The following is a 61,724-nucleotide window of genomic DNA, read 5'->3' as shown; positions in this document are numbered from 1 at the left end:
AAAAACAAAATAATTGTTTGAAACAAAATTTAAGTATGTTAGTATTACTCATTTGGAGGCTATGGTTATTGAACCAGTGACTTAATTTTAAGTTTAAGTGTTAGTGTTTTTTTACATTTTTAATTAAGTTTGGGGGGCTATGCAAGTTATTCATTACAGCAAGTAAAATTTAGGTTGAAATAAAATGTAAAATGTTGGTATTTAAATAGTTAATTGTTCTAATAGGTAATGGCTTAATGAGAATAAGTTTGTCATTTAGATGGGCTATTAATTTGCAACAAATGTATTAAAATTAGGGGCAATGTGCCAGATTTGGGGCAAACTTTTAAAACCTATGAGAAAGCGCCAGTGTGAAGCAAAAGGGAAATGAGAGCCAACCAGAGCAAATATAGTTTTGAACCTTAAATAATTTTGGTATCACTTCTCCCCTTGCATGCTAGCTCTCCCTTTCAACGCCACCTACTTGGTCAGCAGCCCTTCTACACAAACACTCCCTTCTAGCTTCATCCTCCCCTCCCTGGGCAGCCCCCTGTAGCCCTTCTCTCCTGGCATGCTAGCTCTCCATTTTGGCTCCCACTTAATTGGGCAGCACCCCAATCGAGCTCCACTCCTTGTAAGTTAGCATTCCCTGCAGCCCTTCTCTCTTTCCGCTCCTCTCTGTTTGGTCCCATCTAATTGGGCAGCATACTAATGGAGCGCTACCATTTCTGTGCAAGTATTCTCTTCTACATCTACCTAATTCATTGGGCACCCTTTCAGCTCCCCACCTTCTCAGGCAGCACCCCCAATTAGCAGCACTTACCATATATATATATATATATATACAGGGCCGGCCCAAGGCAAAATGGCGCCCCCCCGCCTGGGGCGGATTTTAAAATTCCGCCCCCCTTTAAAATGCCGCCCCGCCCCCATTATCTACTGTTCCTCTCCCTCCCTATTATCTACCCTTACCCCCCCCCTCGTACTTACCTTTCAGCAGTCCTGCGGCGAATCTCCCTGTTCGGTCTCGGTGCCGGCTTGTAATGCTGAGCGCCAGAAATGAGGTAATCTTCCGGCACTCGGCATTACAAGCCGGCACCGAGACCGAACAGGGAGACTCGCCGCAGAGGAGAGAGGGGCGCCGAGCGGGTACTGACAGCTTGGGAAGCGAAAACCACTCGGCGCCCCTTTCTCTCTCTTTCGCTTTAAAAAAAAAAAAAAAAAAAGGGGCTTGGGGCGGCGAAGTGCCGCCCCTTCAAAAGTGCCGCCTAGAGTGGTTGCCCCACTCGGCTCCATTGTCGGGCCGTCCCTGTATATATATATATATATATATATATATATAATTAGTGTATAACTCTTGCACAGGAAAGTGAGGGAAGCCCATCTACAATTACAGTGAATTAATTTACTAGGTATGGTTATACACAAGCGAGTGTGCTTTTAGCTGAGTAGGGAATTATTGGATGGCAAGTAAGGGTCTAGTCGTGTTACTGTGTATTTGCTAACAAATGCTTCATTTTCCTTACCACCACCCCTCCAAACCCACCCTTTATATTATACTAAGAGATAGACAGGTGCCACACTCACCCCCTGCATCCCTTCTCCCCTAGCATGCCCTAGAAACCTGGGTAACTCAGTCAGTAGAGCGGCAGACTTTAAATCTGAGTGTCCGAGGCTCATGTCAATGCTTAATCGGGGGTCCCTAGATTGTACACTGCTGTAAAGATAACAGGACACTTGCAGCAACAAAGCCCAGGTAGCTCAGTCGGTGAAGCGTCAGAATTTTAATCTGAAGGATCAGCGTTTATGTCCCTGCTCGGGAAAGTGTACTTTTAGTCGGGGGCCCCTAGATTGTGAGGTACTGTAAAAGTAATGGGACTCTTGCAGCAATGAAGCCTACGTAGCACAGTCAGTAGAGCATCATACATTTAATCTGAGGGTACAGGGTTCAAATCTATTACTGGACAGATGCTTAGCCTCCATCATTCATTCCCTGTCCCTGCACCTCCAGCTCTTTAAGACCACATCCTCTCAGTGACACTGTTTGCAAATGGCATGTTCTACCTGATTTCATGTAGGAGCTGATATAGTGTCAGGACCCGGGCGAGCAGGTCGGGTAGGAGCCCATGTTCAAGGGATACTGGGGCTTCTATCTGTACCGATTTATGCATATTGATGGGTAGGTAGGTACAGACAGAATAGTAGGACTGCAAAACAGAATAGAGGGGAGCAGAGGCAGAGACAAGGGAGCAAAGGCAGAGACAGGGGAGCAGACGGCAGGTAAGCCCACTGGCAGGGCGGACGGCAGGTAAGCCCACTGGAAGGGCTGAAGGCAGGAACAATACAGGGTCAGGTACAGGTCCAGAGCAAAGCGGTCTTCCAACGTTAATGCCAAGGGCTCAACTCAGGAAATAAGGTTCAGCTGCACCTGGTAATTGGGTTCTGAGCACTCCAGAGGGAGGAGGGTGGCCACTAGTGGTAGCAGATGGATATACCACATGTATGATTAAGCCATGGTTCAGGCAGCAAAAAGTGGATCCTGACATATAGATAAATTAACTTTTACATCATTTGTAAATAATACGTGTTCAGGAAAAATCACAGACACTTAAGTTTTATTTGTTTATTATGTAAACAACTGTGTTGCATTGGTTGGTTCATGGCAGTATTGTTTTGAAAATATGTTCTTACCACTTAAATGTTATGACATCAACAAAATGCAGTAAACAAATACGCAAGGCCTTTTCATAATGTAAACTAGGTAAGATGACATATTTTTTAAGATTGTAGTATTATTTACTGCAAGTATAAGTACATACATAGTAAACCATTTAATGTATGGAATTTAAAAAAAAATAAAATAAAACTACATGTATGCCAGCTAATATAAAAATAGAGCAAAAGCATGAGACCATGACTTTACATGGAAAAAGTATTTCAAAATGTATAAAATCTCTCACTTAAAGAAAACTATGGCCATGTTTTAGAATTTATTCAGTATGGGCAACAGTTGTATAAACAAATTATTTAAGGTATAATGTTTATGATCACAAACTTACACATTTTTACTGAGTGCTGTACCAGACACATTAAGAGTTACAGTACAAATTACTTAAAAATGGTTATAAATTTCACAATTTAAATCCTTTATATTTTGACATATGTACAACAAAAGTATGAACATCAAGCAGCTAATGATGCTCTAATCAGGCAGAAACTATTGACCTACTAGCATTGCTTATGTGATCCTATCATTGTAAAATGTAGCCCATATGATATAACATGTTGGTCTCTGGGCAGTCAAAGAGGAAAACGTATTTTCCATCATGTATAAGACTGCGTTATGACTTAACCATTGCTATGAATTACTACAAAAGTTGGAGAAACCAGAAGTACGTAAGTCCTATCCAGACCTGCATGTGTTATCCGGTAGAAAGCTGAAAGCAAATAACAGAAATATTTCAGAAGGGATTAAGTCGTATTCCTGTTCCTAAAGGTGAGAAAGGATTCACTTTTGCCCACATTAAAGCATCATTCAAGGAAATTGCAGATTTGCCATCCTCCAGAAAGAACACAGGGCCCTGCAAAAATAAAGTGGAGATGTGAAGATACAGCATGTAAAAACATATTTGGAGTTCCTTATGTTTCGGTCCTTAACTTAAACATCTGAACAAGTTCTATACCCTATTTTTTCTATAATGTTGTTGAACCCTGCACGCCTGCAAACTTTAGGTGCCGGGGGACAGGACGTATTTGCAGGGGACCTGGATCCTTCTCTCTGACAACCCCTGCCAGCACTTTCTCTGGGCTTCTATGACTTTGCTCCGGCATGACATGACCTTTCGGGTGCTCCATCATAGAAGCCCCAGTGGAAGTGCTGGCAGCAGCGGAGGTTGTTTGCGCGCATAGCACAGACGTTCACTGGCTGCCAGAGAGGGGTATCCCTCGCAGAGCTGCAGGGGTCCTGGATCCTCCTCTCTGGCAGCCGGTGAACATCTGCGCAATGCGTGCAGACAACCTCCGCTGCTGCCCTGCACTGGGACTTCTATGAAGGGGCGCCGGCATGTTTTTGTAAATACATTTGTTATCACATAAAAATGAGAAGCACCTTCTATTTCTTTATCGTGAGGCATATTTCTATCTAAAAATGCGACACCGGGAGTGGCGAGTTGGCCAGCGTTCCGGTGAAAGGGAATATAACAATTGGATTTTTTTAGTCTCCCGGTTTGGCTACACTTTTTTTTTTCATTTTCTATCCCTGTCATAACTAACAGGAATCACTTTTAACTTAGCCGTACCCCCACTTGGAAAATTTTGTATTTTAATAATTTTCGCCTATAAATAAGTTACGTTCTCAATATTTATTTTTCGTTCTGTAATGATATTCCTGTAAAACAAAATCATGAATTAAAAATACAGAAAAGAACAGAACATACCTGTATTCGTAAACCTGTCAGACAAGATATATGCACATCAGAGTGGCTTGGAAGATTGGATCCTGTGACATAGTCTGGTCCGATCAATCCTTTCAGAGGCTCTTCTTTTATTTTCGATAGCAGGCTTGCGTAAACCTTTCTTTGTGATTCTGTTGGAGGTGTGTATGGAAGATCTTCACATGTCCTATTGCAAAAAAATATTGCTGAGGCCAGCATACCAACAGATGTCTATAAAGGATAGTTCCTAAAAACTCAAGTTAACAACTAAAGTGTAGAATTCCAAGAGCCAGAGGTGTATCTACTGAAAATATCGCCTATGGCAAGCACTGAAATTGCGCCCCTGTCCAAATATCTAAAACCCATTTATTAGCCCCTGCTGCCCCTATATATATATATATATATATATATATATATATAAATATATATATATAAATATTAGACCCTGCTGTCGATAGCGGGTATAGATCAACACACAAACCCAGATCAATTGAAATTCACTTGTGATCTCAGCACTGAAGGTATATATCAAATAAACAGAATCAGACATACAAATCCTGTATTTGCAGGTATACAATAACAATATATAAAACGTAGCATCGCAGGTATAGATCAAATAAATACATGGAAACAGCATTGCAGGTATTAATAAACTGAATAAGACATATTAACCCTGTATTTGCAGGTATACATAAATAATGTATGGAAACATAGCATAGCAGATATGGATCTACAGAATAACACAAAAAACCCATCTTAAAAACACGGCATTAAAAGGTACATTTAAACCCCCTAAATTACAGGCATAGATCACAGGTTGCACACCCCAAAGTCAGCCCTGGCGTCCACACTGCCCACATAGAACCTGGCCAGCACCCAGATAACACACATAAGATTTGCCACCTTTGTCCCCAAATAGCCCAGCACGAGTCAACTTTGTCCCCAAACACCCTGCCTGTGCCATCTTGGTCCCCAAGGCTCAAACCTCCTGCTAGTGCCATCTTTGCCCTTCCACAATTATACATCTATGATACACACAAACACTTTTACTCATCCACACATTAACTCATGCTCTCCCTCATTCAGACAATTCATCCACACATGAACTCATATTCTCCCTCATTCAGACAATTCATCCACACATTAACTCATATTCTCCCTCATTCAGACAATTCATCCACATATTAACTCATGCTGTCCCTCATTCCAACAACTCATCCACATATTAACTCATGCTGTCCCTCATTCAGACAACTCATACTCTCCCTCATTCAGACAATACATTCACATATTAATTCACACTCTTTACTTATATCTACCCCCTCTCCCTTCCTTGTCACTTTCTAACCCCTTTCCCTACTACCCTCTTCCTCAATATCTACCCTCTCCCCCTCCCTTATCACTTTCCACCCTCTCCCCCTCCCTTATCACTTTCCACACCCTCCCCCTGCCTTATCACTTTCCACCCCCTCTCCCCCTGCCTTATCACTTTCTACCCTTTCCCCCTCCCTTATCACTTTCTACCCTCTCCCCCTCCCTTATCACTTTCTACCCTCTCCCCCTTTGTAGTTCTCTCACCTTGAAGTCCAGCGACGGGAGCAGGAGTCTTCTGTCTTCCTGCACTGCTGCGGTGGGTCAGCAATGAAGCAGCGGGCACCAGCGAGCGGCTTTTAAATAGTCTTTTTTTTTTTATGCGGGGGAGAACGAGGGGTGCCGAGCAGTTGCTAGGCGTCCCTCTCTCTCCTCCGCATAAAAACAAACAAAAAAAGACGGCGTTTAAAAGTCGCTCGCTGGTGCCTGCTGCTTCACTGCTGAGTGCCGAAATACGACATCATATTACGGCGCTCAGCATGAAATGCCGGCACCGGGACGGAGGTAGAGGCCTCGTGGAGGAGAATGAGGGGCGCCGAGCGGTTGCTAGGCGCCCCTCTCTCTCCTCCGCATAAAAAATAAAAAAAAAGACGGCGTTTAAAAGCCGCTCACTGGCGCCCCCTTTCAAATGGCGGCTATGGCACGAGCCATTTAAATTTAAATTAAGCATAAATTAAATTAAGCATAAATTAAGCATAGAATGTCAATTATATAGTTGTCACTGGGAGAGGGCTGGCAACATTCAGGCTCGGGTGAAGTTCAGCCAAGCAGCCCAAATACTAAATCAACTGGTACAATTTTATTTCCAGTAAATAAGTAAATACAATATATATGATGTGTATAAAGAAGCACAGTAAAATCATTTTTTTGTGTTGTTTTTGTTGTTGTTATTCACATGAACACACACTGCAGAGAGCCCTGGACCAGCGTTCTGCACGACCCGCAGAAACATTATCCACACTGGTGATTCGTACACACATTACCTCTAACTAATTATTTGCTACACATTGAAAAATAAGCATCTTTGCGTTACTCCAGCAAACTGCTTGGTGGCAAACGCTGATTGCTAAAATAGAACAGACTTTGTGCATAAAAGCACTATAATTAATAGGGATATCATACATTTGTATTGTTCACCCCTCTGATGAAGCCGAAAGGCAAAACGCGTTAGGGCAACCGTTATATTGAAGAAATTCTGTGGAATGTCAATGCCTATAGACACTGCTGTTGGCAGAGATTGCATTTTTTTTAATAGTTTTAATTTATAGCTGCTTGATCACCCTATTATCGAGCGATCACCAGTCTTTGTACAGCTACCTTTCTTAACACTTATTTTAAACTTATGGTTGGAAGAGGGAGAGTAGGTACAAGTTATGTTAGTGCAGATATATAGATTTAGTGTAAAAATTCATAAAATAAAAAAGTGCAAATACATGATTCACGTTAATCCCTGTCACATCCAAAAAATAACATTCCATGGCATATGGGGTGTTCCTAAAATCAAACACCATATTTTGGACAAATACCAAATACCAGCAGGGGCCAAATATATATCTATATATTGTTTAAATAGATTGTCCTGAAAAAACCCAATATATAATTTGTGTAGTAAACTAAATGAGAGAGGAGGATGCTTGAAAAGATGATTGCAGAGGTGCTAAAATCCCTTTAGTCTGTAAGTGTAAAAAAACTACCTTTAAGCCTTAAGAGGTTAAATGATGGCACTATAAAATATAAATGAATGAATAATAAATTAATAATCCAGCACTTACTTGTTCGAGGACAGAGTACACACTCTCCAAGCCTCTAATTCCTCGGAAAGCTGTTTTATCTCTAGGGGGACAGATACTTCACGGCGTTTCAGCAGCTGGCTACAAATCATCATAGTTTAAAATCGATACAGATATACTCGAAAGTATTAAAAAACAAAAAATGGAAGAAAGATTTGGGGATAAAGGTGTATGCAGAGGTAGAGGTGTCCATGCTCTGTAAGCACAAGTCTTTATACCCTTTTACAACTAGAATGAAGCGATTTACCTTCTATGGCAATCTCTACAAGGATATAGATCTCATGTAACTACTACATCATCCAAGAATTCCAGAGAGACCCTCTAATAGTTCTGTGATATGGTTAAAGCCCATGCCCCTCTCACTCGTGTTTCAGTTATAGCTAATGTGAATATATTCAGAAGAAAGAAGACATTTCTTACTGATTTACCTTGTATACTCATAGAGTGCAGGAACAATGCTCGCATAGTTTCTCCTTATAGCTAGCAATGCACCTGCGTATCCACATAGTATAAGCAGCTCATTACGAACTCTGTAAGAGAAAATAGTAGGACGCTTTTTTTGGTTATTGTCTGATGATCGTAAGATATACATATTAGTATTCCATCCATAGTGTTCCATCTCAGAAAGAGGTTTAGAGTTTGGTACGGCATGCGACAGTGTAGATGCTGTCTAGGCACACAGTCTTGTAGTGTAAATGGATAGGCTCGGGAGATCAAAAATCATCCTTGTAAACGTCTTTTGAGAAGCAGTAAATAGGATGATTTGTAGCCGATGGCCTGTTACTCCCCACAGATTTGCCAATTTAGTCCTAAAACAGAATATGCCACTGATCCCATATGCATTTTAATTGATTACACACAAATACTTAATTTCTTATTTATTAATGTAAATATTAATATTTATTAATGTATTATTCCTCACATCAAATGAGATAACATGTCCACTTTCAGAAATGATCAATAGCTTTATATGACATCAGTGGCACTTGGTTTATTTCATTATTTTAGCTTTGGTGAGGCAATGTTTAAAGTGTCAACATAGAACCACTAGACTGCTAATTTTATATTCAATAAAAGAGCAAATTGTTTTCTGTGGCTGGTTATCCATAGATATTGAATTCTCTAGAAACTAGAGAAAGCATACTCACTCACTACATTTGTGAAGAACCAATCTTTCTGTGCGGATGTAGCTGAGGAGGTCAAGAATCGGACATATAGAGTCTAAAGTCCAATCTGAACTGCTAATTTGTTCTATGGAATATAAGAAGAAAAAAAAAAAAAAAAAAAGAGAAAAAACGAGAGATATATCTTGACCAACTATCACTCCCCTCCTTCCTAAGCAATTGACAGTATAGGTCCAACTGAGCCATCGTAATCCTGGCTGATACCCCATGCCCACAAGATCATCCATGCCCGGCAAAAATAAGTTTTAATCATTCTTTATGTCCCTTAAATTTTTTAGGGACCCTAACAGGCAGGATGTGTAGCACATATAACAAATTTGGTAGTATATTCTTTTTTTATTACATTCACCCTGCATTTTCAGGTAAAATATGGATGTGACCAAGACTGTAGATCCTATTTCATCCTCTTGAGTCACTGAAGGCGGTTAAGGTTGTACAGAATAACAGGATTCCCAGATATTGATTTTTTTGTGTAATGTCAGTTAAAAAGAAACTGCACTTTGGGCCATATGCTTCCCATTCCACCACGCTTATTCTCTGATATTGTTTTAGTTTTAAACTTTGATAGAGCTAGGTTAGGTTCAGAAATGCTGACGTCTGAATACATCAAGTTTAGCCCTCAATTAATTTTAACAGGCAATACCTTTTAGAAAATGGATCCCAATTGGAAGAGCCTTTTCAGGTTCTGTACTTAATAAGTGATACTTGACCGCTTGAAATATATCTCCATCAGAGTGCGAACTCTCTGCTAGCTGCACACAGTCTTCTATTGGCGGCAAGTTACACTGAAAAAAAGATTTAAAATGACCTGTTTCAAACGTATCACATGAAGCAATATAGTGGAAAGTTGGAAACTCATTCTAGAGAAACCTACATTAGGCTTGACTCATATTGTAGATTGGCCATTTATTTACATGTCATTCACTAGGTTAGGTTCCAGTGCACTGTGCTCACACATTGGAAATTACTTGCACCCTCTTTAATTCCTTTAACTGTGTAACTTAATTGACTTTCTTGCTTAAATTGTGCTTATAGTCACTGCATCGTAGGGTCAATGAGATCTATGCAATGTGCCAATCCAAATGCAAGAAATTGTATGAACAGAACTTCCCCTTAATGTAAAGTAAAGGCACACGTACATGTTTTCATGCAAACATTAGGAGTACCTAGTAATTACCAATGAGCAGCACCATGTAACCACAGTCATTCACTTCTCCCACTCTGTATCCACTCAGCCCTACATACTATACAGTATGACTGTCTATGTAATAAGTAAAGGTGTTATAAATAGGGATGAATGGATAAGTATTATGTTTCAGACACATACTTTGGTATGTAGATCGTTGATCTCAGCAGCACATCCCGGATAAAATGCACACAGCTTGACAAGAAAGAGTTCATTGTTTGGTATCATCCTGAGGAGATCGGCAGCCAGATCCCTGTGTTATGTGGAGTAAGACATTCATTTAGCAGCACTACTTGACACTAAAATGAAAGTTGTACGAACAGAGATATGTGTTTCTCAGAAAACATATAGAGACCGAATAGATTGCAGGCCAGGCCTTCTCATCCATCATCAGTGTCTGACCTCACAAACGCTCTACTGGATGAATGGGCAAAATGCTCCAAATCTTATGGAAAGCCTCCCCAGAAGAGTGGAAGCTGTTATAGCTGCAACGGTGGGACCAACTACATTTTAATACATATATATATATATATATATATATATATATATATATATATATATATATTTATATATATATACATATACACACACATATACATATATAATGCTACAACACTCTGTACGTCTGGCATTAGCCGTATACAGAGTTATGTAAGAATCAGCACAAAGTGAGCCCCATATTTATTTAAATACATTTTAATGGAAGATGTCCACATTCAGATGGTCTGACAATGTTCTGAGTCAAACAGGACACAGTTATTATGAGAGCAGTGCTGTTGTGACATACAATGTAATGATATAGTTACAGTAAATTGGCTGTCGGTAGTCCTAATAACGCTACCTTCCATATATACTAAATAAAGAAATGTTGTATCGTTAATTTAGAACTGACACACACACACACAAGTATCTTTTACCTGTATCCTAGGGATGGGAAGCTAAGGGAAAGACATCACAATTCCAAAAATTAAACTTTTTACAAAAACAAAACAAATGAAAACTATCCATATAATTATATTGCAGAAAAAAATGTTTTTGTAAAGCTTAAACTCCAAATGTTACAGCTATCTGATGCTGGCATTGTTACTATTTTTTGGAGAAACAAACGATTCATTTATATTCATTATCCTTCTTTATTGTAAAAAATCCAGACACATTTTGGTACCATGATTTCAGTGCAGAGTGGCAGATCTGGGGTATAAGGCATATTAGAGGGCAATATGGCATATAGGGGGGTATAAGGCATAACTGGGGGGCATATCTGGGGGGGCAGAGTGGCATATCTGGGGGTATAAGGCATATCTGCAGGGCACAGTGGCATATCTGGGGGGGCAGGTGGCATATCAGGGGGTATAAGGCACATAGGGGATATAAGGCATATCTGGGGGTATAAGGCATACAGGGGTTATAAGGCATATCTAGGGGGCGGAGGGAGTGGCAAGCCTGGGCTAAAATGTGCATAACTGGGGGGGGGGCAGGTTGGGACATAACCTGCATTTTGATCCAAGTTTTTTTTATTCTGGTGTTTGTTTTTAACATCCTGTTTGTTCATTAAATTATTTTAAATACACGAAAAATGTACATTTATTTTTGTATCCGATTAATCGAAAAAAGAATCGGCCAACTAATCGATTATGAAAATTATTGTTAGTTGCAGCCCTAAACGTTTGCAATCAAAACAGAAGATGCTGTGTGCTTGATAGTGTGTATCTTTGTAAGTCAGTAATGTATGTTTGGATGTTCGTAGCATCACCGAGTGCTAAAGCCAATATGCTGCTGATATGCATTGTGAAGAATCATTGAAAACGTGACTGCACTATATGATGAAACTCGTTTTAAGTTAGTGTATATGTGAAATACTCACCATGTGGTAACAGTCATGCATTTCCTCGCCAGTAGTTCTAACGCATATTGTGTTGCTTGTGCCGCACTCTCCCCAATCACTGTGCCCACACACACAGCCAATTCCAGCTCATTGCCACGGATTAGGTTAGCCATGGCAAGCTTGCTCAAAAGGACATAACAAAATGAACGTTACAATTGATTATTAAACATGCCGTGTCATCAATCCATTGCACAGAAGATGTTCATGAGCAACAGCATAAATTACAGTGCATGGGGTTTTAGCTACAATTCCATAAAAAAGATTGTAAAATAATAAAAATAAATACAAGTACAGGGACACATTTTATTTACAATAGAAAGCACTGGTTAAAATGTCTAATGTTGAAGAATTACCTCAATATTATCGACAGCCAAATGACAGCACGCCGAGAGCACGGCCCGTCCATCCTGAAAATACCATTCTGCCAACTGTGTACTGACTGAGTGGAGAAGTCTGAGCGTAAAAAGGACAACAGAGCCTTTAATGTGTTACAGTGCTTTAAAGACACACGTGGACAGAATTTCTGGGTATATGTTATTCAAGCAAAGAAAGATCTGTAACGACGGATTTAATTTCGGGGTGGATCGTAATTAACTATTCTTTAGTAATCATGCTGTCCTCTCACACTATAGATAGTAAATGAAAAAGAAATGTAATAGTGTACAGTGCTAAATAAACACCAATGTGATAAAAAAATGAAATAAATAATAAAAGGCAAACCTTACAGATCCCGACCAACAGAAGGGTAAAAATAACGAAAGCAACTTATCCTTCATAAGGGGCCAGACACTCAATATTTAAAGACATTGAAAAAACTCCTAATAATGGATCAGACAAAGAAGAAAACCAAATATAAAAACTGGACGGCGCTAAATATAAAATACTTAAAACAAATATGCAGGTACTCAATATTTTGATTTGTTTTAGCAAAATATTAAGTACCTGCATATTTGTTTTATTTTTTTATTTAGCGCGTTCCATTTTTATATTTAGTAAATTCATCCACTTTACTTACTCATTATGATCTTCTACGTTATTTCCATCTGTCGTGGATGCCACCGGTACTGAAACATGACCAGACTGGATATTTCCTTCACAAGCTGACTAAAGGCCAATACAAATAAAACATATTAATCTGCAAATAAAGATTTTTATGACGTGTAATGAAACCAAAGTATACGACAACACATTCCATGACTGTACTGCCATTATATTAAATGGAAAATCCCGATTCCAACTCTATTTCTTTAACATTTCAGTGGTCTAGTAAGGTTGATAGTATTAGAGGTGCTCAACAGTTTCATGCTAATGGCTTGTGTTCTTCGTAGGTGAGTAGAATAAGTTGGTGTCAGTAGAATAAGAAAGTTCTCTTATGATAAATAAGAATAAAATGGCGTTACATTTTCAACAGCATGGAGATCATTGCTGGTAATACATTCCAGAAATAATCAAAGAAAAAAAGGTAGGCATGTTTTAGCTTGCCTCCAATGTTATGTTTCCGAAGATGTGTTACCAAGTGTATTTGAACTAAAATAATAACTTTTTCATATTCAATTTATACGAGTGCATGCGTCTTTTTATCTGTATTCATTACTTTTGGGGTTTTTTCAGCATTGCATCTCTGAACAAATCCACGTGTTATTAAAATGTGTGAACCTGCTTTCTGCCTCTATTTCTCCTGTAAAAAAGCAAGATATTTAATTATTCTTTCACCTTAAGGGCTTAGCCTAAACTAATATGAGCATAGATATGGTTTATGTGAAAAGTCCTAAGCATTGATGTAATTGGCTAAACTAGAAAAATTTACCTGTTCAAAGTCAAGACAGAACCAACTGAGTCAGGGCTGTCCAACCTGCGGCCCTCCAGCTGCTGCAGGACTACATCTCCCATACTCCTCTGCCAGGTCCTTAGCTGAAAGAGCATTATGGGAGATGTAGTCCTGCAGCAGCTGGAGGGCTGCAGGTTGGACACCCCTGGTCTAACTAAACTCAAAGGTCTGCACGAATGTGCCATGTGAGCAGGTTCTCTCCAATTTGTGGATTTCCAATCTCTTTTCGCAGAGTTATAAATACATTTCATTTTTAGTATGCTATTAATATAGAAATTCCATATTGTATATAAAACAGGTGGTCAGACACATTTACCAATTAAATCAGTAGTTTGCAGGTAATTTGCAGCTTCAGTTTTCATGCATGAAGAACAGACCACTGCATAACACTTAGCTCAAATGAACTATGCATTATATAGGGCCTCATACATTTGAGCTCTCTTAAAATAAAACACCATACACAAATTCTGCATAAGGTATATTCACTAAGCACTGAGTACTAGGAAAGTTATATTAATCTAACGTGTCTACTCTCTTCATAATTATGCATTGAATTAAAGACAACCCTGTAAGATCCTCATAGATGAGCTGAGTTGAGCCTAGTTACATCTGTGAGATAAATTAAGGATATCTTGGAATTATGGCGGTTAGCTCAACCCTTTTAACAGCAGAAACTTGACCAAGGGAGGCCTTTTATAATCCACAGTTCAGCCAGAAAGATTAAATGTATACCTTACCTGCAGTAACCTAAAATCTGCAATTTAGTAATATGTATTTATGATATATGTCTCATAACTTCAGGTGCTCTCATTTCTACTTTATTTTCAAAGATCATTATATCATCTACTGTTAAACATACAATATACCTTAAAAATATATAATAAATATATTTCATATTCAAACCTGTGCCACAAGTAAAGCCTCCTTAAGTTGTCCTCTGGAAGTGAAAAAATTGACAAGCTTCTTGACATCTCCGGTAGCGATGCAGTAGGGAATTACATCATCATTTTCTTCTTCAATGAGCTGACTTGCCCGCCTGCAAAAAATGGTTGAATATATCACTAATGGAAATAGAGAGGTTATTTGCTATCATTTTCCAAGTATACACAATTTTAGGGCCGCTTATTAAAAAATTATTGCTTACCTTTGCATTAATTTTTTCCAATATTTCATAGAAACACCTGGAGCAACCGATAATGCTTTGTCCCACTATTAACAAAGAAAGAATGAACGTATGTATGAATGAATGGATGGTGTTTATACAATCTCTAAATAGCTCTATTATTTGTCACAATTAAATGAAATAGCCCTAGCATACTAACATGTGAATGCATTGTAAGCCAGCAGTGTTTTTCTGCTCTAGCATAAAAGCATTAAAGACAATTTACTGTGTTACTACAAATATTCTACTGGTTACAAATGAACAGTCAGGATGACAGAAACACTTCCAAGTCATCCAAGCAAGGCTTATGCATGAATGAGAATGAAATGCAGTTCTGGTGCAGTGTGAAATGGCAATCAAGCTTGAGAACAGGTGAGAAAAGGTTCCATTATAGTCATCTTTGAATCTTTATATATTTTCTGAAACTTAATCTGGCTTTCTTTAGTAAAGCATACCTCTCCAAGCTCCACCATTAGTTCACAGTATCTCTGTATCTGTCCCAGTCTCAGGTGGATCTCTGCGGCTTCTTTTAGCCTCTCTTCTTTGCTGGGTGCACCAATTCCACCACCAAATTTCGACATCTTTACTGTCGTTAGTTCTTGTGCTTTAGACTGACAGAAATGCACATTTTTTAAATCTGTTCCATTATGTGTAAATGGCAGCTGCTAACACACCCCATACAAAAAAATCTTGAATGTGAGGCACTCGTAGGACAAATGATTGATCTGGACTTTTAGCAAGATCATGATAAAAGTCCAGATTGCGAACCGAAAAGACTATCATTTGTTATTTATTATAAATATTTTTTGTGGGAGTCAAGTTAGATGGTTTCTGAGATCTGTGTTAACAGTGTAAGACATATGGACCTATATGGATATATATATGTATACACAAATATTCTACTTACTGTTTTAAATCTAACCAAATGTTTCATGTGCATAATTCCTTTGCAGTAGTTTTGTGGAAGCAAACTGTCATCTTGACCTTTCAAAACAGCAATCAAGTCCCATAAATTTTTACTACCTCCAGGAGGCTAAAACAAAAATTAAAAGAAAACAACTTAGAATATCCAAAGAAGACCAAGAATATACAAACACAAGGTCAAAATTAGTGGTATACAGTCAATGCCACCATGAAACACCAGTCGCGAAGCATAAATAAAATACTTTAAAGGTAACTTAGAAGAGGTTCCCACCCTTTTGTGACACCAAAATAGCCAGATTAATCCTGAAAACAGCAAGTTTTAAAAAAACATTCAACAGTACTCATATATACTCACCTCTACCACCTTATATTGACACCATCACATCTTTTCCTCCAATCATAATAGATGACTAACTGGCACTTACATATAAGACATCGAGGCATTACAGCAACATCGTTTAAGCTAAGAAACTGATCGTTGAACACTTTTTAAACTTTTTTAATGACATGACATGTCAGGCACGTCATAGGTCGTTAAGTGACCGTTTTTCTGTGACGTGCGTGATCCGTCAATGGACGTTAAAGGGTTAAATCAAATATTTTTATTCTTTTGTATCCCATATCTTTAATTGTCCACAGCTGTGTGAGCACATCTGTTTTATAGTTAGTTCCAGTATATTGCTATAGTTTTACTTATACTTTACAACAATTTGTATTGTTTTTCTCTCTGGTACAACTCATACTCACAGAAAGACATTCTGAAAACCACCTTAATTTCTTTCCCCTCTGATTACCGGTCAGTTTATCCACCTCCTGTTTAATGTCACGGGAGACTTTTCCACATAGTAGGGGTGGTGCTCCAGGTTCCATTGCACGGTCTAAATTACAAGAATAAAGAATTAACAAATAGGTTTAGTCTCAGCATTTCTGAGAATGGCTACAAATGGGGTATGTGATAAACTATGTGATCATCAAAAGGGATCATACACTCATTATGTGAAAACTACATACCAGTGTTACCAATAATTTCTTCCCATGGACGGTCTGCCAAGATATTAATTTGCAGAGGTGATATTAACGGTGTAAGTGACCAGAGTCTCACAGTTGAATCTCTAGAACAAGATGCCATTGTGAATGGTCGATTCGGGTGGCAGGTTAAACCTAGGAAGTAATATAAAAAGTAACTTAAATATTGTTGTGTAAAATACATTTTGACAGTTCTAAAGAAACCCAGGATTAAAATACTTTGCTTTTTTCTAGATAAAAGTATTGTATGGACTAGAGTTGCTATGGAAATTAAATTTAAAAGAACCTTCTATATCAATTAGAATAATGCTCTGCAGTCTATGTCTGCCCCTAATTACCGTATTTTCCTGAGTATAAGATGACTCCCTCAAAATGTGAATATTAATAAAAAAAAAAAAGCCTGAATATAAGACTACCCTATAACTTTACTAGTAAACGTTCACCGGATGCCAGAGAGGAGGATCCAGGTCTCTGGCAGCCAGTGAACTTCTGCACGATGCGCGTAGACAACCTCCGCTGCTGCTCAGTACTTCCGCCGGGGGCTTCTATGGTGGAGTACCGGAAGGTCATGTCACGCTCCTCTCATAGAAGCCCTGGAAAAAGTGCGGGCACCAGCGTAGGTTACCTCCGTACATTGTGCAGACGTCCAGCGGCTGCCGGAGAGGAGGATCCGGGTCCCCTACAGCGCTGCAGGGAATCTGGATCTTAGTCTTGTAGTCAGACCTCTATTTGAGGTTTGAATAAAAGATGACCTCGAATATAAGACGATATGTATTTTTCAGAGCATTTGCTCTGAAAAAAAAACTTGTCTTATAATCAAGTAAATACGGTATATGCTCACAGACTAACCTTAAGGTGACTGTTACATGTACCACACTAATTCTCAGGGACTAACACTACATACTATAATTAATTTTGTTTAGTGTGTGGGACAGTGTCAAATACTAGAAAAACAGCCAATTCCAAAAAAATCAATTAAGTTTATTTAATATAATTATTGTTAGGACTGTAAAATATAAAGAATAAAAATATTGCAGGACACTTGGTATCCACTGCAAAATTAAAGGTAACAAGAGGGCACAAACATATAAATGCTACCTAATAAGAACCAGTGTATTTTCTTGGTATTTAGGTATTTAGTTTTCTAAGACTGGACAAAAACTGACATACCGTATACATCTGCCCCATGATCATAAACAGTGTCCAAACATGTTCCGTCTTTTGTATCCCAAACACGTATGGTGTAATCCCAGCTTCCTGATATTAAAAGGTAAGGAATTTCCGTATTCCACATAAGACCCCGGACTGGAGCAGTGTGGCCGCTGAGAACATTTATACAGGCATCTTGCGTATAGTCCCAGATCCGGACAGTGCTGAAAACAATACCAGAATCTAGTCAGCACAAAGAAAAATGCTAGGAATAAAAAAAATAAAAATAAAATAACTAATAATAGTAAGTACGTACATATATCACAACGATGCCAGTTTCATCTACATTTTAGCCCTTGTACTTTACAAGAGGATAATGTGACTACTTACAATGATACAACTGATATATATAACTGATATACTTAAAACAAGAAGGAAGGCAAATCCACGTGGTGGCCTCTAGACTGAAAAGGGTCTTTTCAATAATCTGCCAGTGCTTGCGAGTTAGCAAAAAAAGGGTTTTACAGCAATTCGCATTAGCACTCACAAAAAAAAGACAAAAAAAAACTTCAATTGACTTAAATGTGACCCATTCAAGTCCATGGAGCCCAATGTAGTCAAAGTTCATATGCCTTCCACTGTAACTCACAAAATTTAATGTCCTGGCAAACAATTTGCAGATTAGTAAATCCGTTAATTGTTTTGCAAGTGTTAGGAGGCCAGGGCATTTGACTTGAGTTGAGTAAACCCTTGAGGTGACTGACCACCTGACTTCTTAGACAATAGACTCAAAATCATCTCTTCATAGAGCTTTATTGCATTACCAGTCTGGGAAGAAAGTGAAACATTGTATGTAATAAACACAAAACTCCCAAAAAGCTCCCAAAATACTATATTGCAAACACATGTTTATAAAGTATTGTAGTTGTAGTGTCTATAAATCTTGCTTTTTAAGAAACAGCCTTGTAGTAAAAGATAGTCAATTATAGTAAATAGCACCTACCCGTCATCTGAACCACTGCAGAGGATTCCCTCTCTAAGGGGGGACCACCTGACATGAAACACCTTGGCTGTATGCCCAGTGAAAACCTTCAGAGGTTGATCAGAACTGGTTGCCAGGTAATAGACCCGGACATTTTTGTCTTCACACCCAGTTGCTATCATGTCCCTGTAAGACATAAAAGCACGTAATCGAAGAGTCAGGGCTTATGTTGCAGTAGTTTGACATTATACGTTTTCATTTATAATAGAATCTAATTCTGAAGAAGAGGCTCCAAACAGTAAACTGCTGTTTCCTTTATAACCATGGAATGGAACATCTTACTCACTTGTTATTTTGACTCCAGTCACATCCAAACACAGCTGCCGGGTGTTTATATTTGTGCAGAACTTTTCCATCAATTGTTCGGATGATGCTGATACAATGGATAAATAAGTATGAATTATGTGTCACGCTTCCAAAACAGTAACATCAAGTCAATAAAAACTATGCAAACACCTCACATGTCCAAAACAGACTGTACTATAAAGAAAATACAATTCTACGCTAGATGACCACACATTTTATTATGGTTTGTCAAATAATGAAGCTTCGAACTTACCAAAATCCATCACCACTGCAAGTTGCAATACGTTTAGAATCTTTGTGACTCCAAGAGATGCAGAAAATTCCACTTTTCCCATGCTTCAAAATAAAAAAGGACAAATTGCCAATGGCGCAATAAGGCGTTTTGTAACCAAGGTAACCAAGGTACTGTATAACATATTATACTGTTGGAGATATCTTTATCTGGTAACAACTACTTTAACTTCTACTACATTTTACTACTACATGAAGGTCATAGGGTTTCCATCAGGGCAAATTGGTCAGCTACCTAGCGCCTAGTCACTCCCGGTTGATGCTTTTTTACCCACTCTAGTATCAGTCAGTGGGTGGGATGCACTACCCCTGACTTAATTAGAGTTAAAACAGAGCATGGAGCTTACTTTGGCCATGAATATAGTCTACTCTATCCAGCAGAAGTCACAGAAATCGATGGAGGGGAGCTTGGATTGGATGGCATGGTTATGAATCCCTTTCCATTGATCTCAAAATATTAGTCTACCTACAAGTAAGCCACCCATCATCAGTCCTTCCTGTGCTTTGGTAGAATACCTTGCTCAATGGGACCTATATGCAAAAGTTTGCCCATGCCTCTATTAACATTAAATATGGCCTTAATGTAATAAAGTGTACAATATTTCTGCAATTTTTTAAATATATGAAATCTGCTCAGTAGAAATAGTTGATTGGGTATCTGTTTATTCACTGTCAATACCACCATCACAAACCTTTTCACCACTGATTCTTATCACATCTTAATGTGAAAATGATACAATGTATTATTGTATATGGCTGATATGGCTCAGAAAATGCAAATGGGATATTTACACCTGATGTTTTACCCATCTTTCATGATGACCTATGTAAATTTTCTTTACAGCAGAATACAAAATATTTATTGCAGTCAGACACAATTTACAGTAATTAGCATTTGTAAAACTTGTGTGCCTTCTTATTCTATCTATTCTATCGTATGACACCTTGAGTTGTTGGTTTGTAATAAATAGAGGGATGACCCATAATGCCATGTGTGATATGGTAAGAAACATTAGGGATTATGTATAGAAAATAATTTTGGTGTGGAAGCATACAGTCAAAATATGATAACCCAGAGAGGTCTAGGCTACACTTTAGTAACTTCTGGTAAATTGACACTAATAATCGGGGAGGGCTAACAAGGGGTACAAGGGGGAGACTGACCCCAGTTTCTGTCATTTGAAGAATTTGGGTAACTGTCAGCAACCTTGTGATTTTACTTGCATAAATATAATCACCAAGATGTCTACAGTAATTAGATCATTGCACTTCATTGATAGCATCCTGTGTTCTTTCATGAGACTTTCTATGCAGTCCGTTTTGATGAAAGACCAGCAAGTACAGACAGAATGCAGACATGTCAAGTATATTATGATCCACTGTATTACTGGGTCATTAGATGTCCTTACATATTGGGTTCAATAATATCAGAAACTGTGTAATTCATTTACAGCCAACGAAGACCAGTTATACATGTTTGCCACAGTGTGACTGATAACTGCAATATTGATTTCTTTTTACCTCCTTAACATATCACTTCTAGAAACCGGCATGGTCATGAAATCATTAATCACAGTTAATTAGTATTGGACTTACTTCATTGAAACGAGTTATCATTTTCCCTTTCTTAACATCCCAGATAAATCCCCCATTTCTGGAGGTTGCACCTGCTATGCAATTTAAATCTCCTGTTGGATATAATAGTAAAGTGATATTAGATAAGAAGCTTCATACGGTTATAAATTAAAAAAATAAAAAATAAACTAGGAGAAAACTCACCGGGTGCCCAAGAGAGAGAATAAATGACTCCTTCATTGCCTGGTGATGTGTACACAGCAGTCAGTGTATTGATATCCCAAACTTTTATTGTTCCATCAAAAGATGCAGTAGCTAATAGGTTAGGATCATCTGGCTTAAATTTACAGTCAAAGATGGTTTCGATATGACCCTAAAAAGAAAATGTGAATAAACACTGGAATACAGGTTTTAAATCATTTAACACATTGTACAGAACGTACAGCATAACAGTTACTTTCCCTTTGCTCACCCGACCCTCGCGGAGGCTGTTAATAAACTGAGAAATGTGAATGAAATTTGTCTTTAAGTCCTTCTATAGTGCTAATTGTGTTAATTGTTAATAAAATTGCTAATATATATATATATATATATATAGTTTTATTTGGTGCCCTGAACTATATGATCTGGGAAAGTGAGTTATATTCTAAATCTCCCACACTCTATATATTTCTATATATAGTAATCTTTACATATATATATATATATATATATATATATATATATATATATACATATACTTGACCTATACCCTTAGCATGACTAGCTCTGCTTCCTCTTGTCTATTTCACGGGCAGGGAGGGGAAGATCTGTGAGCATCTGTACCTGGGAAGAACTGAGGTACATATATCTACACACTCAAAAAATATGTTCAACTACATGAAAAAAGTGGTCATGCGAAGAAACACATTGGTCTCTAGAGCAAGTGAGGCTGGCCTGGTTTTTATGGTTGATTAAATAAAGGTGATATTTTTTTACTTTACTCTGGCTGTTATTTCATTTCAATCTTTAGACATTTATACAATGTATTTTCCTAAATCAGACAGGGATAACGGCTTGGATAACATTTGGATAAACTTGTTATTCAAAAATGGATTTCAAAGCAAAATCCACTGTGAGCTCTTTCATGCAGCATGGCAATACAAGGTTTGAACCAATTTTATTCAAAGGATACATACCAGATCCCTCAAAAAATCCCACTTTTTGGCTCCCATGTCATAAAGCCCCACTCCACCATCCATAAAGCAACAGACCGCGTGACCAGGAGGCAGGGAGAAAGCTTGGTTCTGTGTAAGGGTTGGTGGAGGCACTGCCTCGCTGGTAGATGATATGTGATGGTTCTTAGTTGGCGAATGTGCTAAAAAAGCTCATTTGAAGTTGAGAAAAAAAAGAAAGCCGACAGAAAGAATATATTAACATTTCTGATAGTTATTAAACAACAAGGACAGGCTAAATGTAATCATATGTTAATTGTGAATTGTGTGAACATTGTGGGGTAGGTTCATTTAAAAAAAAAAAAACTTGGTTTGCAAGATTATGTGAGTTAGACATTCATTATCACTGTTAAACACTAAAAAAATCTCCTGTATACACTTTGGTATAATGGACTAATTGTCATTTTCTTAACATGCACATTCATACTCATGCACTTTACCAAGGAATGAAAAAGTGCACATAGTTCAGCCAATCATAAGTCTTAGGGTATGTTGTTAGGCATATTTTCATTCTGGCATATGGGAATGTCTCTAGTTTTTTATTGCTCATATTCAGACACAGATTGGGAGTTGTTAGTTATCTTGTCCAGTGGGATATAGCCTCACTTTATACGTCTAGAGTGTCCTTCTTCGAAGGATACCTCTAATGGAGATGTTTCCTTCACTTAAGGTACAAATGAAAAAAGATTTAAGATACTCCCAGTTCAATGATCATGGCTGAGTGTGTCTGCCCAATAGGTACTTGAGTTAATATTAGTGTTGTGTTATTTTTTCCAAAAATTATGGTTGTTCTTTTAAAAAATCAATATCCAGGTACTCACTTTTTTTCTTTGGCGGAGAATTTAGCACGTGCAAAGCATGGAAGCCAGTCTTTTTTAGTTTAAAATTATCTATGGGAGTCGTCTTGGACACGTTCCACACACGCAGTACTCCGACCTGAGAATCTGAGCACATCACTGTCATTCAGCAGAGTAATGCAGTGTCTCGGTTAAAATGAAAGCAAACAGGTGGTCTACAGATATTCTTTTTTTTTCTAAAACCCATGATCTCTTAGGGAAAAAACTTTGAGTGATAAGCTATTTAAGTTTCAAACTATTCCATGAAGGATCAGTGATCTGCATTCATAAAAGATGATTATCCAGAAAGGAAGGAACGGCTGAGGATCCGAAGCATAACACACCATCTGTGAAACATGGCGGAGGCTGTCTTATGGCATAGACATATATGGCTGCCAGCAGAACTGGGTCACTATTGGAAATGAGGGGACTATGCATGAAAATTGCTGTAATTCTTAACAATTCATAATAAGTGTTCGCTAGACCCCGCGAGTTAAATCTGAAAGTCTGAACTTTAGTCCATCTTGATTACTTAATTTCAAATCCATTATGGTGGCATACAGAGCCAATATTATGAAAATTGTGAGACTGCTCCAATGTTTAGGGACGTGACTGTATATTACATAACAGTACACAGAAAGAAAGTTTGTCTCATTAAAAGCTTTTACATTAGAGGTCCTTACTGAGGCAACAGTGTGGTAGAGTACAAAACATAGTAATTAAAATGTGTTTTCTCTAAAGATCTCCACATGAGCTAGCCTCATAGTAGAAAGAGTAACTAACTCGAGAGAGTAAGTACAGTTCATTGGTTTCTTTATTCTTGTTGTCAAGCAGCCACACGTATAGCAGAGTTCTGGAAAAAGAAACTGCTACTATATTTTATTACCATCACATTATAAATATGTTTTATTTATTTTTTAAATGTTTTTTTATTAAATAATATTTTCAGACAGCTGCATATTAGCCATTGGAATGTGTGCTAGCTCCTTTATCTTACTCCAAGCACCACGGACTCATTAATGAGACAGAAGAGTGGCTCACCCCGCCAGGCACGCTGAACAATTTAAGTATAGGGGACTCAGAGCTCACTCGTATTTCCATAAAGAATAAGCTCAGTGTGGAGATTGAGCAAGGAAAGTCACAAATAATATCATTGACAACAGCGCCATCCTCGAGGTCAGCGGATAATGGAAGTTTTTTGGAACAAAAATGCATTCGGTGGTGACCATGAGGCTTTTCAGTAGGTGTAAGGTAAAATGAAATCAGTTTCTACCAACTTCTTTAATGGGTGGGGACAAGCGTAGAAACGGTAGGGACCTGCACAGCGGTGTTTTGTGCATTCTACAATACAGTCCCCTTTTTGTAAAACTCAGTGATTCCTACAGGCTGTAAAATGTTTTACATTGCCACGCAAGCACATTATTGCGTGTGAATGAACAGCCGTGTCATAATGCATTAACCATTTGTTTTATTGTGCATTGATCAACACAGCAGGATATGCACTGGTGCCTTACGTGCAATCTTTCAAAGCTCAATCTACAAAAAAAGCAAGCAGTGGCACTAAAATATTTTCTAAAGGCCTCCGCGTCTTTCTGGTTTTAGCACCTGCACCATACAGGCACTTTCCTGATAATTAAAACTGTGTCCCTGGTGTGAGATATACTTAAGACTGCATTTATTTTGCAAAAGACAGCAGGAGTAGACAGAAAGCACACAATTCATCCAGGATAACTAATGAGCTTGTTGCTGGGAAAAGAAAAACTCGGGTACTTTCACATATACATAGAAACCAGAAAAAGAACACTTTGCTCATGCTTTGCAAGCAAATGCTCAAACCAAACACATGTAGAGTATATTTATTCTCAGTAAATCTCTGAGATGTTTCTTTATGCAGTGCAACCAAGCACGGCAAATGCTTTATTTATTTGGGTTAATCAGTTTTTTCAGATATTATCTGCAAAAATGCTTCAACTTCAAAGTTTAGTCATCAATTCTTGAATAGACTAAACATGGCCATAACTAATTGAAAAACAGTAGACGCCTAAATTATTTACTACTAAATTTAATTGCAGATAATAAAGAATTTAGATCAGTTGATAACCACTTCAACTAATAATAATATGAGCCAGATGTTAATTAAAGTTACATAACAATGCTGTAACACAATACATGTTAATTTGCTGATGTCTGATGTACTATTTGTAATAATCAATAGTTATTTCACATTATATAATATCAACAGGTGGGTCTTCCTGCCAAGGCACAGGAGATCATGCTTTCTATGACATCACTGACTATGATACAAAGATGATCCAGTTATTTCTGACATATTATACATAGGATATGAACAGAGACACCGCAGACAAATGAGAATTCTTATCAGAGAAAATAAGAAGGCTAATAAAACTTAATGGTGTGACCACCAAAGCTTAAAGGAATTTACATTTCTTATTTCAAATCAGAATTGATGCCCCAGCCCCTTTATGCTCTGAAGACATCGGACAAGCTTTAAGATGGACAATTCAAGAGTTAATTTGTGCAGAGTATCAGGTCTAGCTCACTTACAGTGTTCTCAGATATTAATTAAACTTGATTTTCCAACTGCTGTTACTTAAAGCAACCACTTTGAAGGTGTCGTTTTCAGATTTAACATTTTACGTTTCGATTACGGTCAAGTGCAGACGGCTTACAGCAGTCATGTTTAATACGAATGCTGTTGCTCAGAACCAAAATGTCTTTACATGAGTGAGTTAGTTAATGTGTACCTGTGCACAGAAAAATTTGGTACTGGTAGACTTAACATACTGGCTCTTAGTTCATGAGGTTAGAATGTATGTTTGTGTGATACGCTTCCCTTTCAATCTGGCTCATAAGCTCCTTATTTTCTTAAAAGAACATTCCAGCCATCATACGCACTTTAATGCATATGATAGGTTAGAGGTCCCTGATCTTTCATGTGGTCTGTTTGCCCATTTCTACACCCCCAGCTAAATGCCCTGTAGAAGATCTGTCCAAACACATATCTGTGCGTGTGATATGCTCACCTCCAGTCAGTTCCAGTGCTGGCCCAGGGTACACTGTAGGTGTTCAGACCACTGTGTGCATGTGTAGAAAGCCTTCCTACTGATGTGTGTAGAAAGCCTTCCTACTGATGTCAACGGGAGCACTTTGATGCCACTGAATAGTCATGGAGGAGGAGGGCAGCTGTTGCAGCAGGGCTACCACTTTTGTATCAGGTAAGTGGGTTTTTTTGTTTTGTAAGAATGCATATTACAATACTTGCAGAAAATGTTAATATGAATTCTTCTATAGGGAGGGTGTCGGGGAAAGTAAAGTCAAAACTGAATACATGGCACTGCTGATTTTCAAGTAATTCCTTACCTCCTGTAATAAACATGCCTGGAGCACTTGGTACCCAAGCTAAGCACTGAACAGAAGCAGCGGCACTCGGGAAGCTGAATGTCGTAATACAAGACAAGGATTCAGAATCTACCAGTCGGATTCCATTGTGCAAATTAGCGACTAGAAGATAATCCGTGGATAGCGGGTCCCACTCCAAAGCGGTCACCGGATCCTCCTCATCTGTTCCCTCAAGAGACTCCGGCCTCAGAACATGCTTTTGACTTTTGCATCCTTAAAAACATATAGTTACATTTGTCAGTTACTGCTATTATTTATTTAAAGTAAAGGTACAAAAATTGTAATTAAAAACACTCCTCAATTTAAAAACCCTATTTTGGCCTGCACACTAATTCCAATGATGAACCACAGTGAAACACCCTTCTGGATTATGCAACAGAAATTGCAAGGGTTAACAGTCATGAAAATTCCAGGATCATAAAAAAGAAGAATATCGTGGCTTAACACACATAGGGGCAGCACTTTCAGCATTTTAACAATACCCTGGCTAAATCTTTCTTGATTGCATGCGCTCTTTGTTCTTAAATCATGCAACTCAGAGAATAGTTTCATGGATTGAGAAAATAGCTCTTGCCTAAAACATAAAGATAAACTAGGCTAGATAAGCACAATTCCTTTTGATTATTTTATTGGTCACTGGATGACTAAACTGCAACAATGAATAATTTTCACTTGACATGACCATTGGGATGGAGGTGAACTCAGTTTTGTCCATGAAAATAAAAGGTCTAACAGAATACTGAAACAGAATTTCATTTAAAAGGTGAAAAAAAAAATTGCTACCTTAGGCTTATACCTCGAGGTCCTGTATCCATGGTTTAGCATCTGGTACCTTACACATGTGCCCTAAACACCACAATTTATTTATACTGAAAATATTTCCCATTGCAAGACATTGTGTTCTCTCCTTCATGCACGATCTTATACTCCCACACTCTTAGACTACATATTGAAGGAACAACAGGTAAAAACCAGACAGAGAATCATCGTGTGAAAGACCTGAGAACAGTGAAGAATCATCAAGTCGTATGGCTGCTACTTACTCACAAACACAAATGAACTCTGTCGGACTGTCTTCAGCATTACATCATGACCATAGTAATCACAGACATACAATTCCATTTCAATTTATTGAAATGGAAGTGTATAATGCAGAAGTTTGAAGATGAATAATATTAAGGATATATTATAAAGCTCACTGCAATGAAAAATGACATCTTAAACGTGTTCCATACATCCAATGGCTATTCAGTAATGAAAAATTTGCTCACTGCAACCCACACGGTTAACTACATAGTACCATATGGGCAAAACGTATGCAACCAACCATACAGAACATGCACACTTAAACTACATATTGAAGGAACAACAGGTAAAAGACAGACAGAGAATCATTGTGTGAAAGACCTGAGAACGGTAAAGAATCATAAGTCGTATGGCTGCTACTTACTCACAGACACAAATGAACACTGTCGGACTATCTTTATTACATCATGACCATAGTAATCACAGTCATTACAGCTCCATCTCAATTTATTGAAATGGGAATGCATAATGCAAAAGACATTCAAGGCATGTGTCATATAAGATATACTCTGCCTGATAATGCAGAAGGTATTCTAGGTTATTGCCTTGGTTAATAAAAAGGCCAACCAAAGTCAGATTTGTAATTAACCATAACAACCAGTATTACCCCCTATGTCTCCAGATGTTCCAGCCCATAAGACACAAGTATCAGCTGTTAAATTATAGCACTTACACAGACAAACTAATATTGTTTTCGTTTCCCCATACAAAAGATCTACACAAACACACAAAGATTGACAAACAGGTAGATGTTTGCACTAATTTGAGGATTTTCACTTTGAAGAAAAGTTATTTGAATAAATCCACAGAACTGACCAAACACTGTGTCCTTCTATTAAAATGTTTTCCTACTTACTCTGCCATAGAAGCTGCCCACACATGCTGCCCACGCATGCAAAATGAGTTTATATTTTCATATATTATGACCCATGTTCCATGAGCTGCATGGACTAAATTAATACATTTTCAGATAGATTTTCTAGACAAGTAATTATCACCCTGATTCTTTCTGATTCACTTTTCTTTTGCCATTTATTGAATGAACTGCAATTTATATTCCAAGATTATACTATATGTGCTGTTCTAGAATATTGCTTTACTGTGAAGCATCATATATTTTAACTTTTAGGACACACTAATGACCAATTTTAATGAGTTGTGGAACTGCGTTAGCAGGTTTAATAAACCGGATAACTTCTTCTATACCAAATTGATGCAGAAATCTGCACAATCAATTAAAAATGTCCAACTTTCCAAACCATATTTTTTAAGCTATCATTATCTGGAAGTGAATAATCAAATTAAAGCTGACAATGAGAATTGCTTGGCACAGTCATGTTAAAAGTAGAGTATAAAAGTACAGACATAGAGCAATACTCCCAACCACAGGCAATCTGACACAGAAGGACTTTGGAATGGGTGCTCTAGACATGGAGAGAAAAGTTTGCGGTAGTTTCTTCTAGAGGAACACATTTTATTTATGAAAACATATGCAAATTAAAAAACTTAAAATACATTAAAGGGGTAGTGGACAGTAATTCTAAAAATGTGGCTTTAATTCATTGGTCCATAAATGAAAACATCTTAAATACATTTCTGCAGTGAAAATATGTTAATACAAGTTGAAATCAAGTTTTGATGCTTTATCAACTTCTATTCCACATCCCAAGTGTCACTAGTGGATCTGAATTCCCACAGATCAGGAAAAACAAACAAGCCTTTCTTTTTCAATAAGCCTTATATATACTAAAATAATTATAGTTTAAAGAAGTTGAGAATTATTGAAATAGTCCAGCTACTTTTTAAAAGCATCTATTTGCTCATCTGTTCTATTGTCTGCATTTTATTATCGTGTCATACTCCTCAAGAATAAATACATTCCTTGATTAAAATCTCCGTAGCCTACTAATATCTTATAAAAATAAGCAAACAAAAACAAAACAGGACTGCACACAATATATAGTTTTGAACGCAGAAATACTCCTTTTATTGAAATGCAAAGATAGTATTTGTAACATATTGTTGCTGACGCTTTTGTTGCTTGAATGGTTATTTCTTTGTCTTTCTTTGTCTTCTGTTTTATCAGAAGAAACATATTTTCACAAAAAAAAAGAACAATAACAACACAGTGCTTATGTACTGATAAGAATTCAGGAATATCACTCATGTTTTAAAATAAAATCATTCATTTTTATCTGTGGAATTTACCTGGCTGGAAGATAGAAAGGCTGCCATCTGTGTGCCCAAAGACAACCTTTCCTTTTTTCTTTGGATGCCATCTAAATAGACAAATGTCTGACAGAAAACTATGTGCCTCCTTGTGAACGGCTACGCCGCTATCCGGGCCAGAAATTGTCCATATATAAAGAGGGCCTCTGTGTGAAACAAACGCAACCGCATCACCCGAGTTCCAGCACCAGCTAAGAGAAGCAGGTATTCCTGACAGATGAGAGAAAATGAAAAACAATGGTCATGTAAACTCCATTATCTAGTAAATAACACTAGTTACAGTTATTCATGGCTCTCATTAACTAATATAGATTCTACCAAATCCCATGCTTTAAAGTAAAAGTTATGGCCAATATTTTTCACAATTACTATTAAAGACAGTTTACTATAGAAACTACCCCAAACTTCTAGATTTACACCATTTTACTGTTTTATGTTAGTGGTGGACATGGTTGTGCCACTGGCTAGAACTAGCCACAAACCTAGCCTACAATTGCACATTCAGTGTTGGGAGGCAGCTGCTCTGTATAATGCTTATGTTCGTTTCTGATAGACTGGATTCATTCACTGCACTAGTGACAAGAGGGAGTTGTTGGTGTAAGATGTAAGTAGGCAGGAATAGACATTGGAGCAAGTATGACTGGGGGTTTCTAGTTCTTGAGACCTGGAGTCCTAAACTCTAACCTAGACTATTTTGAGAGGAGTAAGCCTGTTTAACTTCTTGTGGGTTACTTCCAGTGCCATTACTAAGCTCAGCCTGCTTAACCAAGACCCAACTGAGATCAAACTTGGTAGGCAAATTGTAGAAAGGCATGTAATTAAAAATGTATTGGCTCCTCTTAGAATAAAATATATTTTCCCGATGATTGCATGGCATTGCTTCACTTACATGATCCGAATTATAGTTATTAGAAAGCTCACACAGTGGTGCTCTGTAACTTACCTTTTGTATTGTCAAGTCTGGCAACCACTTTCTGTTCAGCTACATTCCAAATAATAACTAAATTGTCGGCACTCGCACTTGCAAACATGTCAGGGTTGTGAGGGCACCATGAAATGGCTGTGATTGTCTTTTTATGTTCTGACATGATTGCACGGAGCTTGAACTCATTGTAACGATGATCCAACTAGGAAATAAAAAATATACATATATATGTACTTATAATAAAGACAATACCCAAAAAAGCCTAGAAAACATGTACTCCATTCCAAAGTTCAAAAGTGCAATAGTGACTTTATGGTGTTTATATAGTAAAAGATACGTTTTAGGATATCACAAGCAAGACTACCCAATACCCACAGTGTACTCTTAACACATATTGAAGAAAAGCAATTCAGTAAATAAAAACTCTATGTAAACTTTTACTTGAAAACACAGTGAGTACAGGTATCTTTTTGGATCTCTTCAATAGAAACAATACAGTGTAAGCCCTGTGGCAAATTGCATTAAAACTATTGCATAGTATGTAATTGTTCAATTGTATTGAGTGGAACCATAATCTGAGTACTCACCATGCTTTACAGACACTAAAGGTTGTCATGGTACCATGTACTCGGTATGCTTAAAAGACACTTAAGGGTCATGTACTACTGGGCACACAATATGCTTTACAGATACTAAAGGTTGCCATGTAATTATAAAAGTGTTTGTCCTAGAAAAAAACTAGAAGGGTGGAAATGATCTTAATCAAAACGTTGACTAGTAAAGTAACCAGTCACCGGATCATGGGAGTGTGGGTTTACTGTGAGTAGGGATATGAATCTTGTAAAGTAACATAAATAGTTGAGAACTTCTTGAATATACTACGATGAGAATGCTCTACTCTATAAGCCCAAACACTGATTAAATTCTCACATCTGGAAAAACATCACAAAAAAAATCACATTCTATGTTTACATTTTATCAATGAATGAATAGAATTTGCTCTTATAGCCTACCCTCCTAAATAACGTGCAGCCCTCCATGCATGCAATTTATATTATTAAGTTTAACTAGGGCCAGATTAGAGCATCATGGGCCTGGTGCTGAGGATTTTGGTGGCCTTTTTATGGAAATAAGTAAAATAGACAGAATCTGGATAAAGATGACATCAGTGCTAGGCAGATAATATAGGATAGAATCTTATGTGATGGGATTGGGAGTAATCAGTACACTAGAAAGGTCATCATACACGGGTATGCATGAAGCCACAATTTAGCACCACTGATCATTTTAATAAAATATGCAGATTGAAATTAACTAAACAAATAACACAAAACCTTTACTTTTCCTCTCACTGATTTCTGGGCTTAGAAAGGTTTGGTCCTCTGAAGTGACTACAAATTCAAGAGTGCGTTTTATCTCTGGATAAGTAAAAATTAAATAGTTAACTTGCCATCTTTGCCCTAAAACAGCCTGCATGTGGAATCTTTGCCCCCAAACAGCCTCCCTGTGACATGCCCCCCCACTTACACATCCATGCTATCACACACATATTCATGCACTCATTCAAATATTCATTCACTCTTTCATATACTCATTCACAGATACTCCTTTATTCACTCATTCAGATATTCATTCACTTATTCAAATATTCATTCACTCTTTCGCAGATACTCATTAATTCCCTCATTCAGATACTCATTTACATATAGTCTTTCACAAATATTAATTTACTCCTTCGCAGATACTCATTCATTCCCTCACTCAGATACTCATTAACTCACTCATTCCTTCACTCAATCTTACATACTCATTCATACAGCTTCCCCACTCCCTTACCTGAACCGCAGATGTCTCTGTGCCGCTCGCAGACTTCCGCAGGGACCTGCTGCTTCCTTCTGTCTTGCTCACACTCTGTGCAAACAACCTCTGCTTTACCGCCCAGGGGAAGCAGATGCGCAGTAGGGTCATGTGTCGTACGTGACATGACTCTGCTGGGTTCCCGCGTCCCCTTGGCAGTACAAGAGACGTTGCTCGACAGTGTGCAAGCAACGCACAGGTAAGTAGTGGTGAGTCTATGTGAAACTGATACAGTGTTTCAACCTTCAGAGAGATGTCTCTTTTTTTAGATTTTTAACTATTTACTTTACATTCACATTTCACAAAAGCAGATTGCAATTGTGATATCATGAAGTAAATCTTTGGACCTGACAGAAGGTCAAAGCACATAGGAGGCATCTTGAAATTTGTACCAGAAATCTTCATTTTGTTGCACTGCCAATTTAAATCCTGACAGCCATGTGGCTTTCAACACTTGCAAGGTAGTGTAGGGCTGCCATCAGAAATTAAATGCCTAAATTCTACACATAGCCACATGTTTCTGTTATTTATCCTGGTCGGTCATTTATCATCTCCTCCCTCAAGCTCCCTAATGTTCCATACCTGTGTCGCCAACCTAATTAAATACCCCTTATGCGGCTACAAAATACACAGTGTGGGGTGAGGGAGACTGCCAATGAAGCACTGTGAAGAGCCATGCATGCGTACCCTCCTAAACATATCACGGAAGATAACATAAAATATAGCACATGAGAGCTGAATACAAGTTAACCACATTAAGCTCAATCAAAATGGTTGAGGTTGAATAAACATCACCCTTAAAATAATATATATGCACAATTCCAGGTCAGTTTTCATCCCTATGGTACCACAGAATCCAAAACGTACCTGATATACATAAATAGCAAGAGTGGCACAGTATGCGAACCTGTCTCCGCTAGCAGCACAAACATCTTTGTTCCATGGTTGGCATCCAGCTGCCAATAGGCCAACCTGCTTGACTTGAGACATTTTCGTCTGCAACAAAATAATTAAAATATACAAGGTTTTACATTCTAAAATAACCAGCCCATCATTTGATTTCTTTAACTGAGTCTGACTGATACTTTACTAATTTTCAAATTGTAATCGTACAAACAAAATAATGAATAGTAAGAGTAAGGGGATGTTCAATAAATTGCCTTAATTTTTGTGACTGCATAAGATAAAGTTACTAGACCACATATAAATGGAAAACCATTTTTACCCCCATGTAATTAGATATATTTCCAACCCTCCTCCACACTTACATTGTATATTTATTTGAAGACTAAGAGAGTGGGTGCACTTATGTACAAAATATCATTACATAAGTTATGGTGGGTAAAAGGTGATGGAAACCCTTCCACTTAAATTTAAGGGGTAGTAGAAGTATTATTAAACACTCATCTACAGACACCAGACAAGCCAGAAGGCTTGCTTTTCCCTCAGAAATCTCATGGTGCTTTCACAACCACAAGGGATTCTGGGTAGGCACATGCAAATAAGGTTAACAATTATCACCTTTGCCTCTATATCCACTTTATACATGGATCCCTTGAAAGTAATTGCCCACTGTGCAAGACAGCCTTTAGACAAAACTCAGGAAGAGGTACAATAGCCAGATCACCACTCATGGACAGCTGTTCCGTCCTTCATGGGACTCGTCAGCATGAGGTTGTGATACTGGCTAAAACAGCGGGCAATTACTTTCAAGGGATCCATGTATAAAGTGGATATAGAGGCAAAGGTGATAATTGTTAACCTTATTTGAAGGGACAACTTTGTGTGTATTTACAATTTGGCAAACAACTTGTAGCTTGGGCTCAAGCAGATGGACAATGTGTGTAATTTCTTAAGTTCCATTCTTTCAAGTGTTATTACACAGGTGAGTCTGGCGCTAATGTGAAAGTTGTTGAGCTGTAGCGATATTTTTCCAAGACCATGTTGGGTCACATAGGAGACTAACAGAGGCAACAGTTACTTTATTTTAAAGAAATCGCTCCGCAACATTATTAAGTTTGACTAGTTATAATTATAAATGTATCTCATTTTAATAACCAATGGTCAACAATGGAAAATTCATTGTATTATATAAGTTTCATGTGATTCACCGCCCTAACCTATTTTCAAGTGCATTAGTGTACAAAATATTTACTTAATTTGTGTTGAAGAAAAACCAATTCTTGATCTAAGTACAGTTTGGAATATTAAAATAATTGAAGTTTCCTCTCTGCTGAGATATACATTTCTTGTAAATTGTTTGAGTTTAACTACTTTCTTCATACAACAAAATAATAGATTTCTTAAATTCAAATCATTATATAAAAGGTTATTAACAGCAGTAAGTCCACAATAATGTTTTGCATCAAAATCTATATCACAGAGCATGAAATGTAATTTGAATCAAGAAAAACAACCCGACCGTTATATATATTTTTTGTCAACATTAGGTATTAAAAATATCCTGTTGATTCCAGCAAGACAGTAAATTTGACTGATCCTGCACTCACATACTCAAAAGGTGAGACCATTCATCTGATCACACTGAACAAAAAGGTAGCAAAGGTGCTAAAAACATCATCTGAAATACATTAATAATACCTTTTTCCTTTCAGCAACATTATTCATCTGTTCACCTTTACCTTACAACCCAATGTTTCTATTGTCACCAGTACTTTTTCTGTTCTTCTTTAATCACTAGCTCATACCTAGCAGGAATACAAATAACTATGATAAGGTATCTGAGAGAATAGTTGGTAGTAAAAATGTTTGCAATCCAACAGCAGCTAATATCAAAGAATACCTCCGTTTCCATGGAGATATGAGAAACCATAAAAGCATCTTCCTTTGTAGGCTGTTTCATCAGCAGCAAATGAAGCCTGCCTCTTTTTCTATTTATAGAACATCATTCTAAAACTAAACATCTCTAATGAAAAATACCCCGGCAGACAAAAAAAGGAGGTTATAAACCAAAATCAAAGAATACGCTAGGAAAAATGCTATTACTTAACATCTCGATGTTGTGTTCCATACCTTTATATATGTATCATATTTTGTGAACCACTTAAGGATTTCCATTTCTATTCCAGATGTATCCTGCTTCAAGAAGACTGCTGTATGCGGCACTCTCTACAGAAAGAGCCCGGCTCAGTAGACAGATAGACCTTGTCTGCTCAGAAAATAATGCAGACTTCCTAAAGGACGCTGGAGAAAGCCTGAGACTGGTGGAGTCACACAGCATATACATATACACAGCGCTGCAATAACCTGGCAACTGCACTGCTTAACCCATTCAGTGCCCAGGAGCTAAAGGACAACATGATTAACAATTCTGATTCTGTTTCTGTCCTCTGTTACTTAAAAATCTTATATATCTACTTTCAGTGCAAATGTACCGATTCTATTGTCTCGGTATATAGCCATCTGGATAGCTTTTATGAAATACAATTATATGTTCTACTATTTTTAATGTATGGCTAGCATGGACTTCTCAACATATACTAAAAAATTATGAGTCTCATAATTAAAAAAGGACTTCTACTCGTGCCTGTTAATGAGAACTCAGTAGCTCTAGGAAGCTGTAGTTTGTAATGTTTGCACAGGCAGCTGAAAACACACTTAGTTGTGTCTTTGCAGAAATAAATGGTGACTTGTACTGAGAAACAAGCTCAGAGTCCGAGAGTTGGGCGGCTAACAAGAGCTTTTGTATTTTATATTGAATTCTGGAGTGATGTTAAAATAGTTCAATGTATAACGAAATGGTTGAATGACAGGAGACATATGGTTGTAGTTAAGAGGGTCTTGCTACTAGTGGAGTACCTTAAGCATTGGTACTGAGACCAACACTTTTTAATATATTCATTAGCGACTTTACAAAAGGTCTCAGAAGGTATGGTTTCTTGCCAGGATCGCCTTTAATACTGATCGGACCCTAGGCAAGCACTTGCTTGCCCCCCACCTCCCTGGCATACAATTACACCCCAACACCACATAAAACCCACAAAAAAAAGTACTTGCCACACTGACTACAGATTAGGAGGAGACCATCAGTCAGTGTGGTCTTCTCTCCTTCTGACCCTAATGTGACTCCACGTGAGATGTCATCATACCACACATGCAGGGCAAGGAAGCAGCACAATACTATGCAGATTGCATAGCAAATGAATGCACCCAGACTGCACACATATGACCTGCTATCGCTCAGATTGGATCCCCAAGACCTGCTTAGCACCTAGATTGGATGCATAGGACTTGCCATCTTTGTTCCTGAACAGCATGTCTGTGACATCTTTGCTCCAAACAGTCTCCCTGTGCTAGCTTTGTTCCAAACAGCCTGTCTGTGCCATCTTTGCCCCCACTTACACATCCATGCTATTAAACATGTGTTTACCCCTGTAAACACACACATACTAACACAATACACTTATACACACATTCTAATGTCATGCACTCACACATAAATATACAAACATGCTCATTCATTCACTCATTCACACATATTCATTCACAAATACAAATTCATTCATTCATACATTCTTTCGCAAATACTCATTCATTCACTCATTCATACAACCTCCCCCACCCCTTTACCAAAACTACAGATTTGTCTGCGGTGATTAGAGACTTCCACACAGGCCTGCTGCTCACACACTGTGCAAACAACTTTTCTTTTACCACCCAGAGGAAGCAGGAACGTAGCAGGGTCACGTGACATAACGTGACTCCACTGGGTTCCAGGATCCACTGGGCGGTACAAGAGAGGAATGACTGGGCCTGGGGCAGCTGCCCCCTTTTCGCCATGTTAAAGGCACCCCTGCTTCTTGTGAATGATTCAAAGGTCATCAACAGGGTAGACATTTCTGGTGGAATAAGCCAAATGGTGAATTATTTAAGCAAATTGGAAGAATGGTTGAGGGTGCAGTAGCTGTAGTTTAATGTTGATAAAAAGTAAAACATGCACTCCAGACTTAAAAATCTAAAGCATGCAATGTAGCCATGAAGCAACTGTAATGGGGGTCTGCACTGCAAAAGCACAAACCCACATTGATTTTAGAGCTCCTTAGGCACGTCACGAGAAATCAGAAATTGGTCCATGATCCCTACTGCCTAGAAAAGCTGAGACAGTGGGGCAGCTATGTAGGGCATTGGGACTGTCCTGTTAAACCAGGACAATTGGGAGGTATGGCAAGGTATTTGGTGGATTGGGTGGAATATAAAAAGTTAAAAGGTTTCAAGGTTGAGCTATGGTTAGTGGTGCATGGTACAGCATTTTACCCCTGTAAACACATACATACTAACACAATACACTTATACACACATTCTTATGTCATGCACTCACACATAAATATACAAACACGCCCTCATTACTCTTCTAGGGGCTCACAAATTCTAGGCTTACCACTGGCACCATTTGCTGACACCCATTTGCTTAACACCACACACTCACACACTCAACTTTTTACCACTGATATATACATATACATACACACTTTCTTACACTCCCTCACCTTCTCCTCCTCCCCTTTCACTCCTCTCATCTTCTTCTCTTTCCCTCTCCCTCTCCTATCTACAGTGCAGCTTGTACAGCTCTCCCTCTTACCTCACACAGAACCTTTATCTTTGGTGCAGCTCTCCCTCTGTATGTGAGCTGCCGATACAACTGTAGGGTCACATAACATATGTTATGTGACCCAGCTGTATGTTTGTCTCAGATTTGAGGTTACTAAAATCTTAGCCATCACTAAAGATAATTTATCATAGTTCTGGCTGCTGTTAAATCCCTAGAGTTAGGATACATTGCTCTACAGGTTGCTTGGATACATTTCCCGATGGTACAGTTAAATGCTATAATTATTTGTTTGGTCGATTGGCAAGCACAAATTCGCAAACTTCTCTTTAATGTAATGTCTGCTGTTAAACACTATGTAATTGTTTATTTGATAAGGACGCCAAGCAAGATAATCCAGCTCAAAAACAATAACATGACAGAAGTATCTGAAACATTCTCTTTAAGGTATACTCTGCGAATTTACAGGAGGATTGAACATCTCAAGTCCAATGTGCATCTCCTGTAAGAAGGGCTGAGCTGGACATTTCCTAAAATATACCATAATATATACATAACCCCCAAGCACACACGGGAAGTTGTGCAGAATGCCCCAAATGTTGTGTTATTAGAAAAACCACTTGCCAGTTGTCATGCAGAATGAGATTACCCGGAAGAAAAACTGATATTTGCCATAAAACACTTTCATTCAAACTGCATCTACCTTTGTAAGTGTCAGAAAATTTTTACAAAACTTTAAATTTTTTTCTAAACTAAAATATGAAATAAGACATCCAAAAATATTGCTGTAACGTTAATTACAGGAAAAAATACAAGTACAAGGCTGTTGCTCAGATTGAAATCAGTATGACGTGGTCAAGGTCTATTAGAAAGAAGCTCATCCAGATAGTAATCTGCTTTCACATATTTGACTCAAATCCTCTTTCAAATTAATCCATTAGACTTCTATTTGTGTGTGGACATATTTCAGTGTTGGGCTGAGCTCACACCCCAGAGATTTTATAACTTCTTCACTGTCAGGAACCATTAACCAAGACTATAAAATCAATGCAAAGTTAACGATACACTGTAATCATTATGTCTTTATTTCAAATCATCGGATGGTCAAAAAGTATAAGGAACAATAGCCCATATTTACAAACAGTAATACTGCAGTCTATTGCAATCAGGAAGAGCACTCCACTTCTTGATTGTTTTACAATTGCTGCAAAATTGTTCTATAAATATGGTCCACTCTGTGCCACGGATGGATGAAGGAAAGGTGGCACCATGGAGCAAACACCATTATAAGGCCCCCCTCCAGAATACAGTATACAACGTAAAAATCTGGGGTATAATATGCACAATTTACTCCTTGTTCAAAATGGTTAACGATTGTGCACAATCGATAATAACCTTCAACAGACCACACCTGGAAATCAAAGGTGCATCCAGGTTAGTACCGGTCAATTACATTCTGCAATAAATGTCCTCTCCCCTTCCCATCAGTGAAAGAGAGGGGTCATCGAGACTACTAGACCAGAACGAGACAATTCCATTTGCATACTTTTTTGCTGAATTGGTGCGTATGGAGGTGTATGTCTTGAATATCAGCAGGAAACCTATATCTAATGAAATTTATATAACCTTTAATCTATAAAGGTGCTGACATCTGGGAATCCTGGTTCCTTGAACTTGACTTTTCTTTGTATTTTTATTACTACTATAAAAGTAACAATTCAATAGTTTGCTATAAACAATGTTGCTTTTGCTATATTAGTATCAATATTAACTTTTCTAGGTTTGTGAACAAATGTAACGTATGAACTGTAAAATGCACATGTTAATGTATGAAAAACAAAATATCATGCTTTTATGTATTGTACAACAGTTTCATTTTAGGGGCAAAAAAACAATCATTATTTTAAAGCCCAGGTCCTAGTAAGTGATTAAGTTTTTCAAAATATAACAAATAACACAGCAGAGATCAACATGATAATAATAATAAAAAATTTGTGATGCATTACATTTTTTCTCAGTTCTTTCCCACGCACACTAATTATTTTAAATATAGTCACGGAGTAAGGCTCTGTATATTACACTTTACGCTTATAATTTCAATAATATCTATAATAATAACAACATCTAACTGAAAATACATAAAGTATGCATGTAGAAAATAAAACTATAAAGTGGATCCTGCTTTAACGTGATGCTGTATTTCAAGCATTTATATAGAAGATTTCCTTAAAGATTCTACTTACTGTTCTACTAGTCAGTGTTCTGATTGGAATTTGAGTATATTTAGTATATTTGATCCAGTATAGTCATTCCATTACCTCACTACATCATCCATGTGACAAAGACGTGCAAGCTTGCTAAACAGAGTAACATTCCATGTTAGGTGGCTTTAAAGCGATATAAAGAAATACGCTACAGAGCATTTGTATAGACGTACAGTTTCTTGACATGGCTGTTCCTTTACATATGAATCAAAGTCAGGCATACTACACTACTTCAAGAACACATCCAAAGAATTAAGCACTTGGTTTATTACTTGACATGTAGATATAGAAGCATTTCTATGGTGATTACACCATGTGGGCAAGGAGATATTTTCCAGTTGAGGAGAAATCCTATTATACTTATAATTTATAGCTCTCATTAAGTTCCTGAGATTCAGCTTAGCCTATAAAGAGTTACTTGTACATTTGTTTTGAATGAATACATACTAAGATGTAACTTAGGACAGGATTTACGGATATCGCAGTTTGACGAAAAAAGCAGATCAATCAAAATGGTTAAAAACAAAGTTGACATGACTGAGATTACTCAATGACCAGGGCATATATATGGTATTTGTTATTTAAATCATGTTTTTTGTTTCAGAAAGATTACATATTAAAACAGTTATTTGGTGAAAAATTAGATAACTCACTGGAATAGAAAGGTCATGGCTTCTTGCACACTTAAGCATAATCACATGCTAGGGAATCTCATGTAGCTACAGTGACATTAATAGTAAAAGAAGCACAGAATGTTGAACCAAGCAATGTTCATTGCCAAAAATCCCATACTGTGACTTAAGTGTACATTGCTAATTTGTACACATAACATAAGAATTAGAACTTGGCACATTTCCCCACCTGCTTTATCCTTGGCTTGCGGGAAATGTGTTCAGTTGAACGCATCACCTGCTTACCATTGTGCTTGCGTTGTATACAAGCTGCAAGCCAGCTCCAGCACTGAGTCGCATGAAGGTTCCATGGGGTCTAATGAGACCCCATTGCCACACCTGGGAACTCTCCAGGTTTCGTCCCAGAAACTACAGGTGAATCGTCCAGGTCATGGGAGCAGCATTGCCACATGCCCCACTCCCTGCCCACTTCCCCTACAACAATAGCTTTTTCTTGCATGCGATGCTAGCCCTGTATGCCACATCAGTGGGACCGGCCACAGACGTCAGCATCCCACAAGGGGAACCAGAAAGTTCCCAAGTATGCCAACTGTGTGCATGTGCTGAAAGCTCTACCTCTGACTTTAATAGAGGTGCATTCTTGCAAGTGATTGGCTGTTTCCAGAAGCCAAAACAGACATGAAACTTGGACGGCGTAGGAGGTGGCATGAGTCAGAGGTGCAGGTCTTTTTACCAGTTTTTTTTCCCTGCAAGTAAATAATTAATAAAGTACAATTAATTTCTATATGCGTTCCACTTTGGTGGAGAGGTATGGGGGTATTGGAGTATCCATTTAAAGTGCTGCTTTCTCTAGTTTACTTTTTTTTCAAATCGGAAGCATTAAAATGAGGAGTGCAGAATTTCCAACCAAAATATTGTTAGGTGTATACATTTGTTCCTGTTATGATTCTGGCTGTAAGAGAAATCCTTTGTTCGGAAAGCAAATCTTGGCTAAAACATGCATAGTGAGTAGCAGATCCTAACTGTAAAGCAACATAAACCTTTGTGGAAAGAAATAAGTTGTAAGATAACTTAAGTTACATTTAACTAAAAAAAACCACAAATCTTACCATCTAAAGTCCAATTTAACCATTTGGTATATGATACATTTTTCCTATTGCACATGTACCATGATTACAACAAGCTCTGCTTCTAGTCATTACCCAGAGCTGGGCTCATGAAGTTTCAAATTCACAGTAAGTAGGGGAATGAAATGTTGTATGTCCTACCTGCTTGAGGAATGGAGGAGATGGAGGAGTCTGCAGGCTGTGAGGCTCTCTTTTGCTTGTAGTCTGAACAGGCTGGATAGCAAACAGGTGCTGAAGGCTTCTCAGAAAGCTGCAGGCAGAGTCAGCATCTCACAATACACACAACCCCAATGCAGAAGCGTTCAGCCTAGCAGCATCTGAAGAGACACACAGCTGGCCAGTGTCAGCATCGAACAGCAGAAAACTGGGTGACATACAGGAATGGCATCTCCAATATAAACACACAAACTCCCACCCTTATAAACACACCAGCATCAAGCAGGGGTCCTACTACCACATAAATGTCAACGATGACCATGTATTCACACAGACAGCCCAAACACAGCTATAATCAGATGACCACTTAACACCATGGAAACCAAACCAACGACACCGTCCCTGGCACTATCACAACCACAGAGCCGATAATGGCACTACACACAGACACACACCAGAGCAGCAGACGTGCGAATATGATTTAACACGAGGTAATGGTACCATACTGGCATTAATGAACACAAGCACTGACCTCCCTTTCACCAGGTTACCACAGTAACTGTACAAGCACAGCCCACACTGGGTGACATCCGCAGCCTGACAGGCACACACAGCTATCTGCAAATCAGCAGCGCTCAGTGCTAGACCCAATCGGCTGTAAACTCTTTGACAGGCGGGACGCTGATTGGAGAAGCAGACTGCCTGTCACACAAAGCTTGTTGGGAGATTGAAACATCCTTATTATATCACCCATTCCTACTGGCAGAGGTCGTTGCTCGTCTCCCAGAGACTTTATACTCCAGGAATACAAACAAAAAAATATATAAACATACTACATAAGATATGTTTGAATTTTGAACACCATTCAGATTCTTTTTTTTTTTTTTTGCTGCATTTATGCAACCAAAATTATAATAACAATACACTGTATGTAGAATGAGGTTAACAAATACAACAGTACAGTATAAAAGGGACATGTATTATTTATTGTTTTATATAGCACCATCATAGTCCATAGCGCTGTATAATGGGGAATTTTGATTAATTTTTCCTGTGGCAAAAGGTAATGAGTGACTACTCATTAATAGGAATTGTATTCATTTTTGATTTGCTATGGTTTTTTCAGTTGAATTATTTTTATTTTTCCAAGTACCAAAGAATAAAAAAACTTTGAAAGAACAAATTTATGAATTAAAAGCAATCCTGGTGCAACGTGGAACAATCCGAAGGGACATTCTATTGGCTGCAAAAGTGATTTCATTAGTTTTATCCCTTTTCTCCAGGATTGTTAATCAGAACTCCCTTAGCATAAATGAATTCTAAAATTTCAGATCTATGTGGTTTCTCTATAGCTTTGGCATTTTTTTTTCACAAACAGAAATCCATAATATTAATGTCTTAGTAATGATGATGTTCTTAAGTTCAGAAAGTACTGTGCCAGCAGTGGCAGGAAATCATAATTTTATTAGGGCCAAGCGGCAGTGGGGCTGTCTGAACGGTAATTACCATGATGTTCATATATAAGATTTACCATGCAGTAATGCATCCCGAACATGTACAAACAAAATAACTAAAATAGGTTACTTGAGTCTTAACGGAGGTCCACAAACTGAATCTGGCACTAACAGCATTTGCTGCTAGTGGCTTCTATGATTGTTTCTTTCTCAATAAGCACATTGAAGGTTTTTGTTGTTATGTCACTAGCTTACCTTGTGTAAAAATTGCATTTATCCCCCCCCCATATTACTACTACAGACTTCACCCATGTGTAGTGATTTGTTGCCAGATCCAAAAGTGTATACATATGAAGTGGGGACCAAATATATTGGTCCCCTACGCACAAATTGTGTATTATGTTGAGCTGTAAATTGAGTTGATTTGCTCTGGCCAACTCAACTGAGTTTGCTGACACTAAGCAATTAATTATGTTATTGAAGTTAACTTGACTATCAACCCTTCCGCAGCTGCCTTGGCTACCAAAGGCAGCAAAAGAAGTTGCTGCAAAAAGCATTGCAAACAGTCTATTTAAAGAAATGGGACTAGGACTGAGTAGCATAACGATATCAGACTCACTTGTTCCTTGCAAGCCCATCTTGCAGTATGGGAGGTCTTTCTGGACACCTACAAGAGACAGACTTACTAGCAAGCCTCTGAGGTGTCTAATGCGCATTTCCCACAGATTATAGGCCGCCGGGGGCTTCTATGGAGGAGCACCGGCGTGACCTAACCTTCTGGTGCTCCACCATAGAAGCCACGGCATAAGTCCCGGCAGCATAGGTTGTCTACGCGCATCACGCAGATGTTCACCAGCTGCGGCGATGCGCGTAGACAATCTCCGCTGTCGGCATTTCCACCGGTGCTTCTCCGTCATGGCGCAGACGTCCACCGGCCTGCCCCGCTCGATACCAGGGAGTCTGGGGTGCATTGGTAAGCCTGGGTGGGGTGGCATATCGGGGGGCAAAGTGGCATTTCTAGGGGGCAATAAAGCATTTCTAGGGGTCAGAGTGGCATTTCTAGGTTCATAAAGAATATCTGGGGGCGGAGTGGCATTTCTAGAGGGCATAAAGCATATCTGGGGGCAGAGTGGTATTTCTAGGGGGCATAAGGCATATCTGGGGGGCAGAGTGGCATATCAGGGGAGCAAAGGGGAATATCTATAAGTAAGGTGCTTTATGAATTAAGGGGAGACCTTAAAATGGCTATTGATTTTCCAAATTTCTGTTTATATATAACCTATGCTGACTAACTGCATAATAGATACCAAAAATGTTAAAATACATGTATTCCCGTTCATTAGATATAATATGGTTTTACCATTCCACTAATGTGTAATTTTTCTTTAAAATAGCACCAAACTTTTAGGGTGCGGCCTGTAATCGGGTGCAGTCTATACAGGGCCGGCCTAAGGGGTGTGCGACCTGTGCGGCCACTGCGGCAGAGCGAGAAGACGGATGCCTCCCGCTCTCACCGCAGGACTCCGGCAACAAGGTAAGTGAGGGGGGGTGTAGTTTGAAGGGGCAGAGGTGGGGGGATAGTTTGAAGGGGCAGAGGGGGGGTAGTTTGAAGGAGGGGTAGTTTGAAGGGGCAGAGGGGGGTAGTTTGAAGGGGCAGAGGGGAGGGGTAGTTTGAGGGGGCTAGTTTGAAGGGGTAGAGGGGGGGCGCCAGAGGAGTAGTCCGCACAGGGCGCCAGAACGCCTAAGGCCGGCTCTGAGTCTATAATACAGTATATTTGTGATGTACAGTGCAGGAGGTAGGATTTATCAGGTCCAACCCACAATGCAGATAAAAACAATTGTTTAATCACTGAAAACCAATGTTTGTGTTTATACTATATTTTAATGTTCTGGGTTTTTTTAAATATATTTTTAGCATTAACATCACATCCACCCCAGAGAAATCCATAGCTAGAACATGCTATAAAACATTTCCTATGACTCCTCTGTGAGAAGTGCGGTAGAATGTACCTGCCAGCGCACATCTTCACGGCAAACGGCAAATGCGATGCTAGTATTGCAGTTGGAATTTTTTGATTTCGAGATATTAGAGGCTATTACATATTAAATGTATTTCAGTGAGTATGTTGATAGCTAATGACCAGTGTATGAGTAATGTGTAAGGATTATCAGTGGGTGTAAATCATACGAGCCAATTAAGAGATATCAAAATAATTACTGGTCAAGCTACTTTATATAGTACGGTAATAAATGATTAAGTGTGGGAAGAAGTAAGCAGCTGATGTGAATAAAGTTATTGGCATAAGCAACTTCTGTCTCTAATCCAGTTAATTATATTTGTAAATGGGCATTTTGAATGTTGCTATTTGGCAAGTTATAATCATTTTTCAATATTTAAATTTAGACACATCAGGTACATTATTATTCAAAGTATTATTTGAGTTGTGCATTTCCATTGAAAAAATAATAGAGTTAAAGGTTAAAATATAAAAATACAAACTATAAACATTTAAAGAAGTAACATCTTTTTTTTTTTTTTCAAACTTCTTTTTATTTAAAGTTTTTTTCTTTTTTATGTTTTCTTTGGTTCGTCACGATAAGGATACAGAAAGAAAGAAGGGGGGGTCACAAAAAATAAAATGCAGTGTCAGATCCATGGTAAATTTCAAATGACAAACAGTCACACAGTACATGTGAAGGGGTATAGAGCCAACACAACAAGAATGTCGTATAATAAATATAAGTAAGAATATGTATAAGTTGAGGATATGTGGCAAAGAGAACGAAAAGCATGAGTAGTCCTCATCATTTGAGGAGAATGACATGGTATCAAGTAGAGGTCCACAAAGAGGAGGTGAGATGGTAATGTGTGTGTCAGCCATATGGGTAGGTACAGAGGTTCTCGTCGTGAGGTAAATATGACACTATGTATCCATAAACGTGAACGTGTATAAATGTAGTCTGAAATGAAACAGAACATAACAAACAAGAACAAATAAACCCTCTGCTCATCCTGCGTGGTGGTAAAAAAAAAAAAAAAAAAAAAGGGGGGGGATTGCCCATTAATAAACACCATGTTGTGCACAGCGACAGAACCTATGCAGGTACAATTGGAGTTCTGCCTTGAAAAAGTTGGAGACTGTACCACGAGGTATGTTGAAAAGCGGATTGGATCAACAATTGTGTGTCTGTTTTCAATGTGGAAATGAATGTGCCCCAAGTGTCAAAAAACTTACTGGTGGATTTTTCCTTTGTCAGCGTGGCTTCTACCCAATCCATCCGAAATAGGTAAAACAATTTGTCTTGGAAAAGAGTAAGAGTGGGTGGTTGAGGTCGGATCCAGTGGTGAAGTATACATTTACGGGCCACAGCAGTAACAATATGTGTGAGTTTTTTAGAAGAACGACCAGTAGGACCAACCATACCAAACATCGCCACCTCAGGAGATAGCGGAAACGATACAATCTTGTGGTTAAAAACAAAAGTATGTACTTGGGACCAGAAAATTTGAATTAAAGGGCATTGCCAGAAGCAGTGAAAGGAGTGTGTGTTTTAGCATTGCATTTAGGACAATTAGAGGTTGGCCGCAAACCCAGTTTGTGGAGACGCTCAGGAGAGAAATATACATCATGAGTTATTTTATAAGCCATTTCCTTATACGTCGCCACTGGCAGAACAGAGGAGGCGGTAACGGTAGCTTTACATATGTCATCTCTGGTAACAGTCGGTATGTATTTTGTCCATCTGTCCAGTCCACCAATCTTGTCAGTCGAGTCACACGTAGATCGAATAAACTTATATAAAAAACTGATGGAAGGTGTATGTCCTCTGTGTTCGTAAATGTGTCTGTCAAGAAGGTTGTGCCAGTCATGGCGGGTGAAATGAGCAGTGACCGAACCAACATAACTTTGAAGCTGCAGGTATGCAAACCAAGGAATCTGTAGGTCAGGAAATTTGTCTCGACATTGACTGAGTGTAAGAACGCGTTGGTTAGACTCATCAAGGAGATGAGAAATTGATGTGAGACCCATGGCGTGCCACATGGTGAATGGAAGTGAGGAGCGGCCCTCCTGGAAGGCTGGGTTGTGAACAAGCGGTAAGTGAGAAGTGTATTGCCAATTGAGTTTGAGGAGAGTACGAAGAGATTTCCAAGCTCTATGGCGTGTGTAATAAGACAGATAACATATGCGGGGTGCATAATTGACTCTCAAGAGAGGTGTCTGTAAAGTTGTGGGACAGTGACAACCAATCAATTGCGTGTCGTGAAAGAGCAGCTATGTTATATTGCTTAATATCCGGGAAATTAAAACCCAAAGACTGTGGTGTGTGTTTAAGTTTATATAAGCCAATCCTGGGTTTCTTTCCCTTCCAGAGGAAGAGGTTAAATTGTTTATCCAAAAATTTGAGATCAGTGGATTTGAGTAAAAGGGGTAAGGATTGTATGGTGTAAAGAAGTTTAGGAAAGCTAATCATTTTAATGAGATTAATCCTACCCGTCAGTGTCAAGTGTAACGCGTGCCATAATTTCAGTTCATTCGTAACCTCCTTAATGATTCTAGAAATGTTTAATCTGTAGAGTAGACGTGTGTTAGGAACTCAAGAGGAGTTCCTAAAAACAAATACAGGTGGAGACCGGAAAGCAGGAAGCAGGCTGAGGAACAGGAGCCGGGTCTGGTATACGAGGGGTTAATCTCCTACAAGCCGGGTCTGGTACACAGAGGGTCAATCTCATACGAAGCCGGGTCTGGTACACAAAGGGTCAATCTCCTACAAGCCGGGTCTGGTACACAAAGGGTCAATCTCCTACAAGCCGGGTCTGGTACACAAAGGGTCAATCAACTACAAGCCGGGTCTGGTACACAAAGGGTAAATTCAGGAACGAAGGGCAAGAACACACGAACTGCACAGCACAATAACTGAGCACTGAATGAGTCTCAGTGCTCAGTTTTTGAATTACCCGCTCGTGAACGCCACGCCTACGTGCGTGACGTCACTCAGGCGTGTTCCCCGCCGTCCGCGGCAGGGAACGCATAAAGTTTTGTTGTGACGCGCACGCGCGCGTCTAGTAGCTGGCGTGGAGGAGGTGCCGCGAACGGCGCGGGACCTGCCGGATTGGACGGGCGGGCGTCCCGGTAGGTGCCGAACCCCGGGACCCTTACAACGTGGGTGTTTTGGTAAAGTGATGCCTAGATATTTAATTGAGGTCGTCGCCCAAAGAAAGCCAAAACTAGGGGTATCCGGGGGCAAAACAGAAAGGCCCAAATAAAGCGCCTCCGATTTGTTGACATTAATTTTAAAACCTATCACCTCCCCCCAGGTGTGAAGTAAAGAGAGAATGTGTGGGATGGACGTTTTGGGGTCAGAGATGTATAAGAGGATGTCATCAGCAAAAGCCGTCAGTTTGTGTTCCAGTGAACCAAAAAAAATACCTCGAAAATCAGTGGATGAAATGAGAATACGGAGTAGGGGATCCAAAGCCAAATTAAAGAGGAGAGGAGAAAGAGGACATCCCTGTCTAACCCCTCGGCCCAAGCGAATAGACTCAGACGCCATCCCGTTTGTGATGATAACCGTTTCTGGACACGTGTATAAATTGCGTATAAAGTTTAAAAAGTTTTGTCCAAAGAAACGGTTTTTTAAGATCCTGTAGAGGTGAGGCCAAGCTACAGTATCGAAAGCCTTTTCTGTGTCTAAACTTAATAAGGCTCGAGGATGGCGATCAGGGTCAGAGTTGGATGTTATTACAGCTGCCAGGGCTGTATGGATACCCCTGACCGAATTACGACCTTTTACGAAACCCAATTGGTGGTGTATTAATAATTTTGGGAGGAAGGATTGCAGTCTGGAGGCAATTAATTTAGTGAGAATTTTCAAGTCTTGGTTGAGAAGTGAGATGGGTCGGTATGATTGAACATTTGTAGAAGAAGTAACATCTTTTAACCCCTAGAGTTCCAACTACGTAGGACATACAGTATATACCGGTAAGGGCACTTTCATTTTGATGATAAACTGACTGCAGTAAGCCTGTTTGGATCCATTATCCACCAATGAGAAATAGATTGCTTCAGAAAACGTGAAAATGTTTTTGGCAACCATTCACAATACACTTACTAGATAAACCGACAGGAGCAGTGGAAACATTTTGCTGCCTAATTTGGTCACAGCACTGCTGGCAACTGATAGTACACATCCATGCTCACACACACAAAAGTACACATTCATGCTCACACACAATTACACATCCATACTCACACACGCACACACTAGCACAATTACACAAACCATGCTCACACACACAAAAGTACACATTCATGCTCACACACAGTTACACATCCATGCTCACACACTAACACAATTACACATCCATGCTGACACACACACAAGTACACATTCATGCTCACATACAATTACACATCTATGTTCACACATACACACAATTACACATCTATGTTCACACACAAAAGTACACATCCATGCTCACGCACACAAGTACAGTTAAAAAAGATTTTAGCTTCAGTGTCTTATAAAATGGTCTCATCTTATTATACATCCCTGATTAATGATTATCACACATGGGAGCTCACAGGGCTTGTCCCTGAGTCCTATTGTTTTTATACCAATCTCAGGGTTAATGGGGTATTTCTCCATATTTTGTTCTAATTTATGATTTCATTATCCAAACTTTTTTTTGTTACCATGCGCTACCCTGCATGGCTCCTACAATCTCTCTGCGTGCACACATTAAGGGAGTGCATTTGTGACAGTTCGGGTACTGTCAGCTGGCCCTGCATTATATGAGATGTATTACCATACCATGCAATATCTCAACTTTTGTATTAGTGGGCATGGTTAGAGAGTGGGCTTGTAATCGACTGCGTCCACTAGACAGGCCTGGAACCCTATGACAGAGGGCAACAAGTCCAAATCCAAAAGGAGCAAGCAAATTGAGGTCAGGGTGTCCGGGGTGAACCCGCAAAGAATCACAGGTCAAGCCTAGAGTCACGCAGCCAGGAGGCCAAAAAGGGGAACAGGAGCCCAGGAACAAGGAACTGGCAAACAGGAGAAACCGCTGGGCTTCTGTGCATGAAGCAACAGACTAACCTGGCAATGAACTGCAGGTGTGCTGGGGTTTTATAGCCCCAGCTACTTGGACACTCCCCTTGATGTGGTGATGAAGGTGGGGCTATGCCCTTATCAGAGTAGCATTCTGGAATTGGGGGCGTGTCCTGTGATAGACATGACGGGGTGTGTGCACATCACGCCCCTAGTGCTAACAGTGCTGATTGTGGTCCACACGGGGTGGCAGGTCCTTGAGGAGGCACCAGGCACTTGCGCAATGACAGGAGGCGATGACAGACCCAATTCCTTGTCGATCCACAGATGGACACCCGGGACCCGACCCGCCAAATCAGACATCGGTAAACACGGCCCCAGGTGCAATGACAGAGCTTTATTGGGACTTCCAATGTGACTTTAGGACCTATTGTTAGCTATTTATGAAATTGAATGGAAGACATTTGGAAGAAGAATCTTGCGTGATGTACTTTATATGTTACTGTTTAACAGTACTGTTCTCTATGTGGTGTTATTTATGTTTTATTTATGCATTTATGCATGTGTTAGAGCATGATTTATACATAGTAAGCAGCCTAATAAAGTTATGAATTAAATGGATAATATAAGGAAAGGAGAATAACATAAATGAAGAACTCTAGTTTTTTATTATGTTTTTTAAATTTGTTTTTAGCTGCACTTTTTTATTTTTGGTTTAATACAAACATATCTGCTGTTTCTATACATGTCACCCATCTAGGCTGATTGTAAAATGTGATACACTCATACCCAGCAAACATTCTGTTCTTCTAGAAAGGAAGGATACCCATGGAGAATCTCTCCTAAAGAGGGGGATTTGGTGGGTATGTTATACTGTAACTTATTGTTGACCCCCTTCTGTGAGTTTATGTGTCCCACATAGAAAAGGGTGGAATGGGGGCGAGTGGTCAAAGGACTCCAGCTGGCCCTCCTCACTTAGGGGAGTTAACAACGTTCAAGTTGGTATTTTAATTTTCTTTCCAGAGAAGAAGCACTAGCCATTATTAATATATTTTCTAACAGTGCAGTGCAAAGGTCATGTCAGGGGAAACTGTCGCTGACATCAGGGGAGCCTTAGGTGAACTGTGAATATAGGTAACCTAAAAAAGTCTTAAACTGTGCATACTGGTTGAGGGTTATGATGAATCATTAAAATTTGTCAAACTGGAAAAAGTGAGACATCACTGTTGCTTTAGTACTGTTGTTAATTATCAAAGTGGTATCTTGCTATTTAATTACTATGGCTAAAGGGCACAGCTACTGCAGTGGCTAATTAGATGACATGTTTTAACAAATCTGTTTTACAATCATTGCAGTTAAAGGCCATATGAAGCTCTTACCTAGAGAAAATGTCAATTAATGTAACATTTTCTTTAAAAATTGGGCAGTGTATTGCCAATATCTCTGTTGGAGTTGTTTTTTCTTTGTAAAGCCACCAGATGGCACCATATACAAAATTCAGATAATTCCACAATTATTTTTTTATGGATCATACTCTTTGTTAGGTATTGTTCTTAGATCATTACACAATAATATTTTTTTCAGCACCACCCTACATATAACCAACATTATCACATTCTGCGAGAAACCTGTGCTGAGCCAATGCTGTTTTAATGTCTTGCACCCCCATAAATAATTCAAATCAGGATGTTATAAAATGTACTAATTAAATGTGCATCATGGATTTTCTAACGAGTTTCATAAACAGAAAATCCTAACGGACCGCAATGTTTTACTGTGCATCCATCCAGTTACTGTGGCAACCTCTTTGTTAGTTGTCAGTTCAAATTTCTAAATGTGCACATCATGCAATGCAATTCCAACACATTATGTTGGCATGCACTGCTGTTCACACTTCTACAACACATTACTAGACACGGCACAGCATAGAAATGAGTTGAAGGTCCACAACATTCTCTGTAGCATAATTCAAAAGGCATTGTTGTGGGGCTTTGTCAGGGGCTCGGGTGCTGGGTTAGGTAGGAGTCTATGTGCAGGATCGGTCTTGGGACTGTTCTCAAGACTGACGGTTGTTGCTGTGCCAAGTTGCAGACAGCTGCCTTAGCCTTTCTTTTTGGCAGCATGTGTAGACATCAGCTTTGGTGCATCTGCAAGTGCAGACTGCAGGTGGGGTCTGTAGTAAGTGCAGACTGCAGGTGGGGTCTGTAGTAAGTGCAGACTGCAGGTGGGGTCTGTAGCAAGTGCAGACTGCAGGTGGGGTCTGTAGCAAGTGCAGACTGCAGGTGACCTGTTAAAACCCTTTATATTTATAAGTGCCATTTCACAGCTGCTGTCCTCCAAAGTTTTGCATCATTCTGGCAATGTCATTTATACTTTTTCATCCTGTGAAAAAGCGTCAGTGACTATACAGAGGGGAGAGGCTCATATTTCTATTGCGTTGCCTTATTGAACACAACTTCAGAGGGTGGAGTGGTACTTCTGTGAGCTATGGTACCTGGAAGGAAAGGTTAGGATGATTTATCTTCATCGTTCTTTTCTATCTCTCTTGTGCCCTCCGTGTTTCTTCTGCCTGCTGCTTATTCATAGTCTGAGGGTTTTAGGGGCAGGAGGCTGTGCGGCAGGTTAGGGTTGTTGGGGGGGGTGCTAATTTATAGTGTATATGCAAAGGGGGGTGGGTAGGAGTGCTGAAGGCTGGTAATTTACAATTTACACAGCACACATCACTATTTGGCAGCCAAACTGGGGTGCAGGAGGTTGCTCACTCATACATGTATGGAGGCGGGTTGAAGCCGCAGAATAGTGGTGTGTGTTGTGTGCAGGCATACTCCACTATAAGGACATTTACTTTAAGGACACTCGCGACCATTCCCCTGTTTACATATGCTTGTTTCACTAGAACGGTCACTTAAAAGCATAACGCCAGCATGTCAGTTCGTCTTTCGAGCAACTTTAGAGCATTTTGTGTTTTGTAGTGGAAATTGCCACAATTGCAGTGCAGTATATGGATTGATAAGTGGAAAAAGGTAATGCTTCACTTTAGGTACATTTTCGTTTTACATGCACGCTCTTACATACCCCCATTGTGTACGTTAATGTGGGGTATGTCTGCACTGAATGAATTAGCTGCCTTTAGCTCTCCCGCTTCCCCCTGTTCACAGACACTATAAATGAGCAGCCTCCCGCACACCAACCCCAGCCCACTGCACACAAGCAGGAGCTCACCTCAAAAACTGCTGAAAAGCCCTGACTCTATTTAGCAGTCAGGGTGGCATGTGGTTGTGGGGATAGAGGGGTCAAGAAAAGGTCAGGTTATATAACAGGTTAGGGTTGAGGTTACATAATAAAAAAAAAAAAAGGTGTAGAGGCTACTAGATGCGCTCGTGCCGCTTAGTTTGCCGTGCTTTTTGCGCTCGAGGGTGTCTCAAGCCACTTAGTTTAACCGTGTTTTTACTTATCTGAGGTAAAAGGGTATCTCGCGCTGCGCTCGTGCTGCGCTAAGGGCGGGATTTTGCCCTATAAATAGACCTGCTGAGGTGCGTTCGTTTCACACCTGCGGCGAACTGCGAGCTGACTGCACTGACCTCTCTGTAGCGTCTGGTGAGCGGCAGCTTAGCGGGAGAGCCAAGGGTACGAAGATGGAAGAACTTCTTCCCACCCTCCCACCCAAAAAAAAAAAAAAAGGGTTTAAATATAATCTGTCGTGGCTTTTATTGGGGTTAAGGTTGCCCTTTCTTCTGTAGGGTGAACCAGTGGTTTTGGGCTGTCCTGGCTTTAGGGCGGATGGTCTTTGAGTATTTAAGTATGTTTGCACTCTGGGGCTTGTGCCAAGAGTGCTTTATGGTTACAATGTTTATGTTGATATTAAGTAATTGGTTGATGTTACTCTGTAAGCGAAATAAAAGACCACGGCCTGTTTCTCCAATTCAGTTGTCAGTGTCTTTATTTATTAGGATAATACGGTATGAGTTAAGCTGTTTATTTGTTGTGCATATCCCTTACAATCACATGGTCATGCTGGGCTTAACGCAAAGGTCTAATTAAGACAGCAGCACATGCACTCTCATTGGACTTTCTCCTATATACTGTATATATGAGATATAGGGAGTGTATTGCTGTTAGGTCAGAAATCCGGAGGGTATGATGGAGCCAGTATTGGGACCAGGGCCGGCCGTACCATGGAGCAGAGTGGGGCAATTGCTCCAGGCGGCACTTTTGAAGGGGCGGCACTTTGCCGCCCAAAGCCCTTTTTTTTTTTTTAAAGCGGAAGAGAGAGAGGGGCGCCGAGTGGTTTTCGCTTACCAAGTTGTCAGTACCCACTCGGCGCCGCTCTCTCTCCTCTGCAAGCATTCTAGCTCAGTCTCAGTGCCGGCTTGTAATACTGAGCGCCGGAAGATGGCGTCATTTCCGGCGCTCAGCATTACAAGCCGGCACCGAGACCGATCAGGGAGACTCGCCGCAGGACTGCTGAAAGGTAAGTACAAAGGGGGGGGGATATGGTAGATAATAGGGAGGGAGAGGATGGGTAGATAATGGGCGGGCGGCAGAGGATGGGTAGATAATGGAGGGGGCGCCATTTTAAACTTCGCCCCAGGCGGGATTATGTCTTGGGCCGGCCCTGATTGGGACTGACCGAGCAGGGAACCAATAGATAGAGGTATTCAGAATGGATTTGAATTTCAAAGAGGAGGGGTGAATAGAGAGTTGAAATAATCCAGACAAGGTATAACAAGTGAGTGACTTGAGTGGTATCTTGTGAGGAAAGGATGAATTTGTCAACGTGAAGATGGTAGGATTTGGTGAGCAACTAGATTTGTGGTTTTAAAGAACAGAGTTGTAGCGTGTTAGGGACAGAAGCCAGATTGTAGTTGTTAAAAGGAAAGAAAGTGGGATAGGCAGTTTTAGACAAACAAATTCAGTAACATGAAGGCCAGGAGACAAAATGGAGTGGTAGTTATCCATAAGTATAAGGATGTTGGGATGGTTCAGCATGGATGAGATTAGAGCATATTTTCGGTAGTTTTGTGCAGACCTTTTAAGTGGAGGAGCAGTAGAAAGTGTGGCAAAGCGAGATATTAAAGGAGGCATTATCTAAATGACTGCCACAGGTACAGGTTCTGGGGATAAAGGATAGAAAGAGAATGAGAGTAGAGTGCTAGAGGCTAATCTTCTGAGGCTATTTATACACATGTGGGTTGCAGCAAAACAAAATCAACCCAGGTGTTACATAGCTGCAATCTAGTCGCTCCTCTTCCCTGTCTTCTCAAGGAAGGGGGAGACCCCTTCCCCCTCGCTGCCACTGCAACCGCTGTGGAGAATGTGGAGACACTCCCTCCACCGCACAACCGCTCTAGCAGTGCCGATGTCCAATCCAGGACAGCCACAGCCTCCACCGAGACGAGGGAGACCTCCCTCCACTCCAGGACCGCCTCAGCGCAGCCTCCACTCAGTAGAAGAGCGCCTAGATTGCAGGTACCGTATGTAACACCAGGAACAAATTTTGCTTCCCTTATTCTCACATTAACATGATATCCATAACCCAACAATACTGTTCCAAACCTTATTTTTTAGCACATTCTCTATTTTAATGTAAATAATTATTCCACAACCTTATTTTAATGAAATTATAATGACTTACTAAAACCACTCTCAATGAACCACTGTCTATGACCGACCTCTAAATGTTTATGTCATCTGTCCATGTACCCTTCCTTGACTGCATCTGGTACTATTTCTTCAAACATTCAGATTTTATTCACTTTACACTTTATTCCATCATTGCCAGGCAAAACAGCTATGTGAGTCATCAGCAGCAAATCAAACCCACCTATACTCTCCTGTCTTTTTCATTCTTTGTTTCATCCATCTTAAGTAGCTTTGCTTGCACACACCCCCCACACAATTTTGCTTTCACCATTTAGTTGCTCCTATATATTTTACATCCATTTTATATTCCCTCACCTCTTAAAGTCTTAGATTGTGTTGCTTTGTTGTTCTAGTCACAAACATTTCCATGATACACATGTATCCTACATCTATATGCTTATAGTCGAAAAATATTTGGGTTTAAAGCATAGGTAAAACTAGAAAATGTGCAGCGTGAGCCTGGGGACCCCCTTAACACAGCGCCTTATGCAGGGGTGGTTAGGGGGTAGGTCGCAAAGTCCATGCCTATATATTTTGTAATGCACCCTCACAAACAGTGTTTTTACTGTGACATCTAATGAAGCGCAAGACTTTTTGCGCATCATTAGATGCAGCATTATTAAGATGTGCAGTGGACAACTAGGAAGTACATGAAGGGCATCCCTGCTGAGGGAGGATATATCTTTCTTCCTTTGTTAGACCAATAGGTTACAAGAAAACATGCTATGCCAGCCGAGGGCCAGGGACTGGTCCTTGGGTAAAGCCAACAGAAAGTAGAAGATGAGAAGATGTCTTGCCACAGAAAGTAGAAAGAGACAAAGAAAGAACAATTAGGTATGAGATAATACAGTTGTATGTCGTATAACTATAGAAGAAAGAGTGAAAGCTGGCGACAGACAGTATCAGATGCAGCATAGAGATCCAGGAGTATTAGTAAGGAGAAGAGACCTTTGACTTTGGCAGAGAGTAAGTCACTGGATACTTTAGTTAGAGTTGTTTTGGTGGAATTAAGACTATGGAGGCTCTCTCACTGGGAAGTGGGAGAGATTTGTGGTGTAGGTGTGGAGGAACAGAGAAGGCATGATGAAGATGGGAAAAAGAGAGAATATCAGAGTGGAAAAGTAGAGTTGTGTAGCAGGAGAGAGGGCAGAGTTGTAAGAGCATAGCATAAATAACGTATTCATAAATTAGTTAACCACATCAGCGCTGATTTACTCAACAAGCACCTGCCCTAGAGAAGTAGGATAAGGGCCTGGAGACTCAGGAGACACCAGGTCAAACCCAGAGAGTTCCCAGGTATGTATTCTTTTCAACAGAGGAATTGAATGCAAAGGAAGACATGTGAAGGAGTTTGACACAGATTCAGCTTGCTTCACATACAACTCCACCATCTCTGTACATGTCCAATGTCTCTTTCTTTTCTCTCTAAATATTGGCAGGTTGCAGCAGACATTATTCGTATGCAAAACAATGCAAATTGTATGAATTCAGCGCATACCCAGCGAATACACATATCTAAGGAAAAAAATATTGGAATTCCATTACACTATATGGCCTTAAGCAACATAGATAAAGCATTTAAAAAAGCACCCACTGAAGTAGACTGGCAAAGTCTCTCTAAAAAACAGCTTTTTACAGCAATTGTCAAAATTAGAAATCACATCTTAAGAGGCATGCATCAATGTAAATTGTATTTTTAAAAAGACAAAAGCCATATCAAAAAAAGTCCAAATTTGAAGCAAAATGTTATTTGTGGCATTTGGAAATGAAAGGGATTTCTGTTTTATTAGTCCAGATTTTATTTTTACAAATATGGCCCTACATGCCAGAAATCTTAATATATTGCAGATCTTGAGGGTGTTAGAATATGGATCTTGTATATTTCTTTAAATGGGGTACAGGACATTAGAATAAACTGTATCATTTGCTCATCACACATGAAGGAAATATAGAACAAGACATTTTAATGAAACTCTAAGCAGACCCGGAGGACAGCAGCGGTTCCTTTTAAGAGTATCTTGAAATCTTTTCTAGATCTGTCCAATATGGCAGTAATGAGTTGAGCACCAGGGAATTCATAGTTTTATTCTTCTGAAATAGTACATTTTTTATCCTTGAGTCACATAATTATATGTTTCATTGTACGTTCAGCACATTTAATTAAGGGTGGTGTATGTAGTGACTTTGTACAAATTCGTTTTAAATAATTGACACTTACATTATGCTAAGGTTCTTTTATGTCTATTATATTGCTCAGAAAAAATAGATTCAGACTAAAGTAAACTCATTCGCATTGGTGTTGTTTTTTGTGATTAAACTAGCAATAACACATATACAGATAAATGTGTAGCACTTGGGAGCTCATTTTCTTGGTATGCTTGTTTCACCAAGATCATGCTCGGTGATTAGCAAATACCTATTTACAGCCACGCAGCTATTTACAGCCACTTACCCATAACTGGATGTTCTGAATGTATAAAAACCAATATAACAGTTACTTCTCAACTTCTTCACACTGTGGAAACATAACATACCCTAACAGAAATACTAGCACCCCTGATGGATGCTTTTGTTAAGCCGCTAGTGAAAAAGAGGCACCACAAATATTATTTATTATTATTATTTATTGTTTATATAGCGCTATCATATTCCTTAGTGCTGCACAACAGGTAGACAGGACATAACAAGTAGAATATAACATAATAGTTTGACTTACAAAAACAACAGGTGAGAAGAGCCCTGCTCAAACTAACTTACAATCTATGATCAGCTATCTTCTGGAAGACACTTAGTCTTCTGGTCTAAGACATCACGGGAATAGCTAAGTTACTGAATCGCCATATGGGAATGGTACACTTGTCTCTATTTGGCCTGACATAATAGCTTTGTATTCAATGGAAAAATTATTGTTTCTGGTTTTGAAATCTCACTTGCTTAGACACTGTGTTTATGTTTTGAGAGAACTTTATATGTCACAATAGCTTTCTTTAGGGGTTGCTTTCTCTTGGGAGGATGTTGAGTTCAGCTGACTCACTGATAATTGAGTCCCACGTTTCCTTTTATTAAATCTATCAATATATGAAATAATTGTTTTGCACGAAATTAATGTAGTTAGTTGTGATTATTGTCGGATTAATTATTTTTCCAGATTGCTTTCAAATGTTGTAAAATATGCTTAGGATGTTCTTAATGTTATATGAAAATGTTAGTTCTTAGGTAAGCAATCACAACATATCTTTAGGTTGATTAAACGTTTCAGTACAGGGAGGATTTCTGAAAGTGGCTGTCTGAAAGTTTGCTGAACAATAGTAACTATTTATAATGCTGCATTAAGTCACACTGCATGTGTTAAATTCAGCAGAGTAGCTCCTTCTTTGGGCAATGACCGAGTGATGCTAACAGCAGTATCTTGGCAATGCAGTGGATGAGTAAACAGTTACGGACTATAATAATGTGATTGTGGAATCTGCCAGGAATAGCTCTCTAATAAAGGTGGGTCTTTGACAAAAGGATAGCACATGTGCCAACTTATGACTATGGTGCTCTAATGGACCAGAAACTACAAATGTGAAAGTAGCAGATGTAAGCAACTCTTAAATGTCCAGCCGTAGAATTGGCCTCAAGAGCTACCTCAAGTTGCCTTGGTGCACCACTATAAGACCATGTGGTTATATCTCCTACATCCATAGACAGAACCCATATTTTACCTGGTATACTCATGCCTCTACAGGGACCATAGGTAATTACATGGCTGCTTCTGATGATCACTGTAGATCATTACATTGAAAAGACCAATAAAACACATTATTTTTATTCTCTAAAGAAGAGTACTAGTTATGGTAGATTGAGAATTAAATCATTAGTTAATTATAGGTTACTGTCCATAGATCAGAAATTGTTTTAGTCTAGATTCTACGTAGGCCATATGTGGAAAATAAAAAATAAAAAATCAGATTTGGACTGGATGCACTAAAACTAGGCCACATTATGATTTTTCAATAACTAGGCCAGGTGATAATAACCTGCATATTTAGAATATAAAGAAAAAAAATGCTTATGTTTTATTACTTTTTTTTCTTTGGAACCATACAAAGCTCTTCTGCTTTATAATATATATTATATTATATGATATATATATTTATTTTGACATGTATGTAGATATGCCAACCTGGCATTTGTTTTGTGTTAGAGTATCCCTCTAAGACTTGTTTTCCCATTTTAAATAATGACAGATTTTACATTTTGTTATATTAGGATATAAATATTTTCATGAAAAATTTCAAAAAGCTTTGCATGGTCGTGATAATTTTAACTTTTTCCGTCTGTATGAGTCATTGCAAGTTTAATTAAGAATGGATTTTATGCTGCTAGGACACTTTAATATAAAGCTAAGAATAGATTTTTCTTTTAAATGAATTTTATGCAGGAGTACTTCTTAAATAATTAAAAAATCATATATTTTATATTTATTTTTATTTTTCTTGTGTTAAATACATGACAGTATATGTACTTTTGCTTAAATCGTAATTATCCAGATTATGGAATGTATTCACTATAGAGAGTGTTTGTGGTTTTAACTAGACTTGTGCATTCGTCTTCGGGCAAACATGAAAACGAACACGAAGAGTGCGTTTTCGTGTTCGTTCCGAAGACACGCCGAAGAGAAGACGGTGGCGGTAAAACGTAGACGAAGACACACACCACGAAGATCTTCGTGATTGTCTTCGTCTTCGTCTACCATTCTCCCCCCCCCCCCCCTTCTAACTTACCTTGTCTTCGCGGCATCGCGGCAGTTCCCGGAAGTGGAAATCCGCAGATTCGCCGTCACGGGTTACAGGGCAGTGCGAATGAGCCTATTGGTCGAGGAAGACCCTGCAGGTGACCAATAGGCTCACTCGCACGGTCTTTGTAAGTTAACCCCTGACAGCGAACCTATGGATTTCCAGTGGCATCTGCAGGGTAAGTTGCAGCATTGGGGTTTTAAAACCCCAATGCTGCAACTTACCCGGCACATCCCACTGGTCTCCCTGTTCAATTAGTTAAATGTTTAACCCGGCACAGACTAACTAATTGAACAGGGAGGGAGACCAGTGGCATCGGCAGGATAAGTTGCAACATTGGGGTTTTAAAT

General features: G+C 39.0%; 1 protein-coding gene across 4 annotated transcripts; it reads right to left on the bottom strand.

Annotated features, from left to right (window-relative positions):
• Positions 1 to 3,440: 3,440 nt before the first annotated feature.
• LOC149285544 (WD repeat-containing protein 17) lies at positions 3,441 to 35,776 on the bottom strand. Of its 4 annotated transcripts, none has more exons than XM_089495144.1 (29): positions 35,732 to 35,776; positions 33,566 to 33,694; positions 30,860 to 31,043; positions 29,896 to 30,126; positions 26,563 to 26,814; positions 23,167 to 23,289; positions 22,310 to 22,497; positions 21,336 to 21,504; positions 21,153 to 21,244; positions 19,519 to 19,601; positions 19,246 to 19,332; positions 18,921 to 19,085; positions 17,939 to 18,141; positions 16,754 to 16,903; positions 16,490 to 16,620; positions 15,726 to 15,851; positions 15,274 to 15,429; positions 14,801 to 14,865; positions 14,560 to 14,692; positions 12,844 to 12,932; positions 12,182 to 12,281; positions 11,808 to 11,947; positions 10,085 to 10,196; positions 9,401 to 9,542; positions 8,722 to 8,824; positions 8,002 to 8,103; positions 7,556 to 7,654; positions 4,416 to 4,599; positions 3,441 to 3,560 (listed from the first exon to the last, which is right to left on the bottom strand). In XM_089495144.1, exons 1-29 carry the CDS (start codon positions 35,774 to 35,776, stop codon positions 3,441 to 3,443), a joined length of 3,903 nt encoding a protein of 1,300 aa, XP_089351270.1. The 4 variants fall into 4 exon arrangements, with proteins under 4 accessions (XP_089351270.1, XP_089351267.1, XP_089351268.1 ...); XM_089495141.1 differs by lacking the exon at positions 35,732 to 35,776 and adding an exon at positions 10,861 to 10,881 and having other exon boundaries at positions 33,566 to 33,688; XM_089495142.1 differs by lacking the exons at positions 18,921 to 19,085; positions 35,732 to 35,776 and adding an exon at positions 10,861 to 10,881 and having other exon boundaries at positions 33,566 to 33,688.
• Positions 35,777 to 61,724: the final 25,948 nt, after the last annotated feature.

Source organism: Sceloporus occidentalis, unplaced genomic scaffold (genome assembly GCF_023333645.1).
Source record: "Sceloporus occidentalis isolate IW3139 unplaced genomic scaffold, rSceOcc1.0.p SCAF_77, whole genome shotgun sequence".
NCBI classification, from domain to species: domain Eukaryota; kingdom Metazoa; phylum Chordata; class Lepidosauria; order Squamata; family Phrynosomatidae; genus Sceloporus; species Sceloporus occidentalis.
Note: the sequence above shows the minus strand (reverse complement) of the source record. Positions and strands in the feature narration are given on the sequence as shown.

Coding starts and splice junctions, on each gene's coding strand:
- LOC149285544 (XM_089495144.1), bottom strand. CDS start 35,776: ATGGAAATCCTTAAGTGGTTCACAAAATATGATACATATATAAAG. Junction 33,695..35,731: donor AATATGATACATATATAAAG/GTATGGAACACA, acceptor ATTTTGTTGCAG/ACGAAAATGTCTCAAGTCAA. Junction 26,815..29,895: donor CCTTTCTATCTTCCAGCCAG/GTAAATTCCACA, acceptor TATGTTTTTAAG/GATGCAAAAGTCAAAAGCAT.